The 70,487-nt window shown below is 50.6% G+C and overlaps 2 protein-coding genes across 2 annotated transcripts in view; one reads left to right on the top strand and one right to left on the bottom strand.

The window, feature by feature from the left end:
• The first annotated feature begins 27,319 nt into the window (after nt 1-27,319).
• On the top strand, nt 27,320-42,223 carry LOC123346312 (C-type lectin domain family 2 member D-like). Its single transcript, XM_044983652.1, has 5 exons — nt 27,320-27,542; nt 37,463-37,579; nt 40,734-40,915; nt 41,609-41,712; nt 41,932-42,223. Exons 1-5 carry the CDS (start codon nt 27,464-27,466, stop codon nt 42,080-42,082), a joined length of 633 nt encoding a protein of 210 aa, XP_044839587.1. The 5' UTR covers nt 27,320-27,463; the 3' UTR covers nt 42,083-42,223.
• Nucleotides 42,224-52,904: 10,681 nt separating this feature from the next.
• Nucleotides 52,905-70,487, bottom strand: part of LOC123346309 (killer cell lectin-like receptor subfamily F member 1) — a 17,861-nt gene continuing 278 nt past the window's right edge. Inside the window, exons 2-6 of the mRNA XM_044983648.1 lie at nt 56,757-56,855; nt 56,231-56,377; nt 54,575-54,729; nt 53,445-53,557; nt 52,905-53,028 (exon numbers count right to left, since the gene is read on the bottom strand). Of these exons, the coding sequence (XP_044839583.1) occupies nt 52,905-53,028; nt 53,445-53,557; nt 54,575-54,729; nt 56,231-56,377; nt 56,757-56,855 (638 nt within the window). The remainder of the gene's footprint in view (nt 53,029-53,444; nt 53,558-54,574; nt 54,730-56,230; nt 56,378-56,756; nt 56,856-70,487) is intronic.

The following is a 70,487-nucleotide window of genomic DNA, read 5'->3' as shown; positions in this document are numbered from 1 at the left end:
CACAGCCCTGCACGGCACTGAAGTGCTAATCTTGTGTGGGGAGAGGGGGGCAGGAATAAATGAATGGAGCAGCATTGCAACAGCACCTCTGCTGCTCCTCCCTTCATCCCCGTGCACCATGGCAGGGGTTTTCCGGTGACACTGGTGCAAAGGCCTGCTGCAGCCTTCACTCCCCTGCTCACACGCTGGGGTAGCAGCTGCTAGAAAAGGCTGGGCTGGAGCCCCTGTGCTCTGGCTCGGGGACGGGGAGAAATGGGGTTTATAGAGGTCGGTTGGGATCCCTTTGAGAAAGTGAATTGCACTTTGGATAAGTCAGTTAAACTTCCTTGTGCCTAGTTATTGCATGTGGCAGAAGAGACGTAACATGTCGCTTAGTGTCACACAGCAAATTAGGAATTAATCATTAGTGTCATTTCACACCCAGAGAGCTGTTGTAATAATTGGGGCCTACCCCAGCTATGAGCCCAAATGTCGAACAGTGGGTGAGTTCATACAATGTCACAACGAATGCTGACAGACAACGAAACAAAAGGCTGAATTAGTTGAAAGAAAAAGGTCGATTGATGCAAGCCAAGGTCTGGGTGAAAACCAGGCCTGGTAAACAAAGGGGAATAGAGTGGGAAGGCTGCTTTTAGAGGTCTCGATTCAGTCTCAACCCGCTTCTGGAAAGCTGGGCCTATATTCTTAAACATTTCCAGAATACCACATACAAATCTCATGCATATGTATTTTTCAGAATAGCTCTGGATCCAACATCTTCCACTCTGGGACCTAAACAAGGCTCTGATCTTGGGAACACACACAGACCCCTGCTTTACTTTAAAAGCATGAGTAGCAAGTTAAGCACGGGCTTCAGCGTCTGAATATCTGGCTGATCCTGCAGAGGCAGCTACTAGGGGCTGAGCACTTAAATAAAATGGCCAATAGTGAGACTGTGTCTGTTGTAGATGCAGATAAAAGCATAAGACGAGGCTTTGTGGTTATGTACAACTGTCACTGAATCCGAAGTTTTCCCAGATTGCTCTTCCATCCAAAACGAGGTACCAGGCATCAGTTTTACATTCGCATTTAGGCCCCACTTGTGCAGACGTGTGTGTGAGACGTTGTACCCCATAATGCTTTATGGGAATATGCTTATGAATGTATATATGACATCACTGGAATATCTTTTATGCTACATATGCCATGTAACATATCTCTGCAAAGGTTATGATCTACTGAATATATTTGTCCTATTTGTATGCATGTGTCACTTTTGTATTCGAAGTTATGAATATTGGCCGTGTACTTGTTTGATTTTAAGTAGCCTCAGTAAGGCATTTGGGCAGCTTCTTTAGAAAGGAATTTGCAAGTTAAGTGCCCAATCAAGAAACACTTAACGGACAATGGATCTTGGAAGGCTCCAATCCACATAAGAAGTCTACCTGAGGCCGTTCAAGGTAGCATGTGAACCATGGCTGTGACCTGTAAGTTCTGAGTCATGCATGAACATGTGACTTGCCCATGTGACTCCAAAACTCCATCTTGTCACTGGTATTCTACACAGGGGCAGGGAGGGGTGTCCACCCACAAGAGAAAGTCTATTTAAACCCCTGGAAGACCCCTCCATTTGGTCTTCAGCTGGCTCAAGAGAGCCTCTCCACCCCCAAAGGATACCTGAAGGAACTGGAACAAAGGACAGTAACCACAAGGGGGTGAGCGATTGCTGGACCCAGACTAGAAGGAGGCTAGTCTGTAAAAGAAGCTTACTGGAACATCTCTGAGGGTGAGGTTTCATCTGGAATCACTTTCTTACTGGATTAGGCATGGGCTTGCTTGTTTTATTTTATTTTGCTTGGTAATTCACTTTGTTCTGTCTGTTACTGCTTGGAACCACTTCAATCCTACTTTTTGTATTTTATAAAATCACTTTTTACTTATTAATTAACCCAGAGTATGTATTAATATCTGGGGGAGGGGCAAACAGCTGTGATCTCTCTATCAGTGTTATAGAGGGTGAACAATTTATGAGTTTACCCTGTATAAGCTTTATACAGGGTATAACAGATTTATTTGGGGTTTGGACCCCATTGGGAGTTGGACATCTGAGTGCTGGAGACAGAAGCACTTCTTAAGCTGTTTTCAGTTAAGCCTGCAGCTGTTGCGGGATGTGGTTCAGACCTGGGTCTGGGTTTGCAGCAGCCAAACGTATCTGGCTCAAACCAGGCAGTGTTCTGAAGTCCCAGGCTGGCAGGGGAAGCAGCTCAGAGGTCGTCTAAGCACATCAGTTGGCAGTTCCCAAGGGGGTTTCTGTGATCCAACCCCCTGCCAGCCCCAGAAGCACCCAGCCAGGACCGTTAGGTAAGGGAAGGCTGCTGGCAGTGTGTTTGGCGGGAGATTCAAAGCTCAGGCAGCCAATGAGAAGAGCCCGTTTGCTCTGAGCCTGCTGTATTGGTGGATGATACAGAACGAATACACAGCTGGTAGTAACAGGTGCTTCCTTATCATAGCGGGCTGTGCTGCCCTTACTCAGCTTCCTGCGCACTGAGACATGTGGCAATTCAGGCTGCTTGCTTTGGGAGATAACATGCAGGGACACTCCTCACCATGGCCTGGCTGAAGCAGGTAAGAGATGTTTTTTATTCCTTCCAAGGGATCATTTACACCCAGCCAGGGCCGCCCAGAAAATTCAGGGGGCCTGGGGCAAAGAAATTTTGGGGGCCCCTTCTATAAAAATACTAGACTCTATACTATACTATACTTGCAATACTATATTCTCCTGGGGGCCCTTGTGGGGCCCATGGCAAATTGCCCCACTTGCTCCCCTCCACAGGCGCCCCTGGGAAAAATAAACCTCCTGCATTTCGGCACAAACCCAGTTTTGAGAAAACTTCTTTACAAGATATCACCAGTTCTCAGCATCAGCTAGTGCTAAAAGGCACTAAAGCTCATTAAAAGGGTTGGACAAATATTTTCCATCAAAACTTTTTCTGGATCGAAAACTAGAGGTTTTCAAAAAGCAGAAAAAAATCACGGACAATGTCTGCTTTCCTTCAAAATTTGTTGTGGTTTTTTTGATTGAAAAGCTGAAATTAGTCTGCCAAAACCTGAACATGGTTTGAGGTTTCAGAAGTGTGTGGCCAAATATTTGCTGCTTGCTGTATTTGATTGTTTAAAGAAACAATAAAAAAATTCTGCTTAAAAAAAAAATCCAAAACTTTTGAACCACCTCAGCTTGTAACCAAACACCTGAGCCCATCCAGGCAGAGATTTTTCCAGGTTTCTGATACTCTGCTGGCTTCCTTGACTCATATCTGTCTCCATAACTTTGGGTTCATTTAGGTTAGAACATAAGAACAGCCATACTGGGTCAAACCAAAGGCCATCCTGCCCAGTATCCTGACTACTGACAATGGCCAATGCCAAGTGCCCCAGAGGCAGTGAACATATCAGGTAATGATCAAGTGATCTCGCTCCTGCCATCCATCTCCACTCTCTGAGAAACAGAGGCTAGGGACACCATTCCTTACCCATCCTGGCTAATAGCCATTAATGGACTTAATCGTCATGCATTTATCTGTTTCCTAGAGACTGGCTCCATGTGGTCCCTCACAAACTGGAGATGGTTACTGTGGGTTTTTCTTTACTATAGCTTATGTACATACTCCACAAACTGAGCATTTGAGCTTGTTCCAGAATCTGGGATGAGCCTATGTTGTCAAAACTGAAATGCTCAAAATAGCACATGCATGTGAATGGACACAGGGTGCTAAAATTAAAATTAATCCAGGGGTTCTCAAACGGGAGGTCAGGATCCCTCAGGGGGGTCACGAGGTTATTACTGGGAGTCATGAACTGTCAGCCTCCACCTCAAACCCCGCTTTGCCTCCAGCATTTATAATAGTGTTAAATATATTAAAAAGTGTTTTCAATTTATAAAGGGGGGGGGGTCACATCAGAGGTTTGCTATGTGAAAGGGGTCACCAGGACAAAAGTTTGAGAACCACTGAATTAACCCCTCTGAAGCCTCAGGGAATGCAGGGGAGGGGCGTCTCCCTTGGTAGGATTGGGAAGGATATTGCTCTTCTCATGTGATCCTTCCCCCCAGTGGCTAATTTTAAATGAAGCTACTACCCTCCCCTGACATGAATCTCCCTGTGGCACTGAAATTACATATACACTATAATTTGGCATTTGAGAAGTGAAAGGGATGGTAGCTGTAGACGGGTTGGACTCACCCCTGCGGCGCCTCCTGCTGGTGACTCTGGGAATTAGCTCTGTTCCAGCACGGAGCGCCCTCTGCAGGCTGGTGATCCGCCTGTCCTCAGGCCCCTGTGTCCCTCCCTGGACCCGGTGCCCTTTTACATGGGGGTGCTGCCTCCTGGCAGTAACCCCTTTCTATTAGGGTCTCCCCTCCTTGGGGAACCCCCACCCTCTATCCCCACCTCACCTCAGTATATGGCTACTGCCAGTCATTGTCTAGCCCCACACCCTGGGGCAGGCTGCAGTATCAGCCACTCATCACTGGCAAGGAGGGTTTGGACCTACTGCCTTGGCCTACCCCTGGGCTGCCCTCTGCAACCCCCAGTGCCTGTTAGCCCTTCGTTAGGCCACAGCCTGGGGCTTTCCAGGCTGGAGCTCCCCCAGCTCCTCAGCCTGTCCCCAGCCCTGCTTCACTCAGGTATCCAGTCTCAAGCTCCCTGCAGCCAGGCCCTTCTCTCTCTGAAGGCAGAGAGAGACTATCTGTGCTTCTGGCTTCCCTGGCCTTCTTTCATGGGTGAATACCCACTTCGTCAGACGCATGTAATGGAAATTTCCAGAGGCAGGTATAAATATGCAGGCAAGAATCAGTCTGGAGATACCGAGGTTAGTTCAATCAGGGAGGATGAGGCCCTCTGCTAGCACTTGAGGTGTGAACACCAAGGGAGGAGAAACTGCTTTTGTAGCTGGCTAGCCATTCACAGTCTTTGTTTAATCCTGAGCTGATGGTGTCAAATTTGCAGAAGAACTGAAGCTCAGCAGTTTCTCTTTGAAGTCTGGTCCTGAAGTATTTTTTGCTGTAAGATGGCTACCTTTAAATCTGCTAGTGTGTGTCCAGGGAGGTTGAAGTGTTCTCCTACAGGTTTTTGTATATTGCCATTCCTAATATCTGATTTGTGTCCATTTATCCTTTTACATAAGGACTGTCCAGTTTGGCCAATGTACATAGCAGAGGGGCATTGCTGGCATATGATGGCGTATATTACATTGGTGGATGTGCAGGTGAATGAACCGGTGATGGTGTGGCTGATCTGGTTAGGTCCTGTGATGGTGTCGCTGGTGTAGATATGTGGGCAGAGTTGGCATTGAGGTTTGTTGCATGGATTGGTTCCTGAGGGAGAGTTATCGTGTGTGGTTGTTGGTGAGAATATGCTTAAGGTTGGCGGATTGTCTGTGGGCGAGGACTGGCCTGCCACCCAAGGCCTGTGAAAGTGAGGGATCATTGTCCAGGATGAGTTGTAGATCCCTGATGATGCGTTGGAGAGGTTTTAGCTGGGGACTGTATGTGATGGCCAGTGGAGTCCTGTTGGTTTCTTTCTTGGGTTTGTCTTGCAGTAGGAGGCTACTGGGTACACGTCTGGCTCTGTTGATCTGTTTCCTTATTTCCTCGTGCGGGTATCGTAGTTTTGAGAATCCTTGGTAAAGACCTTGTAGGTGTTGGTCTCTGTCTGAGGGGTTGGAGCAGATGTGGCTGTACCTCAGCGCTTGGCTGTAGACAATGGATCTTGTGGTGTGCCCGGGATGGAAGCTGGAGGCATGAAGGTAGGCATAGCAGTCGGTGGGTTTTCGGTATAGGGTGGTGTTAACATGACCATCACTTATTTGTACCGTGGTGTCTAGGAAGTGGACCTCCTGTGTAGATTGTTCCAGGCTGAGGTTGTTGGTGGGGTGGAAGCTGTTGAAATTGTGGTGGAATTCTTCCAGAGTCTCCTTCCCATGGGTCCAGATGATGAAGATGTCATCAATGTAGCATAGGCAGAGAAGGGGCGTGAGTGGACGAGAGCTAAGGAAGTGTTGTTCCAGGTCAGCCATAAAAATGTTGATGTATTGTGGGGCCATGTGGGTGCCCATGGTGGTGCCACTGGTCTGGAGGTATATATTGTCACCAAATTTGAAATAATTGTGCATGAGGATAAAGTCACAGAGCTCAGCAACACAGCGAGAGACAGTCCCTGTCCCAGCTGAGATCAGGGCCCCGTTGTGCTGGGTGCTGCACAGACATGCAGCGAGAGACAGTCCCTGCCCCAGCTGAGATCAGGGCTCCATTGTGCTGCACAGACACACAGTGGGTACATCCACGCTGGAGCTGGAAGATGTAATTTCCAGCTTGAGGAGATATACCAACGCTAGCCGCAGGGTGATAGGAGGGATTAGCTGCCTCCCAAGTACAATCCCAACCAAGACCTGAGGTAGGTACTTAGGTTTTTAGTCCTGCTGCCACAGCTACACTCTATTTTTAGCCTGGCAGTTCAATCGCAGCTAGCATGGGTATGGCTGCTCCAGCCAGAAATTACACCTTCCAGCTCCAGTGCAGACACACCCCGGTGAGACAGTCCCTGCCCTGCAGAGCTCACAGTCTAACCAGGCAAACTGGCCCTATTCCACAAGTAGAGAAACTGAGGCCCAGAGAGATGAAGTGTCTTGCCTAAGGCCACACAGGGTGTCTGTGGCAGAGCTGAGAATTGACTCCAGATCACCTGTATCCCAGCCCAGTTCATTAATCACAAGACCAGCCTTCCTCAGTCTCATCTATCTGCAATCCTTTTCTCAGCCTCCTCTCCCGCCTTTCCCCGTTCCTCCTCCTCTCCCATGTACCCACCTTCTGTCAGTCACTTGCCCTGAAGGAGCTTAATTGTTCCTCCAATCCCCTGCTTCAGGCTCAGGCCAGCCTCTGGCTGACGGGTTGAGAAGAAACTCTCCCGGGGACAGGCTATTCCATAGCTGTCCACTAGGGGGTTTCCTCTGCAGGAGCTGGCACTCACCACTGTAAGAGGCAGGATACCGGGCTAGATGGGCCCATGGGTCTGATCCAGTCAGGTAATTCCTAGGTTCTCGCTGATCTCTGCCTCCTCCATTTCCCACCCTCCTTCTGCCTCACCAGAGCCGTTCTCTCTCCTCTAACTCACAGAGCGAGTCTGGGACAAGTCCCCACCCCCAGCGTTGCAGAGGCACTGGCATCATCACAGCACCAAACAGGAGCCATAATTCAGGTGCTGTGGGGCCTTGGGGAGGGGGATGCACAAGGGGCCATCGCAGGCCGAGGCAGAAGCTGTCGCTATGAAGTGTGAGGACGAGGCAGCCGGCCCATCGCCCCCCAGAGCTGGTGGGGCAGGAATGCAATGAGTGGCAGGTGCAGGGTATGAAGAGGGGGAGCTCGATGCCCAGACGTTCCCTCCGCTCCCTTTCCAGCAGGACACGAGGCAGCCTTTAGTGTGTGGATGCAAGAGAACTTCCAGCAGCGTGGGGCTATATTAGCAAGCTGTGGGGGGGGGGGGGGGAACACACTCCTGTCCATGTGTCTGGTCTCCCTGGACCATTAACTCCTCCAGGAAGTCTAAAGGGCATCCCTGCGATGCCAGAAAACACCCCAGTCCAGGCTGCCCCAGAGCACGGAGCCAGTCAAGTCCAACAGTTCCCCTCTGCTCCCACACAGGGGTAGCATCCTGCTGGGCTCATACACGTGCTCTTCCTCCTTCCACCACTAGGGGGAGCTGTGTTCGGTCCTACTGGGGCTCAGCCCTTGTCTACATGGGAAAAGTTGTGCTGTAAGTGGAACTGGTCTAGTGAACCCGGGGCCCAGGGCAGCCCACTAGGTGGATGCTCTGCTCTTGCTTTGAATGGTGGGTTTTGTTTTGTTTTGGGTTTTTTTCCCCCTGCACAGGAAGGACCCGCTCTCAGCAGGGTTAGTACAGAGATGCTTTGGTTTCCTGTTGTGGGTGGATGGAAAATATTTCACTGTGGTGTAAGACAGGCAACACATTTGTGTGGTACCCAGAGCTGGGGAAAAGAAGCCTCGCTGCAGTCACTGCGGCTCACAGTCACTGGAGCAGAGCTGTGGAGCAGAGATCTCTCCCCGTTCCCCCTGTGGCATTGAGGATTACGCCTTTAAGGGCTGAGCTTCCCAGACAGAGTCTGGGCCGGGCTCTGGCAGCTCTTGTGGCTCCGCACGGCCAGGCCTCAGACCCAGAATCAAGCCTGACTCTTGCAAGCACCAAGGCCAAGAGACCCAAAGGTACTTAGGTGCCTCACTTCCAAAATGGGAGCCGCTGAGGATCTGGGCGAGTGTGAGCACTGACCACCACAGCTCCCCTCTCCCTGCAGAGAGCAAACCCTGCCCCGCCTCTGGGGCGCCCGGCAGTGCCCAGCCCAGCGCAGAGCCATTCACTTGGGGTTTCATGCTGGGGCAAGGGGATGAAGTAGGGGAGACCCCCCAAAGCAGAGTGTGTCAGATGCCAGGATCCCCCCTGAACACCACTAATGGAGGGACCCCCCCATACCTGGGTCCTGCCCTGACCCCCTGATGGAGGCGCCTCCCCCTGCCCAGATCCCCCTGAATCCCCCAATGCAGGAACCTCCGTACCTACCCAGACCCCCTGAACTCCCAGTGAAGGCGCCTACCCTGAAGGGAGAGTGAGACCTCTTGGGGGCCTGGCCCACTGACCGGGGTCCTGCAAGAGACTGTTCGAAAGCTGGGGCGTAGTCCAGACCCTGTGGCTCTGTGACGGGGCCTGAGTGGGAGATTTGGAGGAGGCAGTTGGAGAAAATGACCAGCCCTGGAGCCACCCAGGGACAGGGAAGCAGGAATTGGACAGAGAGATTCAGGCCTCTGTGACCCACATTTGACCCATCGGGCTTGGCCTGCCCTGGTTCCTACAGCTGCCTTTCAGCCGCAGGCGCATAACGCTGACCCCAATGGAAGTGTCAGTGGGACCCAAGTGAAGCTAAAGGCCCCGTTTGTTCCTGATGATGCAGTTTCTGTTTCTAGAGCTGATTCTCATTTGCAGCCAGTGCGTGAGCAGTGGAATCGCTGGCTGCAGGCCCCTGCATCACTTTCTGCCACTAGAAACCTCCTCCATGGTGCATGGGGAGGAGGGGCAGAGATCCTGCTGCAAAGCTGCTCCATTCATCTGTTCCTGCCCCCAAACCAGATTCTGGGGCATTTCCAGCCTGCAGCCTCCTCCTGTTTCCTCTCCCACCACCACCACTTCCTTTGGATTTATCTGCACACAGAAACGGAAGGGTTTAGCTCCCTGGGATAGCTAAAGCCGTACAACCCCTTAGTCTGGACATGGTTACGCCAGTATAAAAGGTGCTTAGTAGGGTTGTCAGCCCTCCAGGATTGGCGTAGAGTCTTCAGGAATTGAAGATTAATCTTTAATTAAAGATTATGTCATGTGATGAAAGCTCCCAGAATACGGCCAATTAAAATTGGCAGCCCTAGATTTAGGCTTGTGCTGGTGTAGCTAGTCCCACAAGGGGCGGCCTGTACCCTTTACTGGCACAAGCTAAAACATTCAAGTGAGATTTAAACTGAAATAAGACCGTCCATCCACCAAGCTGCAAGGGTTGAACCGAGTCAGAGTGCGGTGAACCTCAGAGTTACGAACACCAGAGTTACACACTGAGCAGTTAACCACACACCTCAGCAGCAGAGGAAAAAACAACAAAAACCAGGCAAATACAGAGCAGTACAGTGCTGTGCTAAACGCACACTACTAGAAAACAGCATTTTGCTTCTGCACAGTAAAGTTTCAAAGTTGTATTAAGACAATGTTCAGGTGTAGACTTTTGAAAGAACATCCATAATGCTTTGTCCATTCCTGAGGTGTTCGCAACTCTAAGGCCCTATTGTAATGGGCGGTGTGTGTGTGTGTGTGTGTGTGGGGCCAGGCCTTACAAAGTGGGGTGCTATGACTGAGCACCGCACAAGCACCAGCCAGAGCAGCCCCAGGCTGACCAGAGCGAGCAGGACGGGTGCAGACCCCCAATAGAACCAGGTCGATCTGAGGTTCTGAACAGCTGACTCGGTTCCCAGAAACGCGCGGTTACCCAACCCACAGCTACTCCCCAAATTGTTTCCTGTTATTACACTGCTGCGTGCTCTGCGTGCAGCCCCCGCACCCCCGCCAAGTGCTGGGAAGGGGGAACCCGTGGCTGGTATTGTCACCTGCGGTTCAAGGCTCGGGGCTGTCAGCCAATCACTGGGCGCAGGCGACTGTTCAGGGCTGTATAAAAAGCTCCGCAGAGCTGCGCTGCCGCCTGCTGCTGCTGTGTGCTTCCTCACCGCCCAGAGTTGGGTGAGTGGCCCTTATATTGGGGGTGGGACACCTGGACTCTTGGGGGCGGGGAGGAAGAGATGCGACCCCCGAAGGGGAGCAGGAGGGGAGGAGGAAGAGACATGGCCCCGCAGTGGGAGGGGGGTAAGAGAGACAGGCCTTGGTTGTTGAGCCTTTAGGGTGGAATCAGGTCACATCTTTTCGAGCTTTTCTCTGCATCCCCAAGGCCTGGAACTGTAGCTTTGTTTTAAATGGAAGCTGAGATTCCCCTGTAACTGCTTGGCCCTGGGAGCTGGGCTTTTGGAAAGACCAAATATCATAAGACTTATAACATGGAGAGACTTGGCAACACAGGTGAGACCTTACAGCAGTCTAGGGGATTTAGATCCATAATTATCTGCATAGTAGTGGTGTCTGGGACCTGGTGGAGCTTAGGGCCCTGTTGTGCGCTTGTCTTTCTGTCTGTAACTAAAATTGAGTTTTGGACACATCTTTCCTTTAAATAGCTGTGCTTTCTGACACCCCCTCCCCATTATCTTCACCAGAAGAATATTTTTTTTGGAGCAGAGACAGGTCTGTAGACCTGCGTCTCTTCCTTTGTCATGTTTCTTAGGCTATGTCTACACTACCCACGTTGCAATGCGGCCGCGGCAGCGCTGTGACGTGGACAGTGTAGACACGCTGTATCGCCGGGGGAGAGCTCTCCTGGCGATAACCCCCACCCCCACCCCAATAGCTTTCATCCCTGAACTACAAAAGTTTTAGTGCTGAAAGTGGCGGTGTAGACACAGCCTTACTAGTGGCAAAAACATCCTGCTCAACGCCTTTTTTTAATAGGGATTTCGCTTTCTGAAGAGGACACTCACTTTGAAATTCAGTTTCCCTTGGGATGAGGGGTGTGGGGAAGATAAGCCGGCAGGAGCAGTGTGTTTCTCTCTCTCTCTTCCCCAGGTGCAGGGTAAAGTGCCCACCAGGATCCTGAGAGCAAACAGAGATTTTGATTTCTACTGAAGTGGTTGCTGGTTTGTATGTTGCAGTGGGGAACGATAAAGCGGTGTCTATACTGGCAATTTCAGTGCTAACACTTTTGTCACTCATGGGTGTGAACACCCCCCCCCCCGCCCCCCGCTCAACTGACAAAAGTTTTAGCGCTGAAAAGCGCCAGTATTGACAGTGCTTTATCGTTCAGGGTGGTTTTGTTTGATCGCCGGGAGAGCTCGCTCCTAGTGATAAAGTACAGCTACACGGCACTGTGGCTGCAGTGCGGTAAGGTGCACTGTGTAGCCATAGCCTAAAAGAAGGCTGGTCTTCAGGACGCCTGAGTTCTTTACCCAGATGCGGGGGAGTGAAGTCTAGTGGTCAGAGCACCCATTTTAAACCCAGCCCTGGGAGAAAGTTGTCTAATGGTTAAAATAGAGGAGTGAGTCAGGATGCCTAGGTTCTGTTCCTAGCGCTGCTACTGACTATGTGAACATGGCAGGGTGTTGGTTTGTGCCTCTGCCTTAAATTCGTCTTCTGTGAAATGGGTGTAAACACGCTCACCCAAAGCACCTTGCGATCCTTGGATAATCGGTTCTGTATAAAAGCAAAGAATTGCTAATCCGTTAATGTTTGCAAAGTCCTTGGAACTGCTGGGAGTCGCACAAAACACAGTTCTGGTCTTGATTGAGGAGGGGATTGTGCTGTGTAATGCTGACACCTAATGGACACTCTCAGCATTGCAGCAGGATGATGGGGACCAGTAATACAGGCTGCCAGATGTCACTCACTGCATTACATTAGTACTGTGCCATTATGCAGGCCCCATTAGTGAAGCTACGGCTGCAGATGCCTTGCAGAGCTCCACCTCTTACACTGGCAGCAGGGGCCTGCCAGGAGAACAGAGCACTCTATGTTATTAACCGTGAGCTCATCCCAGAGACTAATCACTGGAGTTGGCAAGAAAGGAGCGAAGCAGCACGCATGCTGATTTTTAGTGGCACTCTGCTGCCAGCCGGGGTCCCGGACACCGGCCCCGCTGAGGCCGCTGCCTGCCTGGATGGTCGGAACCCCTGTAATTTATTGTAATTTAAGGTTTCGCCTGCCATGGGGTGGCGGACGGAACTCCAGACTGGCAGCTGGCTGAGCCGCTCAGTCCGCTGCCGATCTGGGGTTCGGTCCGCCGGCACACAAAACCTTAAATTACTGTAAATAAATGAAGACTTAGCACACCACTTCTCAAAGGTTGCCAACCCCTGGTCTAGTGGCTAGAATGGCACAGACTGTTATGATCTGTGTAAGGTAGGTAGGCTCTGCATTGGATTCAACCAGGAGCAACTCCCCTCTTTTCTTTTGGGTTGAGGGGAGATCTGGGCAGCGGTGGGGCAAAGCTGGGTGTCAGGAGGGGGGATTATAGCAACACCCTGTCTCTGGGGATGAACACAAGAGCTTTAGATCTTGGATGGGGCCAGCCAGCCCCCCAAGCAACCCCATGGAAAGGGGACCCTTTCAGCCCTGTCTCTCCTCTCAATCCTTCCACCCTAGCTCAGCTTTTCTCATCTGCACCCTAGATCCCCTGCCCCAGGGGCAGGGGCGGCTCTAGAAATTCCGCTGCCCCAAGCAGGGCAGCGCGCCGCGCCGCTCGCACCATCCTTCCCCGGTCCCGCGGCCGGGGCAGAAGTGCCTGCGGAGGGTCCCGTGGTTCTGTGGCTCCGGTGGACCTCCCGCAGGCATGACTGCGGAAGGTCCGCCGGAGCCAAATGCCGCCCTGCCAGGACAATGCCCCCCACGCGCCTGCTTCGCGCTGGGGTCTGGAGCCGGCCCTGCCCAGGGGTCTCTCGAGGGCTGAGTCCTTCACTTTTAACCCTCACACTCCCAGCTACATCTCTGCCTCTCTGGGTGTGTGGGGGGTGGAATTTCTCCCTTCTCCCAGCACCCTGTTGAGCCCAGTAACTGGTGTTTGGCTGAGGCACGTCTCCACTCTATTTGCAAGGGGAGCTGAGCTCTTTTCACACCCTGGCCCCTGTAATGGGTGCTGGGACGTTCTGAAAATCCAGGCTGTGGTGCAGGGTGGAGAAACCAGCCTGGAAATCACCCAGCAGCGACCCCACCCAGCCCAACCCCACCCACTCTCCCTGTGAGGAACCTGCTAAGTAAGAAACTCCCTCCCCGCTGCACATCCCCGTCCCCGGGCCAGCGAGGAGGAAGGGCCCAGACCCAGGGTGCATGGGCGGCAGGTTATATATTTGTGTGGGGCCCGGGCCCCAGCAATATTCAGGGCTGGGCGCCCTGCTCCAGCAATAGTTGGAGCTGGGTCTCTTCCCGCCCCCCCCCCCGGTCCTGCCTGGATTGGCCCCGGCCACCGCAGGTCTCCCCCCGCCACCGCGACCCTGCCTGGAGCAGGTCCCAGCCCGCGCCTGCCACCCCCCCTCCGTGTGTTCCCCCCCCTCCGCCGCGTTGTGTTGCGTCCCTGCCTGACAGAACGCAGCGCGCCTCTCCCCTGCCTGCTGCCCGGAGGGCTCCCAGCAGATTTGCTGTCTGCTGCCGCAGGGTCCTAGTGCCTGCCCTTCACCACTACTGGCAAGGCAGGCTGCCCTTACCCTGAGCCTCTCCAACCCCAAACCCTCAGCCCCAGCCAGAGCCCTCATTCCCCCCGCACCCTAATCCTCAGCCCCAGCCCTGAGCACCCCCACATCATGAACCCCTCATCCCCTGCACCCTAATCCTCAGCCCCAGCCAGAGCCCTCATCCCCCTGCACCCTAATCCTCAGCCCCAGCCCTGAGCACCTCCACAGCATGAACCCCTCATCCCCAGCCCCACAGCCCTCACCCCACACTCCAAACCTCTGCCCCAGCCCTGAGCCCCCTCCTGCATCATGAACCCCTCATCCACAGCCCAACCCTCTTCCCTAGCCCTGAGCCCCCCGCATCATGAACCCCTCATCCACAGCCCTCACCCCACAGCCCAACCCTCTTCCCTAGCCCTGAGCCCCCTCCTGCATCATGTACCCCTCATCCACAGCCCTCACCCCACAGCCCAACCCTCTTCCCTAGCCCTGAGCCCCCTCCTGCATCATGTACCCCTCATCCTCAGCCCCACAGGCCTCACCCTGCACTCCCTCCTATCCCCAAACTCCCTCCCCCTTCCCACACACCCCTTCCCAAACCCAAACTCCATCCCAAAGCCTGCACCCTTCACCTCCTCCTGCACACCCACCCCCTGCCCCAGCCCAGAGCCTGCACCCAGCACCCTTCCTGCACCCTAATCCCCAGCCCAGGATCTGCACCCCAGACCTCCCCCGCCGAGCCCCCTCCCAGAGCCTTAGGCAGGTGGGGGCGGAGTTGGGGGGGCGGGTTCTGGGCCCCACCAAAATTTTTACAAACTTGCCACCCATGCCAGGGTGTGGCTGGTTCTTGGGGAAAACAGCAGCAGGGAAGCCAGGCGCCGCGGGAGAAATCCCCGGGGAGCTGCGGACCGAGCAGGGGGCGGGGGCGGGGGCGGGGAGCGGGGGGGTGAGTTGGTTCCAGCCCAAGAGGAGGCGGCTCCAGTCTTGGCTATAACCCGCTCCCGGCTCCGCATTGATTCATTGTTTCCAGCAGCCGTTTGTGGTTGTGAACAGAAGCGCTGCAAGCCCGGGCCGGGTGAGAGGGGACGGGACCGGACCAGGGCTCTGAGCTTCTCTGCGCTCCGCTCCGGGCTGGGCGGGAGGGGCCGGGCGCTCAGTTCTCCGGGCGGGGCGGGGCGGGAATGTATTTGTTTGGGGGAACCAGGCTGGGGCAGGTGGATGGGGCGCTGGTAACCAGGCTGGCTGGGTTTGTTTTCCGGAGGCAAACCAGGGTGGGGGGCAGGTCGGATCTTTTTTGGGCGGGAGGGGGGGCACAGCGAGCTACCTGGAAAAGGAGCATGGCAGAGCCCCCACCCTCTGTCCCTGCGGCAGAGACCCCCCCCCCACGTGTTCCTGTGGGAGCGAGGGACAGCCCCCCCCGCGGTCCCTGATGAGCTGCGTGGGGAATGACAGGGCTCGGCACGATCGTTTTTCCTGATTGCTACAGTTTTCACACACCCCCCGGTCATGATTTGATTTGGCGGGGCAGGGCAGAGACCCAGGGCTGGGAGTGCGATCGTGTCTGAAACATGGTGCTGCGGAGGGGACCCGCCACTGCCGTAGGAGCCACTCAGCAGCTGATTTGGCCAGGGGCAAGTTTCTGTAACTGAAATTGAGTTTGGGGCACATCTTTCCTGTAAACAGCTGCGCTCTCTGACCCCTCCCGCCCCGTTATCTGCACGAGAAGAATCTTTTCCTGGCGCAGAGCCGGGTCTGTAGACCTGCATCTCTTCTAGCAAAACCATCCCTGCTCAACCCCCTTTTTTCATGGGGACTTCGCTCTCTGAAGAGGACAATCACTTTGAAATTCAGTTCCCTGGGGATGAGGGGTGTGGGGAAGATAAGCCGGCAGGAGCAGTGTGTTTAGGGCCGGCTTTAGGCCAATTCCACCAATTCCCCCAAATCGGGCCCCGCACCTAAGAGGGCCCCGTGCCCAGTGGCAGGGCCGCCAGGGGAGGCAAGTGGCCAAGAAGCCCTTCCCTGGCTGGAGGCTCCTTTTCAATTTTTACTCACCCGGCAGCGCTCCAGGTCTTGGGCAGCAGTTCGGCGGCGGGTCCTTCATTCGCTCCAGGTCTTGGGCAGCACTTCAGCGGCAGGTCCTTCAGTGTCGTCGAACACCCGGAGTGAGTTTCTCTCTCTCTCTCTCTCTCTCTCTCTCTCTCTTCCCCAGGTGCAGAGTAAAGTGCCCACCAGGATCCTGGGAGCAAACAGAGAACTTGATTTCTACAGAAGTGGTTGCTGGTTTGTATGTTGCGGTGGGGGAGTGACTGTCCCACTTTGTGACTCAGGCTGTGTCTACACTGGCAATTTCAGCGCTAACACGTTTGTTGCTCAGGGATGTGAAAAAACACCCCCCAAGGGACAAAAGTTTTAGCGCTGAAAAGCACCAGTGGAGAGAGCGCTTTATCGCTGGGAGCCATGCTCCTGGCTATGAAGCTCCCATACCTAGTTCAGGGTGGTTTTGTTTTGTCACCGGGAGAGCTCAGTCCCGCTGATAAAATGCAACTACACAGCACACCTTACAGCACTGCGGCTGCAGCACCCTAAGGTGTGCTGTGTAGACATAAAAGCAGCAAAGAATCCTGTGGCACCTTATAGACTAACACACGTTTTGCAGCATGAGCTTTCATGGGTGGTATATATTGTCATCAAATTTGAAATAGTTGTGTGTGAGGATCTTGTTAGTTACCTTATCCTTATCCTTGTACATCCAACAAAACATCCTTATTCATTATCCTGCCATCTGCTCTTCATCTTTACAGTAGGTCAATGTGTACCTGGACCATTTTAAGGTTGAAGGAGGGGGATGTGCTGTGTAATGTCTCCACTAGGTGTTGGCTCTCGGCATTGCAGCAGGATGATGGGGACCAGTAATACAGGCTGCCAGGTGTCACTCACTGCATTACATTAGTACTGTGCCATTAAGAGAAGCATCAGGAGAGGAAATGAGGGGGAAGAGCCAGGGGCGGCTCTAGCGTTTTGGCCGCCCCAAGCAGTCATGCGCGGGAGGCGCCCCGGAGCCGCGGGAGCAGTGGACCTCCCGCGGGCATGACTGCGGAGGGACCGCTGGTCCCGCGTGGCTCGGCTGGACCCCCCGCGGCTGCAGACGGTTCGCGGACGCGGCGGCTCCGCCTGACCTGCCGCAGTCATGCCTGCGGGAGGTCCAGCCGAGCCGCGGGACGAGCGCCCCCTCCGCAGTCATGCCTGTGGCAGGTCCGGTCATCCCGGGTCTCCGGTGGACCTCCCGCAGGCATGACTGCGGCAGGTCCGCCGGCCGAGCCGGCCGCCCCCTAGATTTGGCTGCCCTAGGCACCAGCTTGTTTTGCTGGTGCCTAGAGCCGCCCCTGGGAAGAGCAAGCCTCCAATATGTCTGGTGAGCTGTGCTAGCCAGCTGCAGGCCCCATGAGTGGAGCTAGGGCTGCAGATGCCTTGCAGAGCTCCACCACTTACACTGGCAGCAGGGGCTTGCCTGGAGAACAGAGCACTCTGTATTAATTGACAGTGAGCTCATCCCAGAGACTAATCACTGGAGTTGGCAAGAAAGAGAGAAGTGAGAGGAAGGATCACAGAATGGGCCAGCAGCAACAGTGACTGAAGCCAGTAATTCTCAATGTTACTGTTATTTATTTGGTTACTTAAGTGCATAAAAAGGGCCAGGGGGAGAGATCATATCCTGATCTCTAACAACTCTCCTCCTGTGGCCACCCCTCTTATTCCCACAGAATCAGTACTCAGTGCACAGGGTGGGTAAATGTAAATCAAGGTGACTTAAATCACTGAGCGGAAAGCCTTGACTTAAATTATTTATTTTAATCAACTTTTCTGAATAGTCTGGGCCTGCTTTCTCCTCCTGCTGCTGCTCACAGTCCCCTGCTAGGGTGAGGCTGGTAGGGGAGATCCTGGGTGTTGGAGTTATCACCCCATCTCGGAGTTATTGTTGCAGGCTCTCTGCAGACAGAGGCAAGAAAAATTAGTCTACTACATTTGTATTACTGTATTAAGCTGCATATTCCTATGCTAAAAATGTTACCATCCCATAAAGGTGTTTAAAAATTAAAGGTAATTGCTACTAGTTAAATCTAACCAAGTCGCTAATAAAGGTGTCTTCTACCTTCAGTAACATTATGAAGTAATTTAAAAAAAATATTTCTACATTAAAATACTTACACTCAGCTCAGCCTGTTAATTTCAGCTCATGCCAGCGACCAAACAGCAGCAACAAAACAGTTTAAACAAATCAAAACAAGAATAAAAAGGGAGCAACCACTTTGCCTGGCCCTGCTTCTGCGACACATCAATGGAACTTTGGTTTTGTTTAGCCACAAACCCATTTTTCTATCAAAAAGTTTTGACAGAAAATACTTAATCAGTCCTACTTAACATTTCTCTGCAAAAAAGTAACCGGAGTAACCATTTATTGTTTGCTTGTGCTCTGCTTAGGTTTTATTCTTATTAATAAAATGTTAATAACTGTCTGCCATTGTGGAGTCCCCTAGGGTATGCAAAGATCCACTTGTGTGGTATTAGTGCTGCTGTTCTTGGAGCTCAGATGTTAGCTGCACTAGCAGAGACCGTGGCGAGATGATTCGGCAGATCTCGATTATAAAGAAAGACACAGGCTTGGTTTGGTGGCGAAGGTACTCGGCAGGTTTGTCGTTGACAAAGTGCCCTGGCTCAATGTTACAGGTACCCTGGGGCATGCCCCCAACAAGGTATCGGCTCAATCAACATATTATAACACTGTCCCCTAGGCCGGTACAAAGATGCCCCTCCTATGACTTCTCCTTTTATACATTGATACAAAAAAATGCATATTATACTCTAGATATTCGGCAGGCATCCAATGAAGTGGGTTTTAGCCCACAAAAGCTTATGCCCAAATACATTTGTTAGTCTCTAAGGCGCCACAAGTTCTCCTGTGCTTTTTGCTGATACAGACTAACAAGCTACCACTCTGAAACTCTAGATATTGTTAGTTATCATCCTTATCCTTGTACATCCAACAAAACATCCTCATTCATTATCCTGCCATCCCCTCTTTATCTTTACAAGGGGTCTAGGTCTTCCTGGACCATCTCTTAGGAATGTGTTTACCATAGGCGTGCGCATGGGGTGTGCTGGGTGTGCCCAGGCGCACCTTAATGCAGGGGTGGGCGAATGGCTCCACTCCCCGGCGTGACAAGCCGCGGGGTCCGCGTTCCCGGGCCGGAGCACCTGGCCGAATGCAGCAAGTTGCCGGCCCCTCCCCCCCTCTGGAGCTATGCCGCCGCGTGCAGCGCTCTGGGGGCCGGGGCTGCGCACTCCCGTGGGGCAGTGTTTGGCTTCACGGGAAGTCAGACACACTCCCCCCTCCCATGCAGCCGAGTGCACAGCGCTCTGGGGGCCAGGGCTGTGTGCTCCCGCGGGGCAGTGTTTGGCTCCGCGGGGAGGCTAGGAGGCTCATCTCACGGTAAGGGGTCCGGGGTCACGGGGGTTGGATAAGGGGTGGGGACAGTCAGGGGACAGGGTGGGTTGGATAGGGGGTGGGATCCCAGGGGGTGGGTGGTTAGGGAGCAGGGGGTATTGGATGGGGCATGGGTGTCCCGGGGTCTCTCAGGGGGCGGGAGGTGGATAGGGGTCAGGGCAGTCAGAGGACAGGGAGCAAGGAAGGTCCTGGGGGGGCAGTTAGTGGGAGGAGTCTCTGGAAGGGGTGGTCAGGGGAGAAGGAGCTGGGGAGGGAGTTGCATGAGTCAGGAGTTCTGGGGGGGGCTGTCAGGAGGTAGGGGTGTGGAGACGGATTGGGGGAGGCAGGGAGCAGGGGGGTTGGATGGGTCGGGAGTTCTGGGGATCCTGTCAGGGGGCGGGGAGTGGTTGGATAGGCATGGGAGTCCCGGGGGTCTGTCGGGGGGAGGGGATGTGGATAAGGGTCGGGGCAGTCAGGGGACAGGTAGGGTTCTAGGGGGGCAGTCAGGGGACAAGGAGCAGAGGGTTCTGAGGGGGGGGGAAGTCAGTGGGTGGGAGTGGATGGGGGCGGGACTAGGGCAGGGGCGGGGCTCCCTGGGTGCACACCCTAATGAAATGGGCTGCGCATGCCTATGGTGTTTACATAGTTACTTGAGAACTCTGTGTTTCTGCACCATCCTCTCAGGTCAGGAACTTGCTTTCCTGGTTAGCTGACACCTTGTGTGTAGTTGTTCTGCCAAAGCCTACTCTGGTTCATACTCTTAGTTATGTCTACGGTTCCAGCAAGACCTACAGTGTGACTAAAACAGTGTGTAGGGACCAGTGCTAGGGGTCGCTTTCCTGAGTTAGCATTAATAGAGCAATAGATTCAACCTACCAATCTGTGCTTCTCCAAACTATTAGTAATTTGGGGGATAAAATTACCTCATGATCAACACCTTAAAACAGCCCTTTCATTGCATCCAAAAGCACCGCAGAACTCCTTCCAATGGATTATTGACTTGATCCTCAGGACATGGGTCTATCACAGGAGTGGGTGGGTGAAGTTCTGTGGCCTGCAATGGTCCCTTCTAGCTTTAAAGTCTGAGCTTTGCTTAACAACTTTCTGTTACTTCCTTTGCAGGAACGTTCCTGGGGCCTATGGACAGACTCTCACTGAGCACTGACTGATCAGATAAGTATTATCCAGTTGCTCACCTCAGCTCAAACTCTATTCCCAGTCTTGGTTCTCTGTAGGTACCATGGATTCTTTAGAGGATCTTTCTGCTCTCTCCCCTCAGGCTCAGCTCAGAGACCAGCTCATCATTTGTCCCAGGAAATGACAGTCAGTTTCACTACTGGGGAGGATTAGACGGCCCATCGTCTGCTGGGACATCTGATAGCTTAGGAAGGGGTCAGGAATCACAGAAACAGACGGGAATCAGGTGAGTGGCTTCCCTTCGGAATGACCCCAGGGATTCAGGCCTGGCTGCTCTGGTGAAGGTTACAAACCAGTTCACTTTGTAGCTCCCCTGTTCTCCTGAGTTTGTAGATTTCCCAGAGCTGGGAGGGAGCAAGGCCTAGATCTTCAACGGTATTTAGGCGTTTAACCCAAAATCTGGAGGGCTGTTTCAGTTTGATCCCAGCAGTGAGTCTGCCTAGTAGATGGAGAGAAGGCCCCCAGCTGGAAGGAGGTTCTCTGGCTGTGGGCTCCTCTCTCCATGAGTAGCTGTGAGCACGGTGTGAAGATACAGCTGGTCGTAGGGTTCAGGTGTTCTCAGCCTAGGAGGGTTGTGAACGGCTGTCAAACAGCTGCATTGGTACCTCCCTACTTGAGAGCGGGGTCCCAGCTAGACAGCAGGTCTCAAGGGTTGGGGTCCCTGGTATGGAAAAAGGTTATAAACCTGTCATGGTGATAACCCTGCATCTGTCCAAGTAATGAGAGAGCAGGAGCGAGTCTGTTTGTGAGTGGGATTGATCAGGGCCACATTATCGACTCAGACTAGACCCCTGGCTCCTGGAGTCATGTGATTACCTCAGACTGTTTTTTTTTTTCATCTCAAAGGGGTGTTAACCCCAAAACCTCCTGTTGGGGAGCCCCTCCCATCAAGACCACTCCAGTAAAGGACTCTGCATGTGGCAGGAGGGGACGAGTGCACCATCTCCTTGCCCTCTTCATTCCATTGCATCATGAGAAGAAAGTGGTGCACAGACCCTGGAGTGGGAATTATGGACCTTTGTCAACCCTGCAATCAAAGGGAGACGCTGGGACGAGGACTGTGGCCCAGGAAGGGTGAAGGGCTTGTGTTGTTTTGTTTGGATTCTCACTTATCCCAGAAGAGGGAGGACACTTGTTGGCATGGTGACTGTGGAGAGCTACACGGAATTTATTACCCAACTGCTGAGGGGAAACTGAGGCATGGCCAGAGTTAAACTGAGGAACAGGCTCACCGGATGCCAGGCCAGGTAAGGGCCTCTTCCAGAACCCATTCACTGAGAACTTGTGGCTGTGTGGATTATTTTGATGCACAGTTTTATGGTGCTTTGCAAGGTGGTGGCATCAAACTGTGTTCAGGTTATTGTACCCACTGTCCCCGTGGGATCTGTGTGCTAGCTAAGTGGTGTGACTAGCTCCTGTCTGTGCTGCCCATCCTCCACAGTATCTGAGCATCCTCTGTGGGAATCAGTGTTTTCCTTTGTCTCTGTTTCCCTACCCAGAAGGAGAACTGCCTGTCTCACTTTACTGTTCTGTACTGACACTCTTCATTGTGGTGTCTATGCACCTCCCATGTAAAATCAATAGTTAGACCCTTAGTGGTCTTCATGGAGTCTCCTGCACTCTTCCCTTTTGAGGTAAAACTCTGCGTGGGGTATGTTTTGGCTTTTTTTGAACTGGTTGGCTGGCTTGTTTCAGAGTTTTTTGTTCTGTTATTGGGGGTGGTGTCAGTGTTGAGTGTCGTCATTGTTACGGGGCTTCCCCTCTGCTTGTTGGGGAATCTGTGGCTGGGCACTACTGCACCTGGACCTTCCTCAGTCTCTGCTAGTGAACTGACACCGTTAGTTTCTTTGGCTTTAGTTGAAATGTAGCAGCCTGGTACAGGGAGACTCTGTGCTCCTTGTGCTGAGTTTGCTGATGAACGTACGAATGGCCAAACTGGGTCAGACCAATGGTCCGCACAGCCCTGTATCCTGTCTTCAGAGTGTGGCTGTTGCTAGATGCTTTAGAGCAGGGATGGGCAAACTATGGCCCGCGGGCCGGATCCGGCCCTTCAGGGCTTTGGATCCGGCCCGCGGGATTACCCCTGGTGGTGCTGCGGGCCCGGCGCTGCTCTCAGAAGCAGCCCCTGGGCCGGGAGGCAAAGGGCTCCATGTGCGCACGCAGAGCCCTCTGCCCCCCCCGCCCCCCACCCAGGGGCCGCAGCACTTCCTGGAGTGGCGTGGGGACAGGGCAGGCATGCAGGGAGCCTGCCCTGGCCCTGGTGTGCGCCACTGCCACCCCGGAGCCACTTTAGGTAAGCGGCACCGGGCTGGAGCTCAAACCCCTCCTGCCCCCCGCCCCCCAACTTCCTGCCCTAAGCCCTCTGCCTGTACCTCGCACCCCTCCTGCACCCAACTCCCTGCCCTGAGCCCCTTTCTGCACTCCTGTGCATTCCAACCACCTGCCCTGAGCTCCCTGCTGCACCCTGCACCCCAACTCCCTGCCGAGCCCCATCCTGCACTCCGCACCCCTCCTGTACCCCAACCCCCTTCCCTGAGCCCCCTCTTACACTCTGCACCCCTTCTCTGCCCCAATCCCTTGTCCTGAGTCCCTTCCTCCACATCCCGCACTCCACGCCCCCTGCCCCGGCCCTGCATACAATTTCCTCACCCAGATGTGGCCCTCGCCCCAAAAAGTTTGCCCACCCCTGCTTCAGAGGGAATAAACAGAACAGGGCAATTATTGAATGACCTGTCCAGTCCCAGCATCTGGCAATCAGAGGCTTAGGGACACCCAGCATGGGGCTGTGCCCCGACCATCTTGGCTGATGGCCATTGATGGACCCATCCTCCATGAATGTATCTAACTCTTTTTTGAACCCAGTTATAGTGTTGGCCTTCACAATCTCCCCTGGCAATGAGTTCCACAGGTTGACTATGCATTGTGTGAAGTAGTTCCTTAGATTTGTTTTTAACTTGCTGCCTGTAACGTCATTGCGTGACCTCTGGTTCTAGTATTATGCAAAGGGGTAAATAATAGGTTTTCTCTAACATTCAGGATTTTATAGACCCCTGTCATAGCCCCCCTGAGTTGTCTCTTCTTTTTTTTTTTTTCCCCAAGCGGAACAATCCCAGTCTTTTTAATCTCTCCTCATATGGAAGCTGTTCCACACCCCAGTCATTTTTGTCACCCTTCTCTGTACCATTTCCAGTTCTAAAATATCACTTTTGAGATGGAGCTGCCAGAGTTGCATGCCGTATGGAAGGTGTGGGGGAGCCCTGGATTTATATAGTGTCATTGTGATAAGACAGAAAATATCTCTCCCGTTCCTAACAGGCTGTTAGCTGGTTTGACGGCCGCTGCTCAGTGTAGTTAGTTCTTTGAAATCATCCACTCAGTGACTCCAAGATCTTTCCTGAGCGGTAACAGCCCATTTACCCCCCGTCATTAGCTCTGTGTAGCTGGGATTGTTTTCCAACCTGCCTCGTCTTCCCCAGCGCGCACAGACAGCAGGCTGGGGGCGGGGAAGGCGGGTTCTGCACCCTGCAGTGCGGGCCCCGGCTTGTCCCCCGGGTCAGGTTCTCCCTGGTGGGAGCGACGGCGGCACCGTCCTTCCTGGCATGGGGACTCCGCTATGAGCGCCGATTGGCTCCGCTCTGACTTGGAGCCAATCAGAAAGGGGGTGGGAGGGGCTTTGGGGCGGGTCACATCCTGGGGGCTGCGCGCAGAGGCAGTGGTTGTTCTGCGCAGGCTCCAGATCTGCCAGGCCTCGGGCCGCCGGCTCGGGTCTCAGGTGAGGGCCGGGCGTGTATCTGAGCCGGGTCTGGGATGGGCTGAGTCAGCTCCAGGGACGCGGCTACTCCCAGCCCCCTCCCCCACCCAAACCTTTGGCTTCGGCGGCTGGCGGGTTGGCAGCGCAGCTGGCAGAGATAGCGGGGCTGGGGCTGCAGCATCTGTCGCAGCTGCCGGTTTCCCTCGGGGGGGGGGCGGGAGCAGGGCCCCACCGGAGGCTGGAGGGGGGTTGCGGCTATTCTCCCCCCACCCCATGTCATGGCGGCAGTTCAGAGGGGAAGGAAAGCGGACACGGGCTCTGCGCGGGGCACCGGGACTTCCGGAGCGATGGCGGCTCTTGGGGTGGGAGGGGAACCGCCCCGAGCTCCCCGCGGAGGAACACGGGCCCGGCTGAGTGACCCCTGCGGCGGCCGCGGGGAGCTCAGCCCGGGACTAGGGGGAGGAGCAGGTGAGCGCGGGGCAGGACATGCAGCTGTAGCCCTGGGTGTGTGTAACCGGGAGCCCAAACCCTCCCCCCCCCACCCCGCCTGGTCCCAGAGCTCTCAGTGCGGGGAGGGGGAGTCTGCCCCTCCCCCCGAACCCATGCAGAGCCCCCCCCACACCTCGCCCCCAGAGCTGTCAGTGCGTGGGGGTGGGCTGACGTCCCTCCAAGCCCTACACCGGGATAGTCAATAGGCAAACCACGGACCAATCAGACACTTTTGAATGGACTGTGAAATCTTTTTATTTACTTATTATCATTACAGGTGGTGGTGGTGGTGGGTTTTTTTGGTATTATTTTATCTGGCATCTGGATCTTTACTGGACCTTGACAAAAAATGACAGACCACCCCTGCCCTATGCAGAGCCGCCCCATCCCACTTCCAGAGTTGTCAGTGCAGGGGGGGAGTGAAACCCACCAGCCCCATGCAAATCTCCAACCCTCAGATCTGTCAGTGTTTGGGTGGGAGGGATGAAGGCAGATTGACTTAAATTAACCAGATTTTAAATTTCCACTGTTAATCATGGTTTAACGCAGCAAGTAGGTACCTCCACTTAAACAGACAGTTTTCATCTAATTTGCCATTTTTACTTTTTAGTTTTCTTAAAGGGAGGCTGATTCTCATAAACTGATAACCATTAAAATCTTTAGATCTACATCTAAATAAAGCTTTTACAGTAAATTTGGTATTTTTTCTTAACCAGGAGGATGCACTATATCTAGACACATTAATTGCTTAAATAATATAGCTACATGTACAAGTATTCAGATTTTCAAATTTTAATTTTTGTGCATTTTTTTTGTTTTTGGTCAAGCTTTATTTGGATGGAACTCAGAATTAAATTAAACTTAAATTCAGCATTTACATTTTTTTTAATAAAAATACTTTAAATATGCTGGATTTGTTAGGGGGAAAAAAGGTTCTCAAAACATGTTTGGCATTTAAAACGGATTACTTAAAGTCATGTATCCTGGCCATGATCAGGGATCCTAGCTGCTATGATGATATAAATAAATAAAAAGGTAATAAATACCTGTAGTTAGTGAATTGAACTGATTGTTTTTAGTCACCAGGGGTGGGATTAGCAAAAGTACTTGATTGCCTAAATCCCAGTATCGACTCTGCTTCAATCCACAAAACTTCTGACAAACCTGATAGGCCCCTAAACTCACTTGGCACCTAAGTTTATGAGACTAAAAGTTCTCTAGGTGTCTTTTTTAGCCTTTGAGGATGTGCATTGTTGCCTCGTGTGACTCATCTGGACGTCTCATGTGATGACCTAACCACTGGACTAGATATAATGTGGCATCTCCTCTTTCTCTGGCTTTTGTAGTCAATAGCCTCCCTGTGGTCTGGATTTAGGTGCCTCTCTCTGACAGAGGGGCAGAGGTTAGGACACACCCCACTGGTCAGCATCTCCCATTGGTTGGCTTAAGTGGCTCCCCACCTAACATGTTGGCTCCCCAGTCATTTGATAGGAGCCTGTGTGCCTAAATCAGCTTTGTGGATCTCAATGGTGTTTCTTGGATTTTCTAGCTGCCTACAAGCTAGGAGCTGTGGTGCAATGCCTGAGTCCTTTGTGGCTCCCACTCCATGTTCGTTAAGACTTTCGAGCAGTGGCTCTCAGCCCATGTACCATTGTGGGCAGCATCCAATACTACCTGTATGGCCCTGAGGATGTCACATGGGCTGCAGCCGTGTGCTGATTGGCCTGCAGTTTGAGAACCACGGCTCTAAAGCTCCCCTTCTCACACCTAGTTTTCATCCATAGATGGGAAAAGCAAAACAAGCTTTGCTGCTTCTTCAGCTCCCAATCGGTTTCTTACCTTTTGAATAAACTGAAATGAAGAGAATGGTCTCTCTGTACCTGCGCAAGAGGCTACTGCTGTCCAAAGCTGCTTTAACAAACTGTCACCGGTGCGTAGCCAGTGACTGGCACCACTTCAGTGGCCTGACTTCCTTCAAGACTTCACCAGCAAATATGTTCTGCTGGAATATTATTCCTTTTAATTTGAGTTATTTTAATGGGTTATAATAAGTTTAGGCCATAACATACTGTTATTTCAAGTTTAATTTTAAATTGGTTTCTTTTAAAACCGTATTTATTTAAATAAAATTTAAACCACTGATTTTTATCCAACCAGGGGGGTGGGGAAGCCTGTGTCCCTTAGAGTCCTTCCAAGGTGCTGTGTCTGTGCCCCTCCCAAAGCTGCATCTCAAACTCACCCCCCTCCAGCTTCCCAGAGTTGCCAGTGCAGGGGGAGGCACTACGCACAGCTCTGCATTGTGTACCAGGGCACACCAGACATAAAAGGCATGTGCACATCCCTGCCTGCACCCCACATCCAGTGTTTTCCCTCTCCTGCCCAGCTCCGAATTGAGGAGTGAGAGGAAATGGGGAATCTTCAATGAGGGGCCTGATGACATCGGAGGGGGTTGGTTACTGCACTATTCGTGCTCTGGGCTTTTGTTCTGATGAATGGGGGATGGGACACCACAAACAAACCCTCTGACCCTTATGCTGTCCTGACTGTGTCATTGCAGATTCTGGGTCAGCTGGGAGAGGAGCCAAAGCCAGGGACACTGCACTGGCTGGAGCTGACTCTGCCATGGCTGCGTAGAGCCATTTCTTGCAACTGGCTCCAAGCTGATCAGAGTCCAGCACCCACCGCTGCCTCCCTGAGAAGAGAGATGGGGAACTGGGCGGAAGCAGATCCCCCTGGACAGCCTCTTAACAGCTCCATAGACTTGAAGAGTGGAGAAGAACCAGGTAACTGGAGTTCCCTGCCTAGGAACAGGCTGGAGGGAGGAGATGCCTTTCAGGGGTGGGTGTAGCTGTCTTTCCTCCTCCTCCTTCCCCCACCCCTGCCCAATGCAGCAGGGACTGTATTGCTCCAATGGACTCGGCTCGTGCAGCACGTGCTCTCTTGTGTGGCAGTTGAACGTATGGTTTTTAGGACTGTACGTGTTCTACCCCCTTGAAAATGTTTGGCTCACATCTCCCTGGGTCGCTCTTGTCACTGCTCTTTCCTTCTGGTTGTTTGTCCTTCCAGTGTGTGAGCTGAGGTGTTTGCACTCAAAACCCATGCAGAGCCCTGCCTCCGAGCATGGCCAGGAGCAGGTGTAGCTGCCTGTGGCCACAGCACATTGTGACGGAGCGATTCTGGCGGGACCCAACTGAGAGTGCCAAATCAGGACCAATTGCTCAAACAGGGCAGTCACAGCCCTAGGCTGGGGTTTTTCCACCTCTAAGGCCAACCAAACCAGCCAGACAAAAAGGACTTTGGTCTCACCCCACTGGCTAACCACAAGTCACACAAGCAATTTCCTTAGACACTCCAGTCTCCCAGCATCACCACCAGTGCACTCGTCCTGGGGATGAATGGTTATGAAAACCAACACCCCAATAAAAGAAAACGGTTCCCTCGATCCCAAAGGACCAAGCCCCAGACCCAGGTCAATATACACATCAGATCTTACCCACAAATCACGCTGTTGCCAATCCTTTAGAATCTAAAATCTAAAGGTTTATTTACAAAGGGAAAAAGGTAGAGATGAGAGGTAGAATTGGTTAAATGGAATCAATTACATACAGTAATGGCAAAGTTCTTAGTTCAGGCTTGCAGCAGTGCTGGAGTAAACTGCAGGTTCAGATTAAGTCTCTGGAATGCATCCCCCACTGGGATGGGTCGTTCAGTCCCTTGTGTAAAGCTTCAGTTTGTAGCAAAATCCCTCCAGAGGTCAGAAGCAGGATTGAAGACCAGATGGAGATGATGCATCAGCCTTATATAGACTTTTCCAGGTGTAAGAATCCCTTTGTCCTCACGGTGGAAACTTACAGCAAAAATATGGAATCTGGAGTCACATGGGCCAGTCCCTGCATACTTTGCTGAGTCACAAGGCATGTCTGCCTTCTCTCCATGGGTCAATTGTGTAGCTGATGGCCCTTTAATGGGCCATCAAGCCAGCTATGCCGGGCTAACATCAGCTTTGTCTGGGACACTTCCCAGAGGCAGAGCATAATACAGAATACAGACATTACAGAGCCAATACTTATAACTTCAACTACAAAATGATACGCAGACATACAAACAGCATAATCATAACCAGCAACCCAGAACCTGGTCTTAGACACCTTAGATGACCCCCTTTACCCAAGGTTTGGTGCCACTACAGGACCTTGGTTGCAACCCATGTTCTATATGGTCCCCATTTATATCAATAACGTCACACCCCCAACGCAAAATTGATGCAGGAAGGGATGACAAAACATCGCTGACTGCATCCCAAGAGCCCCCTTTCCTTGGGTCTGTCATACTACAGCTAGTGTTGGGCTAGAGGCCGTACCAGTGTATAACCGAAATGGTTTATCAAAGTCATGTTCAATAACATGAATGAATCTCTTTACAAACTCAAGGTATAACTTGATTAGCTTTTGCAGCATGGTTCCTATATGTTTCATGTGATCTTGCCAAGAGCTAAAGAAAACAGCTACTTTATCCATACCAGCTCTGGCCAATGTTTTGAACCCAATTAACATTAAACCCATGTAGATATTGATATTGTTCATAGTACAGGACTCTTGGCATTTAGCCATGAAAGCAATATGGTAGTGTGCCTCAGTTTCCCCTTTCATACAGCACATCAGGTCTGGAATGTATTTTCCCCTGTGAAAAGTTCCAATACCGTTCACAGGCATTAACTGTGAAACATCAGTATAGCAAGGCCCTTTAACATAAAGTGTGTTTTCATGTATTCCTTCCAACATGTTCAAGGGATTTTCCAAAAGATTAGGCACATTGTACATTGTTACAGTTCTTGGCAATAGCAACACATTAGTTACAAAAATTAGCATTAGCAATAACAACAAATTCATTGCAAGTGTCCATTTACAATCATGTTTGTCATGCCACACCCTTGGCTCAATACCATTGGAGTTTGGGCATTTTAGGGTTAACCTGTGGCTTCCCTTTGCAAAATTCAGTCTTCTCTTTCCTTTTGGATTAAACCCTGATTCCTCTTGCTTAACAGAATTCACTGGCTGATGGGGTGGGCCCTCCGTGCTAACAGCTCTTAGCAATTCTTTCTTCTCCCTGCCAGCCAAGTAATTTGCATTAACACAGACACTAGCTTTTAACTCTTCAGCTGCTATGGATTTCAAGGCTGGACTTCGTCTTACAGAGACATCACACCAATTTAAAGGGTCTGAGGGTGAGAGCTGGCTTGCACTCCCCTGCCTCCTCAAGCATTCAGCCATAAAACTGTTCTGCTTTGAAACACCAGTAACTGAATCTGTCCTCAGATCCTGAAGCACGGACTGCTCACTTACAGATTCAGCATGGAGACATTCCTGTCCCAACAGCATTGTCTCCCCAACAAGCTGGCCACACACAGCCACGTGGTTATAGGGCTGCTCAACTTCCTTAACAGCTTCTACTCCACCTGAGACCTTTTCAAAGCTGCCCACACTGGATCTCTCAAAAGGAAAGTCAGTGGATCCATTCACAACAGAAAATTTCTGGCTGTTAGGAACTGAAACTTTCTTGATTAAATCACTTTTACACCCTTCAGTTGCAGTAAACTGCTTGCACAGGCTACCATGAGGATTCCTTTCCCTAGGAGCTTCTCTAAGCAGCAATTCACCCCTCTCAGAAATTCTGCCCTTCCCCTCTCCGCCTAGGGCTTGCTCTACAGGAACACTTCCCTGAGCAACCACAGCCGCTTTCTGGGTCTCACTTACACTTAGAATCACTTCAGGCCCAATAGGCGGATTTCTACACAATCCCCTTTTAGGCACACCTACAGACTTTCTAGATAACAGGTCAGAAGCAGTCTCCTTCCCTTGGCCATGAACAAGTTCAGGAATCTTTTCCTTCTTGCTACAAGTTGTCAAACTGTCAGTAGGTAACACACTTAAATCACCTTCATGCTCTCCTTGTGCCCTGGCTAGGGTATCACCCTGATCAGACAGAGTTGCTGCACCCTTTTCCAACCACACATTAGCAACTGGCAAACTACAAGCACCAGAACTGTCTGGTCTTTGGGACCTTGCTATGACACTAACTGGATGCAACCTAGTCACAGTGCCATTCTCCCCAGCAGACACAAACTTAGGACTATTCCCTTCCTGGGCTTTAGCTGTATTTACAACCAACTCCGAGACAACTGAATCACCCTCAACCATCACAGGCTGAAAGGCCCCTTCTGTTTGCTCCACAGACACAGAAGAGCCGGAGACACATTCTCCTTTACCAGACACACAGCTTGGGATCTCATTTCCCTTGTCCCAGCACACAGGGCTGTTCACAGACAACTGCTCGGAGACCGAGGTAGCTCCCTTCATAGGCAAGTCAATACCCCTGACAGAGACAGGCACATTCCCTTCACTGTCACATTTCTCCACACAGGAAACAGGTAAGGGATATGGACACTCATCTTCCACTATCCCTCCCTTCCCAAACTGCTGATTAGACAAAGCCATCAGCTCACAAGGCTGCCTAGGGTTCTCCAAACTTTCCCTACCAGGCACATCGCCTCTCCCAACAGATAAGCTGCTGCTCTTTTCACTACACTGAGCTACTTTTAGCAAATCACAGTTACCCATTTCAGGTTTACTTCTACAAGCTGCACTAGCCACCAATCCATTACCCATTACAAATTTACCCTCTCCTTCCTCAGTTAGGGATTTAACCTGAGAAACATTTTCCTCCCCAATGAGATCTTTCTGCTCTTGATCTAACTCCAGATTAACTTCTGAGACATCAGACAGACATTCAGAAACTTCATTCCCAGACACACTGCTTCTTGGCACAGACAAACCTTTGGAGCAACCCACCTCAGGCAAATCATTGCCCACAATAGACACAGGTTTAAGATTATTCCTCTCCTGTGACTGGCTACCTGGCCTGAACAAGGCTTTAACATTTTCCCCAATTAAAAGATCTGTAGGCAATAACTTCCTGACGCCAGCTATCACTTCATGCTGAGCCCCATTCCACTCAAGGTGGATTCTAGCTAAAGGCACACGGACAGTAAACTCACAGAGGATCACAACATTCACACTCTGATTTGGTAAATAATCTTCCTCTTTGACCAGATCTGCTCTAACAAGAGTGATGTTAGAAGCCATAATTTGCCCTAAACAGCTTTTACCATTGACTTTTACACACTCTATGAATTTTCCATTACCATTCCCATCCATAGCACTGGCACAATTTATGGGGCCACCCCCTACTGAACACACAGTAACAGCATTGACATAAAAGGTGGCATTGTTGGGGTACATTTGGTTACCCCCAGACAACTGCTCAGATTTATACAACATACCAACATTGTTACAAACTGGACTTTCAAGAGGATACAGTCTCTGCTGTTCTTCCATTGCTTTTTTGACTTGGGGTTGGAGTCTAGCTATCTCCTGTTGCATCTGTTGAGTTTTCTCCTCAGCAGCCAGCAGCTCCAGACGCCTCTTACGAGCTTTTTCTTCTCTCTTAGCAACTTCTTTCTTTCTCTCATCAGCCTCTTTCTCCATTCGAATTTCTGCCAGTTCTTGCTCATAATCAAACTGCAGGCTGTCTCTCAAGGCTTGCAGTTTCCTTGCTTTTCCTGATGCTTTCTGTCTCATGGTCACTGATCTTTAACCAACCAAACTCTCAATCCCACAGTTAAAATTTGGATAGCGTGGGGTTCTGACCCAAAGCTTAATTGACCTGGTTCTGTGGATCCAAGCACGACTACGCCACTGTGACGGAGCGATTCTGGTGGGACCCAACTGAGAGTGCCAAATCAGGACCAATTGCTCAAACAGGGCAGTCACAGCCCTAGGCTGGGGTTTTTCCACCTCTAAGGCCAACCAAACCAGCCAGACAAAAAGGACTTTGGTCTCACCCCACTGGCTAACCACAAGTCACACAAGCAATTTCCTTAGACACTCCAGTCTCCCAGCATCACCACCAGTGCACTCGTCCTGGGGATGAATGGTTATGAAAACCAACACCCCAATAAAAGAAAACGGTTCCCTCGATCCCAAAGGACCAAGCCCCAGACCCAGGTCAATATACACATCAGATCTTACCCACAAATCACGCTGTTGCCAATCCTTTAGAATCTAAAATCTAAAGGTTTATTTACAAAGGGAAAAAGGTAGAGATGAGAGGTAGAATTGGTTAAATGGAATCAATTACATACAGTAATGGCAAAGTTCTTAGTTCAGGCTTGCAGCAGTGCTGGAGTAAACTGCAGGTTCAGATTAAGTCTCTGGAATGCATCCCCCACTGGGATGGGTCGTTCAGTCCCTTGTGTAAAGCTTCAGTTTGTAGCAAAATCCCTCCAGAGGTCAGAAGCAGGATTGAAGACCAGATGGAGATGATGCATCAGCCTTATATAGACTTTTCCAGGTGTAAGAATCCCTTTGTCCTCACGGTGGAAACTTACAGCAAAAATATGGAATCTAGAGTCACATGGGCCAGTCCCTGCATACTTTGCTGAGTCACAAGGCGTGTCTGCCTTCTCTCCATGGGTCAATTGTGTAGCTGATGGCCCTTTAATGGGCCATCAAGCCAGCTATGCCGTGCTAACATCAGCTTTGTCTGGGACACTTCCCAGAGGCAGAGCATAATACAGAATACAGACATTACAGAGCCAATACTTATAACTTCAACTACAAAATGATACGCAGACATACAGACAGCATAATCATAACCAGCAACCCAGAACCTGGTCTTAGACACCTTAGATGATCCCCTTTACCCAAGGTTTGGTGCCACTACAGGACCTTGGTTGCAACCCATGTTCTATATGGTCCCCATTTATATCAATAACGTCACACACATTCATTTGTGTTTTGCCAGTGAATGTATCATGCCCTCAGATGTGGCTCTGGGCACTAGGGAAGAGGATTTGCTAAGATTGAAATCCAGCAGGGGTTCCCTGGATTTACACTCCCTGGGACACAGGTGCTCTTCCAATGTTCCTGCCAACCTTTGGTTGTTAATTATGGCAACTCTGGATATTTCATGTTAACCATATAAATGCCCCAACCCTTTAACTTTCCTAAATTCTCTTTATCAATTTCCTGTGACAGTGAGTTCCGCAGTCTAATTATACATTGGGTGGAAAAAATAGTTCCTTTCCCAAGTATTTAATCTAATTGAATATCCCTGTCACATGGTCTGCACAGGTTTTCACTCTATGCCTGTGTTGGCTTTCTTCGGTGCTTCACCTAGCTGCAGAGCCCAGGTCACCCACTCCCAGCCACCATAGCCACCCATTCGAAAGTCCCCAGGGATGCATCTGGGTCATCTGTGGGGCCCATCTTGCAGAGCTCCACCCTGGCATCCTGGTCCTGTCCCCCAGTGCTAGACTCACCACCTTTTGGAAGATCTGTTGGGTCACTGACTGTTCCCTGATAAACTCTTGGAGTATCTGCTGTTGGCCTGCCTGCCATATCATCAGGGCCTGTTCTTCTGACTGTTGGGACTGTTGCATTTCCTGCACCGTGGTCACCAGCCACTTTAGGGTCTCCTCCATGCTGGCAGCCACTATTAACGATGGCTAGGAGGATCCTGGACAAGCCCCCAGTGTCACAGGGTCTACACAAGTTTCCACTCTCTCATGCCTGGGCCCTGTGTTGGCTGGTTAAAATAGAGTCCCCACATCACCTTCGGTGCTTCACCCTTGTGTCTTTATTTACAGTGCAACAGTGTTATCTCCCCTTCCCCCCCAACAGCTATCCCCAGTCAGACCCTCCCAGGGTCTCCTGGCCCGTAAGGCTCCTTTCCTTTGGTGAGGTGACAGAGATGTAACCCTCCCAGGCTAGCCTCCTGCCTGAGCTTTCCTCAGGGCTTTTAGAGCCCTCCTCAGCCCAGCTGTCGCTACTTAACTCAACTCATAGCAGTGAGCCAGCCCTCATCTAGGCCTGCAGCTGGGCTCTCTGCTGACTGCCTGGCCTCCCTATCAGACATTAGGGCTTTAGCCAGCATTTTAGCAGGGCATTCAAGGGATTTACCCCTGCCCTGCCACAATCCCCTTGTGACGTTACTGACATAACCTGTGACCATATAGATCATTGTTGCAACCACTGTTATATATTTGCAGCCAATATTGTACAAAGGGTGTCATGTAAGGTGTCTATAGAAAGCATGATCATAACCAGCAAATCATAACCCATCTGTGTGTGTGAATTTTTGTAGTTGAAGTTATAAATATTGGCTACATACTTGTATATCAAGGTGTTTTGATTCTAAGAAGCCTCAGTAAAACATTTGGTCAGCTAACTCTTGAGAAGGGACTATTCTCAGTAAGTGCCCAATCAAGAAACACTTAAGAGACAGTGAACCTTGGGCGATGCCAATCCACATCTGAGCTTTCCTGAAACGGTTCAAACTAGCACGTAAACCAGGGCTAGGCAACCTATGGCACGTGCGCCAAAGGCGGCACGCGAGCTGATTTTCAGTGGCACTCACACTGCCTGGGTCCTGGCCACCGGTCCAGGGGGCTCTGCGTTTTAAATTAATTTTAAATGAAGCTTCTTAAACATTTAAAGAACCTTATATACTTTACATGCAACAATAGTTTAGTTATATATTATAGACTTATAGAAAGAGACTTTCTACAAACGTTAAAATGTATTTCTGGCACGGGAAACCTTAAATTAGAGTGAACAAATGAAGACTCAGCACACCACTTCCGAAAGGTTGCCAACACCTGATGTAAACAATGGCTTCAGCCTACAAAGGAGTCGTGCATGGACATGTGACTTGCCCATGTGACTCCAGATGCCATCTTGCTGCTGGAATTTTCCACAGTAAGAACAAAGAGATGTCCTCCAAGGCAGAGAGTATTAAAAGCCCTGGAAACTCCTCCATCTTGTCTTCCCTCCTGCTTCATACCTCTGGAGGGACTTTGTACAAACTGAAGCTCTGAACAAAGGACTGAATGTCCCATCCCAGCTGTGGATGTAATCCAGAGACTTGATTTGAACCTGCAGTTTATTCCATCACTGCTACAAGCCTGAACCAAGAACGTTGCCATTACTGTATGTAATTGATTCCATTTAATCAATTCTAGGTCTCATCTATATTTTCTTTTATGAATAAACCTTTAGATTTTAGATGCTAAAGGATTGGTGACAGTGATTTGTGGGTAAGATCTGACTTGTATATTGACCTGGGTCTGGGGCTTGGTCCTTTGGGATCGGGAGAACCTTTTTTCTTTTACTGGGATATTGGTTTCCATAATCATTTGTCCCCATAACGAGTGGCACTGGTGGGGATACTGGGAAACTGGAGTGTCTAAGGGAATTGCCTGTGTGACTTGTGGTTAGCCAGTGGGGTGAGACCAAAGTCCTCTCTGTTTGGCTGGTTTGGTTTGCCTTGGTGTGCAAAGGAACCTCAGCCTGGGGCTGTAACTGCCCTGTTCTGAGCAATTTGTCCTGAATTGACACTCTCAGTTGGGTCCCACCAAAGGGTATCATTGTTACACCCCTTGCTCTTGTGTTACAAGACAGGGAGAACAAAGGGAAAGTGATAACTACCCCTTTAAGGGACAGGCAGGAGGCTACATCCAGTGGTGAGCTGGAGCCGGTTCCCACAGGTTCTCAAGAACCGGTTGCTAAAATTAGACCTCTGTGGAGAACCGGTTGTTAAAGGGCCAGGAGGTGGGCAAAGAACTCCAGTCCGCAGGCCGAATCATCCTGTTGCTCCCAGGATTCCCAGCTGGGGAGGCTGAGGCTCCCCGGGCCCCTCCCCTGCTTCCTCCCAGCTGCAGCGGGGCCAGCCACCGGCACCAGCTGGGCAGCTCAGCTGAGCTCAGGAGTTGTCCTGCTGCTTTTTGAGTGGCCCGGCATGGTGGTGGTGGGGCAGCTGCAAGCTCCAGGGCTGGCCAGAGGGGAAGGGGCAAGTGGGGCAGTTGGACCAGGCCCTGCAGGGGCCCCCGGCCCCATGAGTATGTCTCCCCCGACCCCGACCCCCTTAAATCAGAACTTTTTATAGGGAACCGGTTGTTAAGATTTTGGCTGCTCATCACTGGCTACATCTGCCTCAGATGTAATCAAGGCAGGCCCATCCCATTAAGCATACTGCTGCAAATCAAGGGAAATTAAGGAGGGGTGCACCCACAGTACCACACCAGGCCACAAGAGGGCATGCAGGGACTGTTCACAGCTTTATCACCAGAAGCTCCCAGTTTGCCTTCTGCCCCATCTGTTATTGCCTAGACTGTTTATCCTGTCCTCTCTCAGTCACCTCCACCTATGGTGAACAATCCCAGGCTTTTCAAACTCTTGTCATGGATTTTCCAGGCCCCTGGTCATCCTCCATCCTCCTCTGAATTCTGCAGGGTCCTTTCTGGGGATTAATTGAACTGGTGGTTTGGGGGGTGATGTTCTCCTTTGCAGTCTGAAGGGGAGTTTGAGTTAATATTTGTGTCGAGCGCTGAGACAGAACCATTTAAGACGTCAAAATAAATATCTGGTGTGTGTCAGATCAGAGCCTGATGGCAAATAATTCTAATTTGAGTCAGGATAGCTCAATGGTTTGAGCATTGGCCTGCTAAACCCAGGGTTGTGAGTTCAATCCTTGAGGGGGGCATTAGGGAACTGGAGTTTCAAAAAAAAAATATTAGCAGGGGGTTGGACTAGATGATCTCCTGAGATCCCTTCCAACCCTGATATTGTATGATTAACAGGTTTTGGTCATCCAGCTAATTCCAGCTCCAGGAAACCTGCAGTATGGGATCGTCCAGCTGCCCTCAGAGCCATAATCATGGTTACAATGGTCGTCATCATCGCTCTATTAGTAGCTTTGATAGGTAAGTTCCCAACACCCGATGATTCAGTCTCTGGGTGTGGAGCTTTCTTCCTTCGTGGCTCACAGCTCCACCTCATCTCTCCCCTGGCCGCTCTGCTTTAGCAGTCAGGTCAGACAGGAGCCTCTCTAGGCTCTTTCATGGCCCCCCACCCCTCATCACTGTCGTACCCGAGAGTATCACAGACACTAATGGATTTCTCCGCACACCCCTGTGAGGCAGGGACGTGTCCTTGTCCTTGTTTTGTGGCGGGGGAGCCAAGGCACCGGGGCTGGTTCCACAAAGGGCACTAAAGGGTCGAAGTTCCCATTTCAGGCACCCTGTGATCTGCCAACCGGGGGGCGCCTGAGCTCACCTGGGGACGACACTTTTGCTGTAGAAGTTCCCTCAGCGCTTCATGTTCTGCCTCTGGGCGTGTGCTGCTGCTTGGCCCTTGGCACCCAGAGGCCTGTCGTACCCGTGGGGCGGGATCTGGCAGGTGTGCTTAGGCTGCCAGCCTCTGTGAAACAGGTGGGGGACAAGGAGACCCTCCCCACCCTTAACCCTGCCCCAGTGGTAGGGCCCTTCCCTGGGATGTGAGACCCCAGTTCCAGTCCCCTCTGGCTGAGGGGAGACAGGATCTGAATTGGGGTTGCCCACCCCACGGGAGTGCCCAGCCACTGAGCTGTGGGACAGTCTGATGGGGAGGGGTGGGGGGTCTCAGTATTTCCTGCTGATGTTGTTCCACTTTGATTTAATTGAATAATTAAATATTAATTGGGCCAGAGAGTTAGAATCCCTCTGATCTAGTGCTTAGGGCACCCACCTGAGTTGTGGGACCCCCTGTTCTCCAATCCCTGCTCACCAGGAGAGGGGACTGAAGCAGGGTCTCACGTCGGGGTGAGAGCCCTGCCAGTGGGTTAAAAGTGATGAGGGAGGTCGTCTTCTCACCACCACCACCCGCCATTTTCAGTGGATTTGGGCACTTGCTGCTGCACTCACTCTCCAAGAAGTGACTTAGGTACCTGACTCCAGGGCTGGGGGGGTCCCTGCTGCAGGTTGTTAGCAGGGCTGGGCCCCTCCCTGCAGCCAGGGCTGAGGGGCTGAGCTCTGAGAGGGGCAGGGCGTAGGGCACAGGCCTTGTCACTGTCTCCTATTGGCTGGCTTGAGCAGCCCCTGTCTAGCGAGCTGGCTGTTGTGGAGCCCGTTTTTAGGCACCGCTCCCCCCCCCCCATTCACTGTGTGGGGCACCCGGGCACCCAGCTCAGGCCTTGTGGGTCCCATTGTTGTTCCAGGGGTTTCCTAGACTAGTAAAAGTTCAGTGTTGGCAAACGCCTCCGTCCCTTTGTGGATCCGGCCTCAGGGACTTGCCCTGGGTCAGGCAGGGAGTCTGGCAGAGCTTGGAACTGAATCCAGATCTCCTGAGCCCCAGTCATCCAGGGCAGCGAACACAAGACAGTCGCTCTTTTCCCGATTCCAGCCCCTCTGTTGCTCCCTTTTACACTCAGGGACTTTCTCTTCACACCTGTTTGCATTGATGGACTGACACGGATCCAGTGTCCGATCATCACTGAGCAGCGTAACTTGTCTGCAGCTCAGGGCTTTGAGGTTACAGGCCTGGCCTCATCTTCCTGCCGCCCTTCCCCTGGCTGTCCCCACAGCAGGGCTGGCAGGGGCTACAGCATTGCTGGTGTGAGAATTATTCAGCTGTGGGGGGGAGCCCCCATCACTGCTGTGGTGCTGCTGAGAATTTAACCCCCGGGGTCAGGGATCTCCAAAGGGAAGGCTCCCCAGGGGCGTTAAACTTGGCCAGTTGGTGCGTACGGGATGTGCGATTACAGGCTATTTCCGTTCAGTGTGAGAGTCACTCTATTGTGCGGCAAGGTGTGGGGCTGTGGGGTTAACAGTGGGGCGCTGGAGGGTTTAGCAGCTGGGCGAGGGGTCTGGGAGCTGCTCACTGGGATTATTAGAAGATGCTCTCACTGCCCCCACATTCCCCTCAGTGTAGTCACGCGTTGCAGGCTCATTCCAGGGGATCTGACACTTTGATACGTGAGCTGGGTGAGGAGGGAAACCCGCTCAGAGAGGCTGTTGGATCTGAGGGCCCCTCGTCTTCAAGGTGTCCGTGTCTGGGGCCCAGCAGGTCTGGCAGCTTCTCTGCTGCCGCCTGCTGGTGGTTTGGAGGCTCTGGACTTCTAACATTCTGCCGCTGCCTATTGTACCTGCTCCCATGAGATCAGTCACAGAAGTGACCCGCTCGGTGTTCACCCTGCGCTGCCTCCTGGACTGAGCTGCCCAGCTCTGTAGATGTGGCTGTGGAAGGTGTGAGCACATGACACTGCCCTTAGCCCTGTACGAGAATCCATGTGCTGGGCAGCAGGAGCGTGGGACCTGCTGGGGGGGCCGGGGGAGGGAGAGTATCCGTGCAGGAACTGTGGCCCCTCCCCCACTCCTTTCCCCCCAGGGCCGGTGGAGTGTCTGGGGCTCCCCACAGCAGCCCAGGTTCCCTGGGTGGCTCTTACCACACCCCGGCTCTGGCTTCTGGCCTGGCCAGGTGTCGGGGACTCAGAAGGGAAGAGGAGCATGGGGGGGCGGGGGCATTGGTGGGAGGAGGGGAGCTAAGGCCCAGCTCAGCCCCCCACGAGGCTGATGTCGCTAACAGGGGCTGCGCATCATGGCGGGGGAGCTGATCCCCTCTCAGCTCCCCGGCCGTGAAGCGCAGCCCCTGCCGCCGCCAGCACCGTGCCTGCCCGAGGCTCTACGCCCAGGTTAACAAGTGGGCAGGCCTGGGCCCCCCATGTTAAAACATGGGGGAGGAGGGGAATGGCCCCCCCTGTTACCACCCCAGTTCCAGCCCCCCTGCCAGACACACTCCTCCCTTGCTCTCACCTTCCCCATTCCCTTCGCTGCACACTCTGTACATCCCCAGCCCGATGGGGGCTGTGGCCTGGTTGGCCTCTGGCACGGCCGCAGTGTGTGTGTCATAACAAACTCCAGCCACGCTGCTTGTCGGGTTCCTGGGCCGTGGCCTCTGGTGCAGCCGCTGCTGGCCACTCTCAGACTGGCCCGTCTCTCCCATCAGTCTGATCCCATCGGGCAGTTCTTGTTTCTGTCCCTGCTCGTTCTCTACAGAGATGAGAGATGGACGCTCTCTCCCCTTGTGTTTTGTGTTTTCTAGTGGTAACATCTAAGCAGCCTCCTCCATGCCCCCCTGCTGCCCCCTGGTGCCCGGACGGCTGGATCCGGATCCAAGGGAAATGTTACTATTTTTCTAAGGCCGAAGGGAACTGGACCTACAGCCAGAGCTTCTGCTCGTCACACGCTGCCTCCCTGGCCGGGATTGAGAGTCCGCAGGAGCTGGTGAGAAGCCGGTTAGATGCTTTGTGCCAAGCCCAGCGATCGCTGGCACCACTGACAGGGCTGGAGTCAGGCTGGGCTCAGCCCCTGTAGGGCAGAGAGGAGCCCGGGTGCCTCCCAGGCTGGGCAGCCAGAGTCAGTGCGGTTCTGGCAGCTGAATCCTGGCTGGACCTGGGGCTCCAGCCCCTCGACCCTGCATCTGCCAGAGCCCAGGTGGGAGACTCGTCCTGTGCAGAGCTGGGCCGGCTCAGTCAGCTCCAGGCCAATGGGCTGCCTGGGGCTGGAGCAGGTGAGAACCTGCCCCCCAGCTCAGCCCAGCCCCAGGGTTCCCTCATGGGTGGGGCAGGGGGAATCCAGCTGCAGGTGAGGTCTGCTTTAGGCCTCTTCCCCTCAGGTGCCCTGCCCTGATGGCAGGGGTCTGTCTGCCCTCCCCCTGCAGCTCCCTCTCCCTCCTGGCCCTGCTGTGCTCTGAGAAGGGGCTGCTGGGCAGACAGTGACCTTGCAGCTCAATTCCTGCTTCAGCCAGTAGGTGCCACAGCCCCAAAAAAGAGGAGGGGGGAGGGTGAAGGGTTAATACTTATCTGATCCCTTCACCCAGTAACCATGGAAGAGGCCTCTAGAAATCCCCTGCAGCCCAAGGTGGGGAGCAGCAGAGTCAGGGCCTAACACAGCTGATGCTTTTATTGGGTTTCTAAGGGTTCCCTGCTGCCATACGAAGGCAGACTGGACCACTGGATCGGCCTCCGGAAGGACACGGGCCAGGTCTGGAAATGGGCCAACGGGACCGAGTTTGACCATCGGTGAGTCTCTTTTTCTCTGCGTTGGTCAGAGGCGCTGGAAATGCCCCACTGGCTGCTTTAACTTCCCCTCCTGACGGGAGTGGGGCCTGGTGCTGGTGCAGGGAGGGGGGATCCAGAGGGGCTGAGTGCGCAGCAGCCCCCCCTCCCTGACTTGGGGTGTCACCCCCGGTCTGTGCCTGGCACACACTGACTCTAGCTCCAATTGCTTCTGGGTTACAGGTTTGAAATACAAGGAGGAGCAGACTGTGTGTGCCTGGATGAAGATCTCACTGTCACCACGTCAAGCTGCAGCAGACCAAGAAAATGGATCTGCAGTAAACCTGATACCCCTGCGAAGGGAGAGGAGGGAGCAGTGGGAGGGGATTCGTGAACTCAAGGGAATTGGAGACCAGCTGTGACAAAGCCTGGTGCTAGTCCCCTCCATGCTGCAGCCTGGTTCCTTGTTTCTTAGCCTATCTCCGGGGTTTGTCCAGTCCTAGTCATCAATTACCCTAATGCTAGGTGCCCAGACAGCAAATGTGAAAAATTGGGACGGGGGTGGAGGGTAATAGGAGCCTATATAAGGAAAGACCCAAAAATCAGGACTGTCCCTATAAAATTGGAACATCTGGTCACCCTACTTAATCCTGGGGTCTGTGACCCTTCTCTCAGGGAGACTGTCACAGTAATTGAATCTCTATCCCACCTCCATCAGGTCAGGACTTGTCTCCAGCCACCCCTGTCTCTGGGCAGGGACCTCATCCCACTCCCTGACCAGGGCACTTGAACTGCACAGCTCCCTTCCGTACACTGCGATATCCCCAGCAAGCCAGCCTGGCTAAAAGCCAGCGCCTGCGCTTTGCTTCCACTCTGAGCGCAATGCCCAGCACGTTCCAGCTGTTATAAGCTAGAACACGGCCCTTTCTTGGCTGATTATTTAGTCTAGGTCAAAAGCATTAAGGAGAAAATGTATAAAAATCACGAAAAGGTCCCCCACACTAAACACACCAGGAATCATCCCTCTTCCAGGGGAGAGTCTAGTAGCCAGTGACCCTTCCAGGCCCTCCCTACGGGGTTGGGGTCCCCCCTCCCCGGCTGAGAGCAGGTCCTGTCTGTTTGAATCAAAATGAAGGTTGTGACTCTGTTTAAATTCAGCCTTTGAGTGTCCTAAGTTCTGTCTCCATCTCTGGAAAACCCCCTGTGAGCCAGTGTGTGGGACCAAACGTTCCAGGGTGCGACCTCAGCCAGGGAGAGGCTGGGTCACCGCTTGCCCGGCAGCCTGGGGGGCCTCACAGTCCTGTGCAGAAGCTCCCAACCTGGGCCAAACAGCCTGCAGGTCACACCCTGAGTGTCTGTGCCTGGCCACAGCCCTGGTCCAGCCGCCTGTCAGCAAACCCCCGCGCCACACTGGGCCCACCAGCCTTGGTCACTACTTGCAGGGTGACCTCCCTCACACTAGCCAACTGAGCATCGGTTCCTGCCAAACCACCCCTTTGAACGAGTCTCAAATCACGGCCCTGCAGTCTGGCCTTGTGTTTCTCCACTGCGTTGTTTCTGCGGGTACAGGCATCGTTAACTATCCCTGTCTCCCCGCCCCCGTGACCCGTCTCAAACACCGTTTGCCACAACGGTGTGTTTTTCTTCAGGGCCCATAGCAGCAACCGTATAACGTCTCTTCATGAGAAACTTGACTGATGGTGTTGGCCAGGGCCTTCGAGGTGCAGCCATCTTTAATCATCAGACCCATTCAAATAGAAGCTCCTCCTTACTTAGGGAGGGACGACGCATGATACTCTTAGCCAGTAGTTTAGGGCTGTCGTTGTAAGGAGGAGCTTCTATTTAAACGCTGCAGTGCCTGTGTTTAACCCACGAACATTTAGCTCTAGGGGCAGAATTGGTGGACAAAGTGACAGAGGCCAAGAACCCAAATAGCATTTTAGATGAAATCATCAAACCAACAGATAAATGTTTAATGCAAAATGTTGAACATCATTCAGCAAATTACAAAATCTTGCTAAGAAAAAACACTAACAGAGCGTGTTTTGGGAACAAAATAGGCCGTGTTGTAATATAAAATGTCAGTTGAAAATAAGTGTGTAAAGCGTGTTTTCATGGAGTTCCAGGGATGTGGGGTTTGTCAAAAGGGCGGTAAGTTGCCCCCGTAGTATATGCGCAGTTAGGTTACAGTTTGTCAACAACAACAAAAGGTATATGAACGGCCTGTTCCTCTAACAAAGGCCCAACTGTCTGTTACAGCTTTCCCCCTATTCCATTTTGTTTCTTACAGCTGTCCCCTTACTCCATTTTGTTTTTGTTCTCCTCCTGTGGCTGCCCCTCCCTGGCTGTTAAGTTGTTTAACAAGAGCCACTGCCCTTCTCAAAGGGAGGGCCCCTTGTGCTGTGTGCTAAGTGGGACCACTGCCCTGTTCAGAGGGTTGGTCCTGTTATCACCTTGTTGAACCTGGGCTTGGTGTAGGGTAGGCAATGTCCAGAGCTGCAAGACCTAATGTGTTTTTGAGATCCTGGGCATGAGTCATAGGCCTCATGTGCTTTTGAGTCCTGAGGTGTGAACTCACACCTATTGTCCAGGACTCTGCCCAGGCACGTCTCTGTGCTCACCTGCAGTTTTTCCCTGTGTCTCCTCCCCTGTGACAGAGGGAGCCTATCAGGATTACTGGCGGGGAAACTGCCTGAGTTTGTCTATAAAAAACAGGCATTTTGAAACAAACACCAGAAAGGTTCCTGCATTGCTGCCTGGTCTGATCAGCCAGGGGTTCTGGGGGGTCCTTTCTCCACTCTCATTTTATTTTTGAGCGTACCCCCATTTTTAACCCCTCCCCCCACGAAGAACGAATTGCTGCCTGAGAGACCTCCTGATTATCGAGACCATACGAGCCCTCCTTGCTTCTTCTGATGTTGTTGCTGATTCTGCCTTTGCTGCTGCCTTGGGGACTGGTAAGAATCCCTCTGTGAAACTTTCTATACTTTTATTTTATTATTCTAGCTGCTGGCTCTGTTTCCCCAGCACACAGACTCAAGCTAAACCCTGGTCTGTATCTTAAAACCTTTCTTAAACTCCGCGGTGCTTTGCCGCTAAAAATAAGTTTGTGCCGCCGCTAAGCTCTGCTCCAGTGGGCTTTGCTCCGGGGCTCACTGCTTTCAGCTGTATCCACTGCTGCAGCCACCATCCCTTGGCTTCCTTGGGAGCTGTATCCTGGGCACATACCACTCTGCCCTCTGTAACTTCCCCATAGCATAAGGTGCACCATAGGTTTTGCTTTTTAGTCTAATAAGTCATAGTTTGCTAAGATTGTAGCGCTTGTAAGTTTCACCTGCCTTGCTATAGTTTGCTGTTTTGTTGCTCTGTATAGTTGCTTGTTATAGTTTTGCTTAGAATTATGATATTTGTTGTTTTGCCTAGTCATTGGTTAAGATAGATTTAAAAAAGCCATTGCCTGGTTGTATTCTGTACCTGTTTTGTTACTTTGTATAAGCTGTTTGTCATTTTATATAAGTTTGATTAAGTTAGACAATAGATAAGGTTTTTGCTGTTTGAATTCGTCTTCCCGCTGTCCCGATCTCTCCCTGAACTTTCCCGTGTCTGTTTTTCCCCGCTCCAATCTCCCACTCTGTGTACTTCTCCGTGTCTCCCTGTTGTAACCCTTTGCTGCTTTTCCCCCCGTATCTGCACTCTCCCCGAACTTCCCAAACCCCTTGCTGCTTCTCCCCCTGTGTAACTTCCCAAACCCTTTGTCGCTTCTCTCCTTTTTTGGGGGGGGGGGGTCCACTTGTTGCTTAAACCTCCCTCTAGCCCTTCTTTACACTTCTCTGCTGCCTCTCCCTGTATCCCCTGTGTTCGTGCTCCCGCTTCTCTGCTGCCCCTCCCCTACCGAAGATCACCATCACACTGCTCCATTTGTCTTCACTCCACTGCCCCGCAGCTTCCCTGAAGTGCTCTCCACTGCTGCAACCTGTTTTCTTCCCTCAGCCGTCTCCCCCATTCTCCACGTGCCTTCCCATCGCTTCCACGTTCAGTGCCCTCCCCTCTTGCTGCTCCCAGACTCCCCTTAAGTGCGCTCCAGCTGCTCTTGTCTCCTGTATGTCCAGCCCGCAGGCTCCTGAAGACTGCTCTGGGCTTCAGAGTCTCTCACTGCTTGCAGCTGCACTCTCCTCTCATCAGTTGCCACTGATCATTCACTCCCATCCCCACTCCTGTTTCTCGACCCAGCCTTTAGATACACTCTTGCAGATTATCTGCTATCACAGCCTCACAAATTAGGTCATTAATTTTCTTTTATACTGTTACATTGCATAATTTCACTTATCACCCATATTGTATCATTGCACTGTGATTCACATTTTACTTGTGGTTATAACACCCCATTGGTTGCCTCCACTTTTCTGATACACTTTGTATTGCATTGAAACTACCATTTTACTTTGCATTTCTTTTGGGTACATTTTGCATTCCACACTGTATCTAAAGTTGTTCCTATATAAAGTTGAGTTGCTTATTGACTGTACTGTATCCCATTGTGCTGAACCCCACTTACTGTACCCCACTGTTAGAACTCCCTACACTGTTCAACCCCCCCCCCCATCATTGTCTATTGTAAACACCCTATACACCCCATCCCATTGTATTTCATTGTTAAATTCCCACCACTTCCTTTTTCCTTTAATAAAGAAATTAATTGGCACCCCACCTGTGTGGTAATTGCTCCCCAAGATCCCATATACCTGCGGGCAGGGACACCAACCACCTCACCCAGCCCTGGTGTTTGTGCAAGAGGGTTATAGGCTCCCTATGGACCATTGCAAAGCAGCCCCAGCACCCCTCTTAGATCATACCATCTTCTGCTTCGGCTGTACCTTTTCATTTTCCACCTCAAGGCCCTCTGCATTAGGACTTAATCAGAGCCCCTCTGATTTCAACAATGTCTCAGGTCTCTCATCTGCTGTTTCATATTATTTAATGCTGTACATCACCTAGGGTTACAGTTTGCATAAAAGTTTTATAAAAACAAAACAAAATATATTCTCTAGGGGCTTAGACAAGGTAATAATCAACAATATTGTAACTATTGCTTTGCAGTCCTTGCTACAATGTATCTTTTAGCTTGTTTTTGTTAATATTTCTGATAGGCCATAAGATGAGGGGAGATAATACCTCATAAAGTGGAAAACTGTTTTCAAACAATAAATGCTTGCCCATGCTAAAGCATAACAACTTACACAGACAGGCTGCCTACAAAACTGTTTCACTAAAAGAGTTATCAACATGCCACTTAAAACTCAGAACAGCTTTCTTACCCCCATGGCCTCATCTCTGTGGCTCTGGCTTTTTTTTTTTTAAAGTTTGTCCTTTGGTTTAGATTTTAAAAAACATTTTTAAAAAAAAAGAGGAAAAAAAGGGGGAAGGATGGGGAGAGAAGTGTGTGTGGGGAACGGAGGTGAGGAAGGCTCCATATCTCTGGTAAAAAACAGCTAACTTTTTTTACATACATTATTTTTTCTTGTGTTTTTTGTATAAATCCAAACTTTAAAAAGCAATCTTGGGTTTTTTATTAAAACACATATGTAAACGCCCCTCAGTTGCCAGTTTTCATATTCTTACCCAGTTGTTGTTTTGGTACTTTAAAAACACTATTTTTTAAAAGAACAGGCTAGTATCTTAAGCCTTTTTAGTTCACTAAACTTCTACAAACTATCCCTAAGAGGGGCCTTGTTCTGTTACCGCTCAGGCAATACTGCTTTTTCATAATGAACTTTACAAAAACATAATGCTTCAAATATATGGGGAGGAAAATTAACTTCTCTCTCATCCACTGGATTACAAACTAAGGGGGATATAAACTAGCTGTTACTAAGGTTCTGTGGCTTTCACTCTGGCGTGTTTTCTGTATGCTCTTTTTTTTTAATTAAAATACACATGTAAAAATGTTAAATAAAGGGCTCTGTCTTCATATAGGCTTGTCTTTTAAAGTGTTTATTCCTCTACACAACTTTCACTTGTATGTGTTAAAAAGCAGGAAAAGAAGCAGCCTTCTTTGATCCACTGGCTTACAGAGGCTGTTTTTGCTGACAGCTGCTTTGCTGCAAAAGCCTGCTGTCCTTACTAAAAGAATGACCAGTGCTAGGCTAAACCTAGGGAAAAACTTTTATTAACAGGCTTTCTGTGTTTTTAAGCCTGAGCTTGCATGTTACTGAAACACCTATGCCTAAGGGGCAAAATGAAGGTTATGGGTCTTCAGGTAGGCTTGTCTTTTCAACTGTTTATTCCTTTCCAAGCCTTTCACCTCTCTTTGTTAAAAGGTGGGAAAAGAAACGAACTTCTTCTCTCTGATCCAATGGTTAACAAAATAAAGGGTATTTAAACCGTCTGTTACTAAAAACCTGGGGTGCTTCTGCCTGCTCTTTTACATTTTAATGAAACACCTATGCCAAGGGGGCTAAATTAAAAAAAAATGTCTTCAGGTAGCCTGTTTTTCAAAGGGGTCTTCTTCTTTTCTAATCCACTACCTTCAAAAGGCTGTTTCAAGTGGTTCCCACTAAAAACCTTGAGGGGAAACTTTTTCTTCGTAAGAGTTTTGTGTGTTTAGGTCTGGGGTGCTTCTGCATGCTCTTTTTTTGTTTGTTTTTTCTTTTCTTTCTTTTTTTTTATTGAAACATCCCTACAAATAAAGGAATGTGTCTTCGGGTAGGTTTGTTATTTCATGTGTTTATTCATCTTAAAAAGAGGGGGTTTTAGACATTACTTTAAAAAACACATTTTAAAAAGGTTTATAGTATTTGGTGTTCAGCTTTCTTACAGGGTCCTGGTTGTTTAGATAAGAGCAGAGCAGGGTTTTGCTGCAGCTTCACAGTTTTTACTAAAAAATAACCAGTGCTAGTCTAAAACCTAGGGGGGAAAACTTTTTTTGACGCTATACATTACTTGTATAACCCTAGACTGGTTCTGCCTGCCTTTTTTTTTTATTTTTTTATTTATTAAAACACCTATACCAAAGGACTGTGCCTTCATTTAGGCATGCCTTTTCAAGTGTTTATTTCTTTCCAAGACTTTTACCTCTCTTTGTTAAAAAGTGGGGGAAGAAGCAATCTTCTTCTCTCTAATCCAGTGGTTTACAAAATAAGGGGAATATAAACTGTCTGTTACTAAAAACCTGGGGGTCTAAGCCTAGGGTGCTTCTGCCTGCTCTTTTTTTATTACAACACATACAAAAGGGGTGTGTTTTAGATTTCTTTTCAAGTCATTATCCCTTTGCAAAACTTAATGTAACTGTAACATGTGTTTGTTAAAAAGCAGGTAAAGAAGCAAACTCCTTCTCTGTGATCCACTGACTCACAGACACTGTTTTTGCTGACAGCTGATTTGCTGCAAAAGCCTGCTGTCCTTACTAAAAACAAAACAACCAGTGCCAGGCTAAAACCTAGAAGAAAACATTTATAAACTGGCTTTCTGTGTTTTTAAGCCTGGGTTGTTTCTGTGGACTTACATGTTATTGAAACAGCTATGCCTAAGGCCATGGCTACACTTGCAAATTTGCAGCGCTGCAGCAGGGTGTGAAAACACACCCTCTCCAGCGCTGCAAATTGTGGCGCTGCAAAGCGCCAATGTGGTCGCACTCCCAGCGCTGTACGTTATTCCCCACAGGGAGGTGGAGTACGGACAGCGCTGGCACTTTGACTACACTTAGCGCTTCAAAGCGCTGCCGCGGCAGCGCTTTGAAGTGCAAGTATAGCCATAGCCTAAGGGACTAAATGAAGGTTTCGGTCTTCAGGTAGGCTTGTCTTTTCAACTGTTTATTCCTTTCCAAGCCTTTTTGTTTAAAAGTTTGGGAAAGAAGCAGCCTTCTTGTCTCTGATCCACTGACTCACAGAGGCTGCTTTGCTAACAGGCGCTTTGCTTCTTTGTCTTTCTAATCCACTGGTTTACAAAATAAGGGGTATGTAACCTGTCTTTTACTAAAAACCTGGGGTTTTAAACCTAAGATGTTTCTGCCTGTTCTTTTTCATTGAAACACTTATGCCAAGGGGGTTAAATAAAGAAATGTGTCTTCATTTTTTAGGCATGTCTTTTCAAGTGTTTATACCTTTTCAAGACTTTCACCTTTCTTTGTTAAAAAGTGGGGGAAGAAGCAATCTTCTTCTTTCTAATTCAATGGTTTACAAAATAAGGGGTTTATAAACTGTCTGTTACTAAAAACCTGGGGTGCTTCTGCCTGCTTTTTTTTATTACAACACATTTTTATGACAACACATACAAAAGGGATGTGGCATAGGTTTGTCTTTTCAAGTCATTATCCCTTTGCAAAACTTAATGTAACTTTAACATGTGTTTGTTAAAAAGCAGGTAAAGAAGCAAACTCCTTTTCTGTGATCCACTGACTCACAGAGGCTGCTTTGCTAACAGGAGCTTTGCTGCAAAAGCCTATTTCACATTGTGCTTACTAAAAAATAACACCTGTTAGTCTAAAACCTAGGGAGAAACTTTTAAAAATGGTGTGTTACTAAAAGCTTATGGTTTTAACTTTTATAAAAACTGCTCTGTAAAAGGGCTACATAGCGGAAAAAAATGCTGGAGGTCTGTTTCTTTAGATAAGACTAAAAACAGTTAAAAGGGAGTGGGGAGAGGGAAGGGAAGGGAAGGAGGGAGTTGACTCCTGTTTAAAATCTTGGGACTCTAGGATTGATTCAGGAAAAAGAATTCTATGATGCTGCTGTAGAACAACCTCTGATTGGGCCGATCCAAAGGCGGTGCTAAGTCTGAGGGTCTGAACCAGGGACAGAAAGACTTAAAAGGTGAGAATTCTCTCTCTCTCTCATTTTCTCTGACTCAACCATGTGCGGTCTATCTTTGCCCTCTGCAGAGGGGCTCTCTTTTCCCTTTTCTTGCCCTGTTCTTTTTAACCTCTCTTTTTTTCTTAACCTACCCTGATACTGAATGCTTTTCTAGTCACTTTTTTACCATGTGTTTACCAATCAGGTTTTGCCTTTCCCTTATTAAACCTAGTTTTCAATATTATTTAACTCTTTTTCTTAAACTAACCCTTTAAAAACAAATATTTCCTTTTTTCTTTAAGTTCTTTCTATTCTGCCTTTACCAGCCTCTCTCCTTACTCAATCACATCCAATAACGTTTCTTTCCTTTTTTCTCTAAATCTCACTCAAAATTTCTTTTTCATCTTTAAAATCTCTCACTCTCTTCTTTCAACCTTTTTCTCTCAGTGTACCCAAAGCACAAATATACACTTGCACAAACACTTCCGCTAGTCAAACACATAGACACACACACACACTTTTTCAAAATGGCCAATGGTGCCACAATTTGGCGCTAACTGAAACGAGGTGGGAAGGTGGGACATAAGCTCTAAAAGGGGCATGGAAATTGCATGGTCAAAATTGCATGGTGATGAATACTATCGAGTTTATTACTACTTAGGATGAAATTTAATAGTGAAAAGTGCAAGATCATGCATTTAGGGATTAATAACAAGAATTTTAGTTATAAATTGGGGACGCATCAGTTGCAAATAACAGAGGAGGAGAAGGACCTTGGAGTATTCGTTGATCACAGGATGACTATGAGCTGCCAATGTGATATGGCCGTTTAAAAAGCTAATGCGGATTTAGGATGCATCAGGCGAGGTATTTCCAGCAAAGATAAGGAGGTGTTAGTACCGTTATACAAAGCACTGGTGAGGCCTCATCTGGAATACTGTGTGCAGTTCTGGTCTCCCATGTTTAAGAAAGGTGAATTCAAACTGGAACAGGTACAGAGAAGGGCTACTAGGATGATCCAAGGAATGGAAAACCTGTCTTATGACAGGAGACTCAAAGAGCTTGGCTTGTTTAGCCTAACCAAAAGAAGGCAGAGGGGGGATATGATTGCTCTTTGTAAATATATCAGAGGGATACATATTAGGGAGGGAGAGGAATTATTTAAGCTTAGTACCAATGTGGACACAAGAACAAATGGATATAAAACTGGACACTAGGAAGTTTAGACTTGAAATTAGATGACAGTTTCTAACCACTAGAGGGGTGAAGTTCTGGAACAGCCTTCCAAGGGGAGTAGTGGGGGCAAAAGACATATCTGGCTTCAAGACTAAGCTTGATAAGTTTATGGAGGGGATGGTATGATGGGATAGCCTAATTTTGGCAATTCATTTGGCAATTGATCTTTGATTATCAGCAGGTAAGTATGCCCAGTGGTCTGTGATGGGATGCTAGATGGGTTGGGATCTGAGTTACTGCAGATAATTCTTTCCTGGGTGCTGGCTGGTGAGTCTTGCCCATATGCTCAGGGTTTAGCTGATCGCCATATTTGGGGTCAGGAAGGAATTTTCCTCCAGGGCAGATGGGCAGAGGCCCTGGAGGTTTTTCGCCTTCCTCTGCAGCATGGGGCACGGGTCACTTGCTAGAGGATTCTCTGCACCTTGAGGTCTTTAAACTACGATTTGAGGACTTCAATAACTCAGACATAGGTTAGGGGTTTGTTACAGGAGTGGGTGGATGAGATTCTGTGGCCTGCGTTGTGCAGGAGGTCAGACTAGATGATCATAATGGTCCCTTCATAGACCTTAAAGTCTATGAGTGAACCTAACAGCTAATGATCAAGTGATCTCCTGCCGTCCATCACCACCCTCTGACAAACAGAGGCTAGGGACAATGATGATACTAAATTGCTCAAGATATCTTGAGGATATATAGGGCTAATCTATTAGCAGTGTTCCAGAGAAGGGATTCAAATGTGGGGCACTAAATACTTGGCTATTGTATGGGGTTAGCTGCTGTCTCCTCCTCCAGTCCTCTTGTGAACCTAGTCTGGATTTTTTAAATTATTTTATTGTGCCTGAATCTATTCAGTGAATTCAACACCAGTTTGTGAATAGTCTTGTTTGACCCAAAAACTGCATTTTTTGAGAAATAAACTCTTCAGTGGAAAATTTCCCCCAGCTCTACTTGTGATGTCACTTCACTAGTTCTCCCTTCACCATAATCTTCCAGCCCAGACAGAGCCTGAATTTCAAATGCAAGAAAAGCCTTTTGTGCTGTCTTTATCCACGTTATAAAAGCAGGGGGGAGGGGCAAGGGCACAAGCCCACTTTTTCCCTTTGAAGCTCCCCTTCAATATTCATCATTCATGGGACAGATTGAAACTAAGGATTTCTCATTCACAGAGAAAATACAGATAATTAATGTCATTGTCTATATCTGGAGAGCATATTTTTCACAAATCCATTTAGATACAATAGTGCAGGTTTCAAAATAAATTTCATCTGGTTTTATCATCCCGCAGCTGATCCCTTCAGCAGGATCCTGTACATTGAACCTGGAAAACAAAATAAATAAATAATCACTTTGGAATTTTTGAACAAGAGAATGAGGCAAAGCTGCTAAAAACGACACCTCTTGAATTTCTTCCTTAACCACTGAATTGTTCCTCTAGAGCGGTGATAAAACACTCCCTAGCCCATGATCCTGTCGTAGCAGTTGATTGGCCTTGGCCTATTTCTGAAGACACTTGTCCATATTACAAAAAACCCAGCCCTCAGGATTAGCCCAACTGCTGTGGAAGCCATTGAATGAGGCTCAGGATTCCTCTCCCTGTGCAGAGGACTCTGCCTAGCACTTAACAACCCTTGCGCCCACATGTAGCCTCTGCTCTCACCAGTGCTGGAAAGCAGCAGCCCTGTGCCCCCTGCTGCAGCACATCGTACATGGGACTCGGAGGATAAAAACACTCACAGTGTTGGATTGAACACGGAGCCGTCCACCCAAGTCCATTTCCTCGCGGGGGATGTAACAGTGAGTCCAAGCCAGATCTGGTTTGTGTCTCTGGTAGTATTTTGAATGAAAGTCTGTAAAAGACATGGAAGAATGAAGTGATGGGGAAGGAGGGTTAAAGGGGTTAAGGTGCTAGCTAGAGACTCTGGGAACTGGGTTCAATTCCCCAGACACCCTCTGTGACCGTGGGCCAGTTGTCTAGTTTCTGTCCTGACGGGGGCAGAATTAAGGCCTTGGTACAGTCTGTGTGGGGTGGGGGGGTCATGCTGTCGGTGAGGTGTCACCGCTGGGGGGGCTGGGCACAGGTTATGTGCTGTTGCTGGCCTGAGCTTTTCATTTCCTTGCTTTTTAGCGTGTGGGTCTGTGTAGAGCAGGGGTGGCCAAACCGTGGCTTGTGAGCCACATGCAACTTTTTACAGTTAAAGTGCGGCTTGCGGCGCCCCCCATGTACCCCCCATTCTCTGCCTACCAGACTGGGGGGGAGCTCAGGGCTTCTGCCCTGCAGCAGGGTGGTGGATCTAGGGGCTTCTGCTACAGGTGATTGGTGCCTGCTGAGAGTGGGGGGGGGGGCACAACTGAAAGGTTCCCTCTCCCAACAGCTTGAGTCAAACCCCTGCAGGCACCTCAGTGCCCCCACCCTGCAGCTCCCAGGTGTTACCTCCATGGGGAGGGGAAACACCAAACCGCTGGGAGCTGCGGTGAGGAGCCCCTGCTTTAGTTCCATGGGGAGAGGCAGCTCCCAGCTGTTTGCTGCTGCCTCTGCCCACAGCCGCAGCTCCCAGTACCGGGAAAGGGCCCGGCGGCACCATGTGACCAAGCGGCACCAGCAAACCCTGGGAAAAATCTAGGGGGGCCTGTGCCCCCTGCAGGGCTGAAGCCCTGAGATCCCCCCCTCCTCGCAGGGATGAAGCCTGAGTCCTGGCAGGAGCACCTGGCTCTAGAACTTCCGAAGATTGTTGCGTGCGGCTCAGAGGGTCGGTAAGTTTGGCCACCCCCGATATAGAGCAACCCTGACAGACACACAACATGGTGGGTTTTGTGTATTAATTGTTACTTGTGATGCCCATATCTCCAGGACAAGTTTTATTTACCATCTCATCCTGGTCCCGGATCACCAGCAGCCGAGAGCTCCTCCTTGAACAGTCATCGCGGCTCTTGTCCCAGGGATTTTTTTCTTTAGACACCCAGTAGCACTTGTCCCTGTGCAGCAGCCAGTTTGGGGGGCAGAGCTTGCACCCTGATCCCTCTGGAGGGGAAATGGAAACGTTTAATGGAGCTGAAGGTTCTGAACTGCATCACATTCATGCATAGGCCTTCAGGCTTATCATTTCCAGTAGAGCTATTGTCTTGTCTTTGTTTGAGGACAGGTCCAACATTCCACTCACTGCAGGTGCTGCAGGTCAGGAGGGAGGGGTATTGGTGAAGCTATGAGTCCTCACTCCTGAAATAGCACCGGCTAACGGAGGTCAGGCTCAACTGGAATCCTCCTTCACCTCCTCCCCTCAGCTACTGTAGTGTTCCTGTGCACTGCATAACAGCCATTACATTTCCCCATAGAGATGGCTGCATGCCAGGTGGGGTAGATGATACTACATATACAAGAGTTAAAAGAACTTTATTTAGGTTGCAAAGTCAGAATTGGAAATGCCACATTCATGGCTTGCCTGTGCAACTGTAATTCAGCCTGACTGTGCGTTCATCCTGTGCACTGAATGCTTGGGGAGCCATCATGGACATAGGCCATGTGCACTGAATGAGGCAGCAGCCCTGAGGAAAAATAGAAGGTAATCCTGCAATAAAGAGCGTATCATACGGCAAACACAAATGGGGGCGGAATTATGTGGGTAATTGTAAATCTGACATTTCCTAATTTTCAAGAGCTTGGCTTTGTAACCGTCTGTTCTCTTAATGCAGAATTGTGTTTAGTGTCCTAGTTTTTTAAAAGCATATAAAACAATTCTATTACATGCAACTGGAACAACTGCCCCATCCTGAATCAGCAGCAGGGCTTGCACCCTGGATCTTCAGAACCACACCACACTGCTACCGCTCAGTGCTAGCTGGTAACAGGGAAAGTCTGTTATCCTCAGGGGAGGAAGCAGGGAATGGGCCTGGGTGATCAATGGGAGCAGAGCCAGCTCCCTCTCCCTCCCCAGGAGGAGCTTCTGCCCCATGTGGTGTTTCGATGGATGGAAGTTCCTGGGCCCATGTGCTGGATGAGGAGGGGGAGCCTGGCCCAGCTCTCACCCTCTCCTCACATCCATCTCCATCTGCTGTGGTAGCTCCCAGTGCCGGGTGTGCGGCTGTGGCAGGATGAGCCCAGCACTTCTGACTTTTCATGCTGTTATTTGTCAGTTTTCCTGAGCATCACAAGCAAGGTGGGAAATGGCGACTCTTCCAAAGTTCACATCTCAGCAAAACCTGGATGAAATTTCATGGGCCAAAGAAAACACGTTTCTCCAGCCTGAGGGCTCCCCTCACCCCATAGTTCAAAGGCATGTTGCAAACAGTGGAAGTGTGAGAGCTTCTCCAAAGATAACACAAGACATTTTTACAACAGAAGCATTGGGGAAAGTAAACAGGAGTCACTACCAGATAGCAGCTACTCCATATGTAGTTTGTAAAGCAATAGGATATTTATTGCACTTATTGAAGTGGTTTTTCCCCTCCACTTAGAGTTATCCTAAGTGACCACTAGATGTCACTGCAATACAGGAAGCTGCTGAGAGAGAAGGAGCTCAGGTTACCTGTTGAGTTGTGAGATGATTCACACACAAATTGTTTCAAGTGGAAATGGAAATCTTTTAGGCCAGTGCTGCAGTTGGATTGATGGATGAGTGTCTCCCTGGTACCCTTGTTCTCCAGTGAATTCAGAGATCCTTTGAGCTGAGAAACTTCAGAACAGCATAAGCATGAGTGGTGACTACTACGTAGGGCTCAGCAAACTGGGAATGAGGGTGTGTGCAACAACAAATCATTACCTACTGTCGCTATCAAATTCAGAACTGGGCCAGAGGGATAGAACACGACAGAGAAAGAAAATTGCATTTATTACAATTGTAAGGTGTCTTCCACTTTTCCCTGCACACTGAACAGTGAAGTTGTGAGAGCTGGATCACAGGGTACTCAATCTTGTTCATGTGATATTGTTCCCTTTGTGGTGATAACGAAGTGTCCAGGACATTATTCACAAGAACGTTGGAATCAGAAGTATGGGGGGAGAGGAAATGTCAGGGTGCTGCATTTTGCACAAATTAATTTGGAACTGCTTACCCCAAACGCCCATGGCTATCACAGCTCCCAGCAGGATGAGGATCCCAGCTGCTCCAAGCCCTGCAGCGAGTCGATGCCAGCGGGGACACTGAGTGTGATCTGGAAGAGTCAGGGTTTAATGAAATATCCGATGCACATAGTGCAAGAAATAATAACGGCCACCTGCTGCCCTGTGGCGCCTGTGCAGCACCCTCCAATGGGCATTTGTGTTCCTCCTCACATAATATCAAGAATAGTTTTAAACCTGTCAGTTAAGGGCCATGTTACTCTGAGGGCACTCCTCCAGGGCTGGCCTTACCATGAGGTGAACTGAGGTGGCCACCTCAAGTGCCAGACTGTGGGAGAGGAAGGGTGCCACTAGGACCAGAGTGTAGAACATTGTGTCTGCTGTTGGTGCAGCTGTTTTCTCTCTGCTCTAGATGCACAGAGCTGGTGGAGTGCTGTGCTGGAGGAAGGAGGGCACAAGAGACATACCAGGCAGGCAGGAGAAAAGGTGAGAGGGAATAACAGAAAGCAGCAGGAGCTGCAGGGAGAGAGAGGAGGAGCAGCCTCTTATGTACCTCTCTAGCACCCCCAGGAGCTTGGACTGATTCACACCAGCTTCTCAGGGAGCTTCCTGGTTCCTGCTGCTTCCCTGAACCCACTTGAGGAGAACAGGCAGTCAGCTGAAGTAGTAGGAGCCAGTTAGGCCCTTAAGACACTGATATCTTCCCTCACTCAGGCCCTGCTACCAGCCTGCTTATTTGTCCCCTTCAGTTGAGTGTTGAGAACCTCTCTAGCTGGCACAGAACAGCAGTCACGAGTGAAAGAAGAAAACGCCCCTCTGGGGCAGCATTCAGAAAAAGAAAGAAAGCAAAGGAAGCTTTTCTATCTAAGCAGGAAGGAGCTCTCCTGAGATACATAGACACAAATGTTCACGCTGAGCCTTCCGGCCCCAGTGAGGACGCGAGTGGTGAGGAGATGCCTGATCTTCCAGTTAGTCAGAGTGCAGGTGATCTGGCAGCTACTGCAGTATCCATATCTCCAGCTCAAATGGATGTAACCATGCACATTCCTGAAGAAAAGTGTAGATCAGAGAAGAGTGTGGTGGAGGGGAAAGAATCAGCTGTTGCTGAGTTTAGTTCCTTAAGTCTAGATGATCCAGGACTGTGGACCCACTTAGGGTGATCAGACGTCTCGATTTTATCAGGACTGTCCCGATATTTGCTTGTTTGTCCTGCGTCCCGAGTGATGTTCGGTCAGGACACTGGACAAACAAACAATTTTGCCCTCCGCTTCGGCGCACAGGTGGAGCCCAGAAGGGCTCTCACCCCCCCGCCCCTCCTTCCTCCATTGGATCCCTCCCCAAATCCCCCTCAGCCCCACCCCCTCACTCCCCATTGGCTCCCAAGCCGGGCCTGGGGAGGAGACGCCCCTGTGCAGCAGCCTGGGCACACGGGCCATGGCCGGCTGGGGTCGGGAGCGCTGCAGTGCAGCGCGGAGGCTGCTTCAGCCCTGCAGCCCGTGGGGCAGCGCGGTGGGTCCGGGGGCAGTGCCGAGTGGGCAGGGCTCGGGTGGGCGGCGCAGCCCGGGGGTGTGGGCCGCCTGCTGGAGACATGTGGCAGAGAGGGGTTGCGGGGGCGAGACTTTTCCTGGGCAGGGCGGCCGGCAGATAGGGGCGAGAAGCCGGTCGGGGTCCCCTGAACCGATAAACTTCCCCGTTGCTGCCAGGGAGCCCCGCACCTCTCCCGCTCGGCTGCGCTCCAGCAGCTTGCCCCAGCGGGAAGGAGCCACTGGAGCACAGCCGAGTGGGAGAGGCGCGGGGCTCCTTGCCGGCGGGCGGGACGTGCCACATGTGCCCGGAGTGGGCCGGGAGGCTCCGCGGGGAGGGCAGCGTGGGCAGCCAGGGTGCCGTGTGCGATCCTGTGGCGTGGCCCCTGTGAAACTGCTTTTTTTTTTTTGCTCCCCGCGCATCCTGATATTTCATCCCTGTGATCTGGTCACCCTAGACCCACTTGAGCGGTAGCCTGTGGGACTTCCTTGTACTGCCTGGGCCACAGCAAGTGAAAAACTTCATGTTCCCCAAAGACAATGAAAATAGAAGTTTCCATCCAACACATTACTGGCGTGAAATCCCCAATGGTGACAAAGTGGAGAGGCCATGGCTTATGTACTCAAAAACCCAGAATGCTGCATGCTGTTTTTGTTGCAAACTTTTCCAGTCTAATGTTCCAGCCACACTGAGTTCTACAGGAACAAAGGACTGGAAAAATCTGGCTAGAAATCGGGCATGTCACGAGAAGGCAGCAAATCACCAGAGAGCATTGCATCAGTGGAAAGAGCTTCAGCTGAGACTAAGGTTAAAGGCCACCACAGATGATCAGCATCAAGAGAAGATTGAATCAGAATCTCTTTACTGGCAAAATGTTCTGAAAAGGCTCATTGCCACTGTGAGAATGCTTGCTACCCAAAACCTAGCACTGCGTGGCACTTCAGATCAGCTGTATGTGCCAAACAATGGAAACTTCCTTAAAATTGTGGAGCTGATGGCTGAGTTTGATGCTGTGCTCCAGGAGCATCTAAGATGAGTCACCACCCAAGAAATGTACACACACCACTACCCTGGAAAAACAATTCAAAATAAGATCATATAGTTACTGGCAACAAAAGTCAAACAGAAGATTGTGGCAGATCTGAAGTCAGCAAGATATTACTCTGTTCTTCTGGACTGCACACCTGACATCAGCCATACGCAACAAATGACTTTAATGGTGCGTTCTGTCAGGGCCGTCCCTAGCAATTCTGGGGCCCTATGCAGCCCACTGTGTGTGGGGGGCAGGCCTCTGCAGGGGGTCGGGGGGGCTGGCTTGGGGTTAGGGGGAAACCACCCACCAGCATTCACCGGCAGCGCAGCTGTGGCCAGGTCGCTGCACTTCCTGCTGCCAGTGAGTGCAGCCCCGGCCCTGCTGCACTGCTCAGGGGAGTGGGGGTGGGGGCAGAGCAGGGCGTGAAGAGGCAGGGCGGGGGCGGGGGAGGGGCAGGGTGGGGAGAGTCGGAGCAAGGGCTGGAGCAGCTTTCCTGGTGCCCTGCGCAGCTGCATACTTTACGTATGGGTAAGGACGGCCCTGTGTTTTGTAACAACAGAACCTAGTGAAAACGTCCCTGCAATGGTGACTGTCAGAGAGCATTTTCTAGAATGTATTGACATTGATGATACTACAGGAGCTGGTATGACAAATGAGCTTGACATGAGAGTTCAGGGCTACGATAATTGTGCCAACATGAGAGGAAAGAACAGAGGGGTGCAGACACGGATCCGAGAGTTAAACCCTCAAGCTTTTTTTGTCCCATGCAGTTCTCATTCACTGAAGTTAGTGCTCAGTGATGCAGCATCAGCTTCTAGTGAGGCTGCTGAATTTTTTAATGTAATTCAAAGCATCTATGTATTTTTCTCTGCATCCACTCATCGATGGCAAATTTTGAAGTAACATCTGGGAACGTCCTCTCTGACACTGGAACCACTGAGTGCCACACGATGGGAAAGTCGAGTGGAGGCGATAAAGCCTATCGAACACCAAATTGGGAAGATAGATGATGCCACAGTTGCCATTATGGAGGATAATGCTATGACAGGAACTGTTCGTGGGAGAACAGTGGCAGAGGGAAATGGAATCACCAGGAACATACATAACTTCAAATTTCTGTGTGGCTTAATGTTGTGGCATGAGATACTGTTTGAAATAAATGTTGTAAGCAAGAGACTCCAAGGTGTTGACCCTGATATATCTGGAGCAATGAAACAACTGGACAAAGCAAAATCATACCTACAGTCTTATCGGTCAGATAAGGGATTTCAAAAGGTTCTGAAGCGTGCACAGAAGTTGGCAGAGGAACTTCACGCTGAAGCTATTTTCCCACCCATTCAAGCATACAAGATGGGACATTGCAGTCTATATGATTTTATAAAAATATGCTAATGCGTGAATATAATGTAACTGGAATATGCTTCTTGCAAAAGGTCTCTTGTAAGGTATCATTACAAAGCTTATAGTCTACTAAGTGTGATCACCCTATTTGTATAAATGTACCACGCTTGTATCTGAAACTAGAAATATGAAATATAACTCTGAGGGCCTATTGTAATTATGCAAAGTGTGGGCCATTAATGGTGGTTTGGAATCTTGATGGCTCCCCTCAACTAGGACAATTGACTGTAGGTGGCTCTGTTTTACTGGTAAGTCTTCCTGTATACCTGTGTGCTGGCAAGTGGGAAATGAAGTCTTGCAGTGACGTGATCATGTCACCTGAACTGGAATCCATCTTTAGCCCAGTTTCTTTCCATTGAGGAGGAGGGGGTGGAAACCCAGAGAGGGACAAAGGATTCTCGCCTTATGCAAAAGATTATATAAATGGGTGGAACAGAACAAAGCAGGAGGAGGCATCATGAAGAATCCCCCAGCTACAAACCTGAGCTGGAACAAGAGCTGTACCAGGGGAAAGAATTGTGCCCAGGCCTGCAAGGGGTCCAGTCTGAGCAAAAAACTTACTGAAGCATCTCTGAGGGTGAGATTATCTGTATTCAGTTTGATTAGACAGATTTGCGCATTTTATTTTGCTTGGTGACTTACTTTGTTCTGTCTATCACTACTTGGAACCACTTAAATCCTCCTTTCTGTATTCAATAAAATCACTTTTTACTTATTAATTGACCCAGAGTCTGTATTAATACCTGGGGGAGCAAACAGCCGTGCATCTCTCTCTATCAGTATTATAGATGGCGAACTATTTTTGAGTTTACCCTGCATCAGCTTTATACAGAGTAAAACAGATTTATTTGGGTTTAGACCCCATTGGGAGTTGGACATCTGAGTGCTAAAGACAAGAATACTTCTGTTAGCTGCTTTCAGGCAAACCTGCAGCTTTGGGGCAAGTAATTCAGACCCTGGGTCTGTGTTGGAGCAGACGGGAGTGTCTGGTTCAGCAAGACAGGGTGCTGGAGCCCCAAGCTGGCAGGGGTAGAAGTAGTCTTGGCACATCAGGTGGCAGCTCCAAAGGGGGGTTCTGTGATCTAACCCGTAACACAAGAGTCACTGAAGAAGACGACATTTTGATTACAAGGCACAGAATAATCCCATAAGAGACCCCAAATGACAATTCAAAGTTGAATTCTTTAACCAGGCGCTAGATTGTGCAATACAGTCAATTGAAGAACGTTTCATGCAGCTCAAGGAACACCGCAGTATATTTGAGATGTTATATGTTATTCCAAAACTCCTCACTATACCTGAAGACGACCTCCACCAGCAATGCAGGGCACTAGAGAACGTGTTCACACATGATGACATGCACAATACTGATGCAAGTGATTTAGGTGATGAACTGAAAGCCCTTTCAAGATACATTTCAGCAGGATCAACTCCAAAGGCTGTTCTGGAATAGATGTGCACACATAAGATGACCACCCTCTTTCCAAATGCTCTTGTTGCTCTGCACATACTTCTAATACCTCCTGTAACAGCTGCCGGTGGAGAACGCAGCTTCTCCAAGCTGAAGTTAATAAAAACACATCTACACTCCACAATGACACAGGGGAGGCTGATCAGCTTTGCAATCATCTCAATAGAGCATGAGCTGGCACAGACTGTGGACCTTCAGCAGAAAGCAGTTCAAATCTTTGTAACTAAGAAGGCATGGAAAGCACCACTTTGATTATTCAAACAGATTAAAATGCCAGTGTTTGCTATGCAGACAAGAGAAGCTACATTTGCTGTTCAGGTGTTTGAAAGTTCAGGGTTACTTAAAATTTTTGAACAAGGCATTTTAAGTTGTTAGTTCTCCTTTATTGGGGTAGGTACCAGAGCAGCACCATGAGAGGAGTAGAACAGGAAGAAGGCAGAATTGAGACCTTTCAAAATTTTGGCCCAAGCGAGGGGAATGGGGGCGTCATTGGAGCTCCCCGCCTCAGGTGTCAGAATGTTGTGGACCGGCCCTGCAGAGACAGGGCAAACTGTGAGGGTCAAGGACCGGGAGACCTACCAAGGGAAAGAGGGCAGAAAATGGGACCACTCACCCCAGGGGATCCAGCAGATAAGGGGGGCAAATTCCCAGCCCCCTACCCATTTTAGGAGCTCCACACTGGGGAGAGGGATCTGCCACGTTGGGGGAGAGTCAGAGTGGAAGGGGGGACAGAGATGTGGGCAGGGCTAAAGAAGGCAGAGGGGGTGTTAGATGCAGGGGGAGGCAGGAGTAGACCAGTGGAGCTGGGGGTATTGGATGGGTGCAGAAGGCAGGTTACATACAGGGCAAAAGGCAGACGGGGATGTAAGGGGTAGTGGTGGGTAGAAGGGGTGCAGTGACTGGTGAAGAAGGGGGAATTATGAGTGGTGGAGGAGACAGGGACAAAGGTGGGGATAGTGGAGGCAGGGGAAGAAGGTGGAGACAAGTGGGGACAGTTATGGGTAGGGGAGGAGGCAGGGCCAGCAGATGGGAGTTAACAGGTGAGGGAGTTTCCTTTCATTAAGGGTCCCCCTACTTCCCCCCCTATAATTCGAGCACTGTGCACATTCAGTCTGGTCAGCGCATAGGGGCTCCGATGGGCTGCAGCATGCTCAGTATAGATGGAATTTCCAGTTACCCCCTATACTTTGCATTGTTACCTGGGAGGAGAGGAGGATTACGTTTTCTCTCAGGGCAGGCTAAGAGACATAGGGGTGTGTCACCTCCCTGGCTGGGTGGAATGAATAAAGTCCTCAAGGTACCAGCTGAAACTGACCCAGATCAACAAGGGGCCCAGGGAGACAATGCAAATTCCAGTGTCTCATGAATTGACACTCAACTGTGGAAGGCTCCAGCAAAGGCGAGTTGTCAACTCAGCATGGCTCTGCCTGGAGAACAAAGGACAGACGTGTCCAGCAGAGAATAAGGGTACGTCTACACTACGAAATTAAGTCGATTTTTAGGAATCAATTTTATACAGTCGATTGCGTGTGTCCCCACTAAGCACATTAAGTTCGCAGAGTGCATCCACAGTACTGTGGCTAGCATTGACTTTCGCAGTGTTGCACTGTGGGTAGCTATCCCACAGTTCCCGCAGTCTGCGCTGCCCATTGGAATTCTGGGTTGAGCTCCCAATGCCTGATGGGGCAAAAACATTGTCACAGGTGGTTTTGGGTACATGTCATCAGTTGCCCCTCCCTCCATGAAAGCAACGGCAGACAATCGTTTTGCGCCTTTTTTCCATGCAGAAGCCATACTGCTTTCAGCAGATGGTGCAGTAGAGCTGCAAACCATCATCATTGAACGACCACTTCCACTGCAGCTCTGCTCTCATGAATCCACCTCACAGGTCCTAAATATCTATTCTCGTGGCATCCATCGTCATTCACCTCTTCCACTGCAACTCTACTCTCTCAATAGCGAATTTCTCCCTGTTGTCTGCAGGGCCGGCTTTAACAAGTGTGGGGCCCAATTCGAACAGTTTCGACGGGGCCCCGGCAGGGATGACTTAAAAAACCAAAACAAAACAAAACAAAAACCCCACATGTACAAAAAACACGTGGGGCTTGTACTCACTGGGCGGTGCTCCGAGTCTTCGGTGGCACTTCGGCGGCGGGTCCTTCACTCACTCCAGGTCTTCAGCGGCACTGAAGGACCTGCCGCTGAAGTGCCGCCGAAGACTCAGAGCACTGCCGGGTGAGTAAAAATTAAAAAGGCGCCTCTAGCCAGGGAAGGGATCCTCACTGGGCATGGGGACCTCTTAGGTGCAGGGCCCGATTCGGGGGAATTGGTGGAATAGGCCTAAAGCTGGCCCTGGTTGTCTGTCATGAGCTCCCGGGAACGTGTGTTCTTCATCAATTAATAGGCAGCATGTTTAAAACAAATAAAAGGAAGTTCTTCTTCACGCAGCGCACAGTCAACTTGTGGAACTCCTTACCTGAGGAGGTTGTGAAGGCTAGGACTATAACGGCGTTTAAAAGGGAACTGGATAAATTCATGGGGGTTAAGTCCATCAATGGATATTAGCCAGGATGGGTAAGGAATGGTGTCCCTAGCCTCTGTTTGTCAGAGGATGGAGATGGATGGCAGGAGAGAGATCACTTGATCATTGCCTGTTAGGTTCACTCCCTCTGGGGCACCTGGCATTGGCCACTGTCGGTAGACAGATACTGGGCTAGATAGACCTTTAGTCTGACCCGGTACGGCCGTTCTTATGTTCTTATGTTCTAAGGCAATGACATCCCCCACCTCTGCAAGGTCCCTCCCAGTCTGACCTGGGGGAAATTCCTTCCTGATCCCATATATGGCAATCAGCTAAACCCTGAGCATGTGAATTGCCAGAGCTCCCCATGTGATAACTGATTCTCTGCTGCCCTGCCTGCCCTTGCTACTTACTGGCTGTCCCAGCTCTGAACCTGGCATCCCTAATCCTCCACCCACCCACCTCAAATATTCTTTCACATTCACTATCTGGCTTTGGCTTTTCCAGAACATACCCCTGCAATGTCACCACTGACTCTTCCTCTCACCTCCACATACAGTAATTGCCCTGGTTCTTCCAGAGCTTCATCCCCCACCCACCTCCATATTCTGAGTAACTGCCCTGCCTCTGTCCCCCCTCACACAGACCCCCCAGCTCTACCCAAATCTCCACAATAACCAGCCCCATGTCTCTCTGGCAGGCAGGCTGGTCCCCACACCACTAGCTGACCTAGTACTAACGTTAGTAATTATTTGTGTCACTGCAGCACCTAGGAGCCCCAGGCAGGGACCAGAACCCTGCTGTGCCAGGCTCTGTCTGAATAAACCTTCCTCCCAGACCTCAACTCATCCCTGCTGAAAACATGCCCACCCCTCACTGGCAGACCCTGGTTCTCCACAGCCTTCCCCCATGTCCCTGGGACATCTATTGGGCCCTAAAACTACCTGCCCCAGACCTGCCAGACCCCCACCCCTTCACATCCTTATATAGCTGCCAGTCAGCACCCCCCCCACCCCTCAGAGAAACCCTGGGGCTTCCAGAACCTTCCACCTCTAGTCACTGCCATTCCCCACCTGCCAGACCCTGCTCGGCCAGAACCTTCCGCCATGACCCATTTTGTGTCTCCCTTTGGCTGAGGGTCTGTTCCCCCATCACTAACTGACCCCGTGTTGCCAAAACCTTCCACACATCCCCCAGCACGTCCCTGCTGAGAACATGCCTGTCCCCCACTAACAGACCCCGGTTCTGCCACCACCTTCCCCCTTCACATCTCTCACTGACTGCCGCTGTCTCGCCCAGCCCTTACCCCACAGAAACTGGCTCTGCCAGCAGCTTCCTTCACCCCAGCCAATACCAGATTTACCATGGCACCACTGGCACCCAGCCTGCTCTTCTCTGCCCCCCACCCACCACTATTTCCTGCAGGGGCAGCAGGCAGAAGCTTGGTCCTGCACACTCCCCCTGCCCACCTCTTCCCCTGAGTGTGCCGTGGTCCTGCCCCTCCCAGTGCTTCCCCTGCCGCTGAAAAGCTGTTTGCCAGCGCGAGGGAGCCACAGGGTGCTCACCGCTCGGGGAGGAGTCAGAGAAGAGGTAGGGGGTGGAATCAGGGCATATCCCCTCCAGCCCCCTGCTATGAGCCGCTCAGGGCAGAGGACTGGGAACACCCTTATGACCCCAGTCCATAACCTCAGCCCTCTGCCCTGACTTCTGCTGCCCCCTCACACACACCAGACCCGTCCTGACTCCTGAACCCCCTCCCCACACCCTGACTCCTGCACATCCCCACCCTAAGCACCAAACAGGAGCTCCTGCACACGCCCTTCCCACTTGCACCCCTGTACCTATTGGGTTCCAGGCACTTGCACCCAATGCTAAAGGATTCACCCCCCAGCCTAAGGGGAGGATCTACTGGACCTCAGAAACCCACTAATTTCGGGGGACAACTAATAAAAGAACAGGGACAGGAGTGCGGTCAAAGGGTCATAAGAAGGGAGCTGACAGGGACACCGAGCAGAGAACCCCGGACAGCGCCCACTGCTCCTCGAAGGCGTCAAGGGAGCCAGCGGACGCCGCCCAGAGGAACTCCACCCGGAGACGTGAGCGGACTAAGGATCGGAAACAAGCCCCACAGTCGCAGGAGTCTCCATTGGCCAACCGCCTCTCCCTGGTCGCGTAGATGGCCATCTTAGCCAGGGCAAGGAGGAGGTTGACCAGGAGGTCCCGCGACTTCGTGGGGCCACGGATAGGGAGTGCATAGAGAAGGAGGTGGGGGGAAAAGTGCAGCCAGAAACGTAGCAGGATATTGGTGAGGAGCCGATATAGGGGCTGCAACCGGGCGCACGCTAAGTAAACGTGCACCAGGGTCTCCCTCACGCAGCAGAAGGGGCAGGTGTCTGGGACAGGGGTGAACCGCGCCAAGTACACGCCCATGCTCACGGCCCTTGCACCCCTGTAGTGGGGTAGTTACCCCACTCCTGCCCAGAAGGGCTTAAAACAGCCCTGGGAGAGAGCTGTGTCAGGGAAGCTGGGCTGATTGGGGAAACAGCCTCAGCTGTGGCCACACCTCAATCAGGCCCAGCTGGTCCCTATAAGAGGCTGCAAGCCAGAAGCCCCAAGTCTCTCTCTTCCCTCAGAGAGAGGGACCTGGCTGCTGGGAAGCTCAGGGTACCTAGAGTGAGGCAGGGCTGGGGAAAGGCTAGAAGGGCTGAGGAGCTCCAGGCTGGCAACTCCCCAGGCTGCAGGGCCTTGTCCAAGGCCCCATAGAGGCACTGGGTTGCGAAGAGGCAGCAGGTCCAGACCCCACCCTGCCTATGATGAGTGGCTGACCCTGCAGTCTGCCCCAGGGTGTGGGGGTGAGTTGGTGACTGGCTGTAGCCTACGACTGAGGCAAGGTGGGGATAGGAGGTGGGGGTTCCCTGGGGAGGGGAAACTCTGAGACTGAGGGGTGTATGGCCAGGGGCAGCACCCCAGATAAAGGGGCACTGGGGGCCAGGAGGGACACTGGGCCAGCGGCAAGCAGGACACTGGCCTGCAGAGGGTGCTCTGGAGGCTAAAAGAGTTAATTCCCCGAGATGACCAGCTGCAGGGGTGAGTCTCACACTGTCACAACCCCTCACACCAAACAGGAGCCGCCCCAGGTAAGCGCTCCACACCTCAACCTCCTGCCCCAACCCTGAGCCCCCTCCCTCATCCTAGCTCCTGGCCAGGCCCTGCAACCCAACCCCCAGCCTGCTCCTGCACCCTAAGTCCCTCCCAGACCCTGCACCCCCAGCCCTGTGCCCAGTGCACCCCCACCCTCAGCTTAGTGCAGAGAGAGATGAAGAGATTGGGCTAGAACCAGGGAGAAGGGAGGCACCTGCTCTATGTGGCTGGGTGGGGATCCTGTTTACCCAGCCCTGCTGCACTTGCAGTTTACCCCCAGCCCCTCCCTTGCTTCAGGGACCTCCCACCGCACTGGGCTTCTGCCCCTGCCTCCCTCTCATGGGGGACCAGCCCTCCCTCCCCTTCATGCCCTGCTGTCAGGGTGGATAAAAATCAATGACTTTTTTAAAACATTGAAAAAAAAATCCAATCTAAATAGTTTTAATTAAGATACATTGCATCTCATCATGGACTAGGGATTAATAATTCTATAGTACGAGACTATATTCGTGTCATGTTTAAGAAAAGTTTTGTAAATGAGTTCCAATAGTTCATGGATTAGGGACCTAATTTTATGGGGTTCCAGGGGCTTCTGTAGAGATTATTTAGATTAATCTTTCTATCTACCCACTGGGACTCAGTGCTCAGTCTAGAAGATACCATCGGAGATGCTTAGTTTTGCAGTTCTCAAACTGTGGATTTGTGCCTCCAGCAGTAACATGCTTGTTAACAGCAAAAATAATTTTAAATATATAGAGGTGAGAAATAACAGACCTCAACCCTATTGTCCCTCTGCAAATGTGTACAGAGTCAATCCCTTACCTCTCTTTAAATGTGAAAATCTTCAAAAAGATCACTGAATAGAAAATTGTTGGGGGCGGAATAGATCTGGACAAGGAGAAGACGTCTGGAGATAAATGTGAGAAGCAAGGGACATATGCTTGTTTTGTTAAAATATTATGTTTGCTGTTGAAGAAAAAAACAACAATACTTAATGTTTCATTTAAAACACAAATTAAATGTCTGTCTGGTGGTGATCTCCTAATACAGCCTGGCAAGAAAATCCTCCAAATACTAATGATTAACCCATTGAACTGGAAATAGTTCACCTCCCAATGACTTCACAAATATCTGCTTCAATTATCTTCGGTAAATGAAATAACCAAACATTCATTTTCTGATATAGCTGTAAAACTAATCTGAAGAGTTATCAAAATAAATCACTGTTTAAAAATGTATAGTGTGTACCTTCTAAAAATGAAACCTACATCTATTTCCAAGTTGTGAAGAATGTCTATTGAGGTTAGAACCAGGGCGGCTCCAGGCCCCAGCATGCCAAGCGCGTACTTGGGGTGGCAAGCCGCAGGGGGTGCTCTGCCGGCGCTGCGGGGGCAGCAGGCAGGGTGCCTTCGGCGGTTTGCCTGCGGGAGGTTCGCCAAAGCCGCGGGACCAGCAGACCTCCCGCAGGCAAGCCGCCAAACGCAGCCTGCCTGCCGTGCTTGGGGTGGTGAAATGCCTAGAGCCGCCCCTGGTTAGAACAACCAACAAGCCTGAACTTTTATGTAGTAAACCATGATTCAATTGAGTCTTTTTGATTAGTGATTTAAATCATGATTTAAATAAAATCCACCCTGCCTGCTGTGCTCTTGCCCCTGGCCCCTTCATTCCCCAGGGGCCCCACAAATATGTTTGGGGCTGGGCCCACAAAAAGTTAATCCGGCCCTGACCCCAGCTGCTGGGACACCCAACCACCAGTCTGTCCCTCCACAGACAAAGTCCAGCTCTGCCAGACTCACTTCCTTCATGTTACTATTTTGTCATGCTACAGAGTTTTCCCCATATACCGAACAGTGAAGTTGTGAGAGCTGGATCACCTGGGGCTCATGTCTCAAACTCTAACATTACATTGTTCATGCAAAATCTTTTCTGTAGTGGTGACCATGAATTGTCCAGGCTATTATTCACAAGCATGTCAAAAGCTCTTTGAAAGCCAGGAGGCTGGGACAGCGGTGTACATATTAGTGTATCTGTAATCTTAGCACTTGGGATTTGTAGCCAGGCAGATTATACAGGCACAAGGTGACTCCCCAATCTAATCTGACCTTCCTGTGCAGTTCACAGTCAGGGGCTACAGTAACCCATTGATTTGGGGAATTCTACCACCTACTATATCAGGTCTTCTATCAGCATCAGTTCCAATTCACCTGCTTGTTGCTTTCACTCTTCTCACATTTGTAAACACACACAGAGGTTTTATTTTTGACCATCTGCCTATTTTTATTTAACTCCTTTGATGCCCTTTGCAGAATTTATTTTTGTGATCTTACCCTCCCCATTCTCCAGATCAGCTGTAATGTGTGTCCTGTCCTTTACTGGAACCTGTACTTTGATATTAACAACATTCTGGATGGATGTCTGACGTTAGAAGGTTCTTCAGCAATGACTAGCTTTCTTCTGTGGATGGATGTCTGAGCTTAAAAGACTTCTCAGCACCCGTTAGCTTTCCCCAGTTCCTACCTTAAATAATCACCCCAAATCCTATTTATTGGATGTGCCAAGAGTCTGGTCCTGCTCTAGTTAAGGCAGAGCTCACCCTTTCTGTACAAGCTCTCTCTCTCTCTCTCTCTTCCCCC

This window comes from Mauremys mutica, chromosome 12 (assembly GCF_020497125.1).
Source record: "Mauremys mutica isolate MM-2020 ecotype Southern chromosome 12, ASM2049712v1, whole genome shotgun sequence".
NCBI classification, from domain to species: domain Eukaryota; kingdom Metazoa; phylum Chordata; order Testudines; family Geoemydidae; genus Mauremys; species Mauremys mutica.
Note: the sequence above shows the minus strand (reverse complement) of the source record. Positions and strands in the feature narration are given on the sequence as shown.

What these genes read in the sequence shown, in the direction of transcription:
- LOC123346312 (XM_044983652.1), top strand. Translation starts at nt 27,464, where the DNA reads ATGGGGAACTGGGCGGAAGCAGATCCCCCTGGACAGCCTCTTAACAGC. An exon ending in GAAGAGTGGAGAAGAACCAG is followed by an intron (nt 27,543 to 37,462) that starts GTAACTGGAGTT and finishes TAACAGGTTTTG; the next exon opens with GTCATCCAGCTAATTCCAGC. An exon ending in TCTATTAGTAGCTTTGATAG is followed by an intron (nt 37,580 to 40,733) that starts GTAAGTTCCCAA and finishes TGTGTTTTCTAG; the next exon opens with TGGTAACATCTAAGCAGCCT.